The sequence below is a fragment of the Manihot esculenta genome, chromosome 10 (assembly GCF_001659605.2).
Source record: "Manihot esculenta cultivar AM560-2 chromosome 10, M.esculenta_v8, whole genome shotgun sequence".
Lineage (NCBI taxonomy): Eukaryota > Viridiplantae > Streptophyta > Magnoliopsida > Malpighiales > Euphorbiaceae > Manihot > Manihot esculenta.
The window spans coordinates 21,298,445-21,370,533 of NC_035170.2; the positions used below are offsets into that span (position 1 = coordinate 21,298,445).

At 32.3% G+C, this 72,089-nt stretch overlaps 2 protein-coding genes across 3 annotated transcripts; one reads left to right on the forward strand and one right to left on the reverse strand.

Moving 5' to 3' along the window:
- Nucleotides 1–13,895: 13,895 nt before the first annotated feature.
- On the forward strand, nucleotides 13,896–15,527 carry LOC110625371 (LIM domain-containing protein WLIM1). The gene is made up of 5 exons (XM_021770996.1): nucleotides 13,896–14,033; nucleotides 14,181–14,277; nucleotides 14,362–14,405; nucleotides 14,507–14,590; nucleotides 15,306–15,527. Exons 1-5 carry the CDS (start codon nucleotides 13,896–13,898, stop codon nucleotides 15,525–15,527), a joined length of 585 nt encoding a protein of 194 aa, XP_021626688.1.
- Nucleotides 15,528–25,951: 10,424 nt separating this feature from the next.
- On the reverse strand, nucleotides 25,952–33,756 carry LOC110625225 (telomere repeat-binding factor 1). Of its 2 annotated transcripts, XR_002489551.2 has the most exons (8): nucleotides 33,614–33,756; nucleotides 32,986–33,202; nucleotides 32,584–32,804; nucleotides 30,634–30,718; nucleotides 29,813–29,896; nucleotides 26,983–27,333; nucleotides 26,305–26,501; nucleotides 25,952–26,213 (listed from the first exon to the last, which is right to left on the reverse strand). XR_002489551.2 is itself a non-coding variant. In XM_021770823.2 (7 exons), exons 2-7 carry the CDS (start codon nucleotides 33,133–33,135, stop codon nucleotides 26,487–26,489), a joined length of 906 nt encoding a protein of 301 aa, XP_021626515.1. In that variant the 5' UTR covers nucleotides 33,136–33,202; nucleotides 33,614–33,756; the 3' UTR covers nucleotides 25,952–26,486. The 2 variants fall into 2 exon arrangements, 1 of the variants encoding a protein (XP_021626515.1); XM_021770823.2 differs by having other exon boundaries at nucleotides 25,952–26,501.
- Nucleotides 33,757–72,089: the final 38,333 nt, after the last annotated feature.

The window sequence follows — 72,089 nt, forward strand, 5'->3', positions numbered from 1 at the left end:
AAACATAGAACCTCATACCAAAAGGGTCATCAAGCTTTCTTTAAAACATATCCGCTTTGGGTCAAGGGATTGGAACCCTATCTTCCCTCACGGGCCATTCAAAACTCATAACATTAAAACATTTTCTTAAGATCATGCATAACAAAAAGGGATTAACCAACACTCTAGGCAAAGCACAATTCTACACATCTCATGCTACAACACATGACATATCTATACTTTTCTTACTTGGCTCTATCTCTTTAATAAGCTCTTTCTATTCTTTCATAAACCATACTCTATCCATTCATACATATCCTTAATATACAAAAGTCCAAATATCATCATCATGTCCACAACTAAGCTATAAAAGCATACATAGCATTACATAACATATCATCTCTTTAGCAACTTCCTTACATATACATACAACATCTCTTATACATAAACAAAACACAACTAAGCTATTACAACCAAACATGGCAACCCATGCTTGAACCTCTTCTATCTCCAAATCTTACTCTGACTGAACTCTGGCTTACTTACTCTGGCCCTGCAAAACTGGGGTTAAGGGAAAGGGATGAGCTACAAGAGCCCAGTGAGTAGAAACAGGAAAAACAATTCATTAATTACATGCTTTCATGGAATGCGTCATAACACAAGTAAATCACATAACTTTCTCTGGTCCGTCTCGGGGTTCATGCAGATAACTATTCCCCACGGAGTGTTTTCTGAGAGTACTCTTGAATTGCTAGCATCTTTACTCTCAAGGATCGGACATGACCCCAAAAATCCCTCTGTCGGTGCCCGGCTCCCCAAAGAAGCTCACGGGACTAACATAGACATAACATGATGTCTGGTCCACAGAGAGCTCACACAGGACTTTCCTACAGGTACTCGTCCGGCTCTCAAAGGACATAGACAAGACTCTATGACAGATATGGGCTATTGGAGTCGCCTTGGTCCAAACCTACCTCAGCATCAACATGAAATAATGCAATGCAACATATTCGTGAACTAGTGCAATCAACCTACTATACATAATCATGATGCATGCTCATGCTTTAGGCATTAGAATTTCTTAAAATAAAACATTAAGTTTAGTTCTACTCACCTGAAGCCACTGCTCAGTCAACTAGCACTGAAGCTAGACACCTCTCCTCAGGTCCAATCCTACACAGATGGACTCACATGAGGTACTAAACACATTCTAACAACTCATAAGCATACCCCCTAAAACCCCTCTAAACATCACTGAAACATGCATAGGAAACACCCAAGAAACGGCTGGACAGGGCACTTTCGGCGGCACCTTCGGCGGCCGAAAGTCTCCTCCAGAGACGAAACTCGGGTAGGTTCGGCGGCACCTTCGGCGGCCGAACCCTCTCTCCAGAGACGAAAGTCAGGCACTTTCGGCGGCCGAACATTACCTTCGGCGGCCGAAAGTCTGCTTTCAAGCCACAACTCAACTTTCGGGGGCAAGGTTAGGCGGCCAAACCTATGCATCCTCAGGCACGTTCGGCGGCCGAAACCACCTTCGGCGGCCGAACCTGAGTTCATCAGAACTCAGCCCTTGCACACCAGCCTCCAAAACCTTCCAAAACACCCCAAACCTCACATACTCTCTCCCAAGCATGCATACACACTCCCACAAGCAAAGAGAGCAAAGAAACTAACTTAAACTCCTCAACACATCATCACATAACATACATTGGGCATAAAACCCACAAAAGCCTAAACATGCATATCTACCCAAACTTAACCATCAAACTCTATAAAACTTACTTAAAACTTCATTAAACATAAGGAAAAGCAAGGATCTACACTAACCTCTTGGAGATCGAGGGTTGGTGTGACCCGAACCTTGGAGATGTTGGAGAATCCAAGCTCCAAAAGCTTCAAGCTCCCAAAACTCCTTTTAAGCTTTAAATCTTCAAACACAAGGGTAGAAATCATGAAAAACTTGAGAGATGGGTAGAGAAAACACGAAAACGACCAAAGGAAGGCATAAACTCACCTGAGCTCGAGAATGGGGAGAAAACTCACCCATTTCCGATCTGAGGGCCCTTTATAGGTGGCCTGGTCGAAGACCTTCGGCAGCCTAACGTGCCCCCTAAACTCATGCAAGTTCGGCGGCCGAACCTCACTTTCGGCGGCCGAACCTTGGCTCGTTCAAACAAGACTTTCGGAGGCCAAAGGCGCTCCCGAAGCCTTTCCATGTTCGGCGGCCGAACTTCACTTTCGGCGGCCGAACCTGGCAAACGCCTCCTTGGTCTTCTTTTCAAAACTCAATTCATTTTCATTTAAAACCATGAAATCAGTAAAAACATTTTAGAAACACATTTTACCCCTCTAGAAGCCTCTGGCATCTTCAGAAATTCTAGATTCCAACGGAGATTCCGCCGGAAGGTAGAAATCCCGATGCCGGATTCTAGCCGGGTATTACATTCTCCCCCCCTTACAGAACATTCGTCCCCGAATGTTCCACAAACATACATACATAAAAACATGGCATCAATCATACATGAACAAGCAAGCAAAAAAGCAAGCAAAACCTAAAAATCTCTCTCCTGAAAGAGAGACACAGGCACTACTGGAGTAAAACTCCCGGGTCTCCAAAAGAAACACCTTAGCAGTACCCAACCTACTCCTGAACTCCACTGGCTTCCGCTGCGCTACTCTGATCCTTACTCTACTCTTCTCTTCTCACCTTTACTAACTGGCTCTCTTCTCACTGCTAACCCAAACTAACTCTAACTCTCACAGGTAGTACCCGAATTTCAGACCTATCTTGGAAAAACAAACAGCTCCTGCTAGCTGTCCCAATAGATCATCCATCCTGCATGGGAATACCTGCTCTTGGTAGTGACCTTGTTTAACTGTTGACAGTCGCTACAAGGGTTCAAGGATCCATCCTTCTTTTCCCGCACCACTCTGGAGCGTTCCAGGGTGAGGTACTGAGTCAGATAAAACCCCTGTCTACCAAGCACTCTACTACTCCTACACTCCTCCTATAACTCTGCAGGTGCCATCCTGTGAGGAAAGAGAGAAACGGTTCTGGTACCAAGTACCACCTCTAAACCAAACTCTACCTCCCTGACCGATGGAAAACCTGACAACTAGCCTGGAACCTCTGAACACTCGCTCTATCTATGGCACTAGGGCTGGTTCCTAGACCTGCCCGCTCAGCTCACAAACTCAACTAAAACTCTCTACAAACCACTTCTATACACTCTACGAGTCTGACAGCTGACATCAAACTTCTAGGCATCCTACACGATCCCCTCTGGAACCTACCTCGGATCCATCTTGAACTGTGATCCTGACTACCTTGCGCTGCAGACGCAGATAGCATTAGCACCACCGGTAGAAAACCAATCCATTCCCCGAATGACATCCAGACACTCAAGTCTAGGACCTCAAAATCGGGTGGAAGGCATCTACACGCAATGACACTGGACTGATCCACTGTTCAGATGAATCCTACCAGGGTCTATAACCCAAAGAGAACACTCCACACCCAGAAGCTATCAAATCAACCGTTGAAGGGCTCCTAGAGTAACCAACAAGAATACACCAGAGGCACAAAACACACACATCAGAACATGAATAAGTGAGTGTACCTGGCACCACTGTGTCCGATGTGTCTGCTCCTCCTCCTCGATCACTGGCCTGAGCCACAACACCTGCAGCTCGCTGCTGGGACCACACCCTCCTGGGCGCAGTAGGACAATCACGTGCGAAGTGCCCTTCCTGCCCGCACCTGAAGCATGTCGTTGTCCCAACTCGACAAGGCCCCCCGTGCAACCTTCCGCACCTCAAACATCTTGTAGGACCTTGGCCAGAACTCGAACCATCCTCAGCGTCTAGCCTAAACCTCTTCCACAGCCTACCCTTCCTAGTTCTGCCCCATTGCTTCGGGGTTCTGGTTCTTCCCCACTTTCTACCTCTCTTGGCAGCTGTACTCAGCATGGAGAGATCAACTTCCCTTGAACTTGAACTCTCAGAATCCTTAGATTCTCCCATGCAGTCCTCATCCATATTCACTTGCACACCTATATCCCTCCTCTGCACCATTCCATCCCACTCAGATGGATCTGACTCCATAGAGCTCCTAGCACCTTGCATCTCAGCTTGTCTGAAACACAACAGGCACACAAGCACACATAAGCATCACATCATATCATATGGTCCATGACAAACACATGAACTCACAACACATAGCATAGCATCATATCATGGATGAACCTGTCACCTACAGCCTACAACATAGCAGAACATGCCATGACCAACTGTGCCAAGGGCCACTCTTGGTCGCTCAGCTCATCTTATATCAGTACATATCATGCCATCTAGCAGCTAAGGGACTAACAACATCCATAATACAACATAAATGCACATGCATCACACATGGCATTACACATCATCAAGCAAGACAGGACTCCTCATCCTATCCTAGTGGACATGATCTTACTCTCAATCTTTCTTAATGTGCTTGCCCTCCTAACATCTAGCACAACCTCTTTCCGATGTCTGAGCAGCTTCGCATCAAAACACCGTACTCTCGAGGAAACCTATGCTCTGATACCAACTGTAACAGCCCGGAAACCGGTACCCCTCTTGTAACGGCCCCAAACTGCTCGGCACTAGGATCCAGATCGGCTTAAGGCCGCCGGGACCCGTAGTAAGCCTCAATACATCCTGAACTCTAGGTATAATCCCGTGCATGATCGAGCTTTTTCATAAAACTTAAGCTTTGGTCTCATAAAAACCTTTAAACTTGTTTTCCTTACCTCAGCTTGACCTATGCATGAAAACATAGAACCTCATACCAAAAGGGTCATCAAGCTTTCTTTAAAACATATCCGCTTTGGGTCAAGGGATTGGAACCCTATCTTCCCTCACGGGCCATTCAAAACTCATAACATTAAAACATTTTCTTAAGATCATGCATAACAAAAAGGGATTAACCAACACTCTAGGCAAAGCACAATTCTACACATCTCATGCTACAACACATGACATATCTATACTTTTCTTACTTGGCTCTATCTCTTTAATAAGCTCTTTCTATTCTTTCATAAACCATACTCTATCCATTCATACATATCCTTAATATACAAAAGTCCAAATATCATCATCATGTCCACAACTAAGCTATAAAAGCATACATAGCATTACATAACATATCATCTCTTTAGCAACTTCCTTACATATACATACAACATCTCTTATACATAAACAAAACACAACTAAGCTATTACAACCAAACATGGCAACCCATGCTTGAACCTCTTCTATCTCCAAAGCTTACTCTGACTGAACTCTGGCTTACTTACTCTGGCCCTGCAAAACTGGGGTTAAGGGAAAGGGATGAGCTACAAGAGCCCAGTGAGTAGAAACAGGAAAAACAATTCATTAATTACATGCTTTCATGGAATGCGTCATAACACAAGTAAATCACATAACTTTCTCTGGTCCGTCTCGGGGTTCATGCAGATAACTATTCCCCACGGAGTGTTTTCTGAGAGTACTCTTGAATTGCTAGCATCTTTACTCTCAAGGATCGGACATGACCCCAAAAATCCCTCTGTCGGTGCCCGGCTCCCCAAAGAAGCTCACAGGACTAACATAGACATAACATGATGTCTGGTCCACAGAGAGCTCACACAGGACTTTCCTACAGGTACTCGTCCGGCTCTCAAAGGACATAGACAAGACTCTATGACAGATATGGGCTATTGGAGTCGCCTTGGTCCAAACCTACCTCAGCATCAACATGAAATAATGCAATGCAACATATTCGTGAACTAGTGCAATCAACCTACTATACATAATCATGATGCATGCTCATGCTTTAGGCATTAGAATTTCTTAAAATAAAACATTAAGTTTAGTTCTACTCACCTGAAGCCACTGCTCAGTCAACTAGCACTGAAGCTAGACACCTCTCCTCAGGTCCAATCCTACACAGATGGACTCACATGAGGTACTAAACACATTCTAACAACTCATAAGCATACCCCCTAAAACCCCTCTAAACATCACTGAAACATGCATAGGAAACACCCAAGAAACGGCTGGACAGGGCACTTTCGGCGGCACCTTCGGCGGCCGAAAGTCTCCTCCAGAGACGAAACTCGGGTAGGTTCGGCGGCACCTTCGGCGGCCGAACCCTCTCTCCAGAGACGAAAGTCAGGCACTTTCGGCGGCCGAACATTACCTTCGGCGGCCGAAAGTCTGCTTTCAAGCCACAACTCAACTTTCGGGGGCAAGGTTAGGCGGCCAAACCTATGCATCCTCAGGCACGTTCGGCGGCCGAAACCACCTTCGGCGGCCGAACCTGAGTTCATCAGAACTCAGCCCTTGCACACCAGCCTCCAAAACCTTCCAAAACACCCCAAACCTCACATACTCTCTCCCAAGCATGCATACACACTCCCACAAGCAAAGAGAGCAAAGAAACTAACTTAAACTCCTCAACACATCATCACATAACATACATTGGGCATAAAACCCACAAAAGCCTAAACATGCATATCTACCCAAACTTAACCATCAAACTCTATAAAACTTACTTAAAACTTCATTAAACATAAGGAAAAGCAAGGATCTACACTAACCTCTTGGAGATCGAGGGTTGGTGTGACCCGAACCTTGGAGATGTTGGAGAATCCAAGCTCCAAAAGCTCCAAGCTCCCAAAACTCCTTTTAAGCTTTAAATCTTCAAACACAAGGGTAGAAATCATGAAAAACTTGAGAGATGGGTAGAGAAAACACGAAAACGACCAAAGGAAGGCATAAACTCACCTGAGCTCGAGAATGGGGAGAAAACTCACCCATTTCCGATCTGAGGGCCCTTTATAGGTGGCCTGGTCGAAGACCTTCGGCAGCCTAACGTGCCCCCTAAACTCATGCAAGTTCGGCGGCCGAACCTCACTTTCGGCGGCCGAACCTTGGCTCGTTCAAACAAGACTTTCGGAGGCCAAAGGCGCTCCCGAAGCCTTTCCATGTTCGGCGGCCGAACTTCACTTTCGGCGGCCGAACCTGGCAAACGCCTCCTTGGTCTTCTTTTCAAAACTCAATTCATTTTCATTTAAAACCATGAAATCAGTAAAAACATTTTAGAAACACATTTTACCCCTCTAGAAGCCTCTGGCATCTTCAGAAATTCTAGATTCCAACGGAGATTCCGCCGGAAGGTAGAAATCCCGATGCCGGATTCTAGCCGGGTATTACAATATTTGTGAAGCAATAAAACAACCAAATTGACCCTTTTACTCTTAGTCATGCACCAGAGAAAAAATAATTCAGTATTAGCTAGGATCCCAGAAGAATCCTTCCTTCCTGAGAAAGAATATGCAAGCAAACGATGCAAATAGACCAGTGCAGGTGAATGTAAATATGAATCACTAGATTTTGCCGGATTAAAAGATTCTGGTGGTTGGTGTGTGAGTAATTCATGTACTGTCTGTGGATTAAAGGCATTGCATATGTTAGTGTATGCATGCAAATAGGCTTCTGAGTGTGCAGATTCATCATCAATTAACCAAGTACCCTATTAAACTAATTAGTCCATCTGTATTAAGGGCATGGTAGACTTTTTTACAATATTTAATAGTTAAAATTAATACAAAGGCTAATTAATAAATTTCTTAAAACGTCAGGAACGTTTTAGTGTATTTTTCAAAATTACGGAATCAAATAATAAATTTTTTCATATCATAACGACTAAATACTAAATTTTTTTCTAATTTTTATTTATTATCTTTTTGCTGATAGTCTCTAGCTTGATCGATCTGGAGAAAAAATTCATGATGTATAACACAATTTAGTTTGTGCTTCTCATTCTTCTTATTATTTTATGTCTTGGCTTCACAGCATGGAGATAGTTAACTTTTTAATTGATTGTTGAGATAACTGTTATGTTTCTAAGTTGTTTTATAGTAAAAATATTAAATCCCAGTATTTAAAAATTTTTATATGTCTTAGGCTTCGCAATATGGAAATAGCTAACTTTTTAATTGATTGTTGGGATAACAATTTGTTTTTAAGTTGTTTTTAGTTTATTAGTAAAAAAATTTAATCTAGTAATTGATCGTTCAGATTAGGGGTGAGCAGAATCTGATTCAAACCGAAAAAATCGACCGAACCGAACCGATTTGAAAATTTGATTCGGTTTTTTATATATTTCGGTTCGGTTCGGTTTTAAATTTCAAAAATTTCGGTTATTTCGGTTCGGTTCGGTTTTGATCAGAAAAAAACCAAAAAAACCGAACCGAACCGATTAGGGATAATAATATGTTTTTTCAATGATATAGAGAAATTAAATTATATTAAAATTAAAATATTTTAATTATATTTTAAAATACTAAAAATAAAGTGTAAAAAATTAAAAAAATATTAAAAATGAAACCAATCAAACCGAACCGAATCGAACCGAATCAGACCGGTTCGGTTCGATTCGGTTTCTGACCAAAATCGGTTCGGTTCGGTTTTCATAAAAACTAAAATTTCGATTTTCGATTTATTCGGTTCGGTTCGGTTTTGAACCGAACCGACCGAATGCTCACCCCTAGTTCAGATTATGTTTTTAAATTGCTTATTATTGGATAACAGTTATATTTCTAAATTGTTTTCGATTTATTAATAAAAATATTTAATCTCAGTATTTGAAATTTTAAAAATAAACGTAGGGCATTCCCAAAAATAACTGTTTTAACTAACATATTGAAACAGTTTTTTTTAAGAAAAAAATAGTAATTCTAACAATAATACAGAACAACTCTCAATAATTTGCTTAAAAGAAATGGCAATATTTGAGTTGGGATTATTCATGTCTCTTTTCAAGTGATTTTGAGTTATCGGATATTTTTCATTTGAGAGATAAAAATTACTATTTGATTTCTATATTATTAAAAATTTATTAATTTTAAAAATATATTAAAATATTTTTAATATTTTAAAAATTATTAATTAATTATTTCATTAATTTTAATTATTAAATATTATGAAAAAAAATCTAAAAGTCTTCGATATAAAAAACTAATAAATAGATTTTTATAAAACTAATAAATTAATTAATTTTTTTTAAAAATTATATGAATTAAATAATAAAATATTTAAAAAATTACAATTAATGAAATGAGTAATTAATAAATTTTTTTAAAATTTTAATATATTTTAAAATTAATTATGATTCTTCTCTAAATCTCCATTGAGATTATCAAGTCCTCTATCCTCATTCATAAAGATTGTTTTATAAGTCTGGTTGTTTTAAAATTTTCTCATATATATATATATATATAAAGTTAGGAGTTTAAAATTAATTATAAAAAGATTTTGACAAGTAATATTTTTAAATTCATACATTTATATTAAGCAACATATCTAAATTTATATATTTATATTAAGTGATATATTTAATATATTTTATTTTTATTTTTAAGTTGTATTTTTTTATTTAATAATATTACTAATTAATATATTTATAATAAATATAATTTCAAAAAATTTACTTTTTAGTCGTATACATAATTTACATATTTATTTCTCTATTTTTAAAATTTAATACTTTTATTTTTAAAATTTAATTTTATCAAAATTTAAAATTCTTCCGTCAAAATTTAAAATTCTTCCGTCAAAATTTCTGTTAAATCAGTTATTTTTACTTGATTAAATGAAAGATAATAAATATAATTATAAAAATACCCTTATCAATAATAAAATGAAAAAATTATTATTTAATCTCCATAATATAAAAAAATTTGCTATTTAATCCCTCAATTTTAAAAAATATATTAAAATGTTCTAACATTTAAAAAAGTCTATTAGTTAGTTTCTCTATTTAAAAAGTCTACTAATTAGTTCCTTAATTAATTTTATCACGAAATATTTTACTATTTAGTCCCTATCGTTTAGAAAAAATTATTAGTCAGTCTCTCAAATTATTAAAAAGTTTACTAATTAATTTCTCCGTATTAGGGGTATTTTAGATTTTTTTATAATATTTAACGACTAAAATTAATGAAAAAACTAACTAATAGACTTTTTAAAATGTCAGAAATATTTTAATAAATTTTTTAAATGGCGATCAGTGATCGACAACGAGTGTCGTCACAAAAATAATTTTTATTGAATTTAAACTTTTTATTTTTAATAATTTAAAATTTTATATATTTTAATTTTTATTATCTTTTCTGAATTTAAATCTTAAATTTATTGAAATTTTTATTTGTTTATGGAGATTGAGTTTGAGATTTTATTTCTTAAATTTTGACGAAATTAAACTTCAAAAACTAAAGTGTTGAATTCAAAAAATAGAGGGACAAATATGTTAATTATGTAATATTTTAGGAATGAAAACGTATTTTTTCCATCAATTATTTGAGAGAGACCTATAAATTTATAGAAATTAAATTTCAGGGACTATAGAAAGGGTAGTTGATCATTTTTCCTATCGATAATGATATTTTTTATGGAGAAATCTCTAATTTTGATAGAATTAAACCTAAAAGTATTAGGTTCTAAAAATAGAAAGATAAATCTATTATTTACGCTATATTTTAAAAATAAAAAAAGTAATTTTTCATATACTTTATTATCTTTATTATTATTTTTTAAAAAAATTGAATTATCTTTATTATTTGTATATCACTTTTTAATTTTCTATAATATTTTTAACATAATAATTAATTTATAATTAAAAAAAATTAAATTTAAAATTAACTATATTTTTAAAATAATCAATAAATAATTAATATATATCTTTTTTTAATTATAAAATATGAAACATTTGACATAAATATATTTATAATTTTTTATATATTCTATTTTTATTTTTATATAAAATAAAAATTAATATATATATATATATATAATATGTACCGTCTCAAAATTTTAATTTATTTATCTTATTATTATTGATATAATAATTTAGTATTTTAAATTAAAATTATTATGAAAATTTTTTGAAAATTTTCTAGATTTTAATTTTAATTATTTTATATTTTTGTTATATATAATTTTAAAAATTTATTTTAAAATTATTTAAAGACCACGTGACTAAATTTTAAAATTTTTGTTCTGTTTTATAAATTTTTTCCGAGTTACATGAGTTTTACAAACTTTTTCTAGATTTATTTATGGTAATATGACATAATAAAAATATCAGAAATAAAATAAAAATAAAATAATTAAATTAAGTCAATTAAATTAAACTGAACGAATCAAATCGATCAAATCGGATCGATTAAATTAAATCAGACCCATTTTCTTTTCTCTACTACACGCTACATCCCCGTATTTTTCATTTTTTTTTTCTTCCCTTCTCCTTTTCATCGGTTTTCTCTCAATTTATTTTTGTATACTTATAATCGTATAAATAGGTTAATAATTAAGTGAGATAAATAAAAAAATTATAATTTAATAAAAAAATGATATATAAAAATAAATTAAATAATGAATGAATAATTTAGAAAAATTTTAAATGAAGACTTAAACTTGAAATTTTGAAAATAAAAAGTAAACTTTTTGAATTAAAAAATAATATAGAAAATGATGGACTATATAGTAAAAATTTCTTTGAGAAATAGATTAAAGAATTTAAAATTATAAAATATAATTATAATTTAATTAAATAATTTTGAAATAAGGTAGAATTGGTAAGTTTTTTTTAAATATGCAAGAATTTAATGATAATTTTTTATATTTTAAAAAAAATAACTTATATACCCTTCAAAAATTTTAAAAATTTCAGGGACCATGACACCGAATGGATCCGTCTATGCCTCTAACAATAACATGCATGCATCAAGAGACTTAGAAAACAAAAGCTCTCTTTCAAGATAAAAGGGATTGGATCTGGCTTATCCATAATAGTACTTGGTAGAAGTGAGCAGTATTCGATTCAAATCGAAAAAATTAATCGAATCGAACTGATTTAAAAATTTAATTCGATTTTTTATATATTTTAGTTCGGTTCGGTTTTTAATTTTAAAAATTTCGATTATTTCGGTTCGGTTCGATTTTAATAGAAAAAACCAAAAAAATCGAATCGAACCGATTAGTGATAATAATATGCTTTTTCAATAATATAGAGAAATTAAATCATATTAAAATTAAAATATTTTAATTAAATTTTAAAATATTAAAAATAAAGTGTAAAAAATAAAAAAAATTATTAAAAATTGAAACCAATATTTGAAAATTTAATTCGATTTTTTATATATTTTAGTTCGGTTCGGTTTTTAATTTTAAAAATTTCAGTTATTTCAGTTCGGTTCGATTTTGATAGGAAAAATCAAAAAAATCAAACCGAACCGATTAGTGATAATAATATGCTTTTTCAATAATATAGAGAAATTAAATCATATTAAAATTAAAATATTTTAATTAAATTTTAAAATATTAAAAATAAAGTGTAAAAAATAAAAAAAAATTATTAAAAATTGAAACCGATATTTGAAAATTTAATTCGATTTTTTATATATTTTAGTTCGGTTCGGTTTTTAATTTTAAAAATTTCAGTTATTTCAGTTCGGTTCGATTTTGATAGAAAAAATCAAAAAAATCAAACCGAACCGATTAGTGATAATAATATGCTTTTTCAATAATATAGAGAAATTAAATCATATTAAGATTAAAATATTTTAATTAAATTTTAAAATATTAAAAATAAAGTGTAAAAAATAAAAAAAAATTATTAAAAATTGAAACCGATATTTGAAAATTTAATTCAATTTTTTATATATTTTAGTTCGGTTCGGTTTTTAATTTTAAAAATTTCGGTTATTTCAGTTCGGTTCGATTTTGATAGAAAAAACCAAAAAAATCGAACCGAACCGATTAGTGATAATAATATGCTTTTTCAATAATATAGAGAAATTAAATCGATTAAAATATTTTAATTAAATTTTAAAATATTAAAAATAAAGTGTAAAAAATAAAAAAAAATTATTAAAAATTGAATCCGATATTTGAAATTTTAATTCGATTTTTTATATATTTTAGTTCGGTTCGGTTTTTAATTTTAAAAATTTCGGTTATTTCAGTTCGGTTCGATTTTGATAGAAAAAATCAAAAAAATCGAACCGAACCGATTAGTGATAATAATATGCTTTTTCAATAATATAGAGAAATTAAATCATATTAAAATTAAAATATTTTAATTAAATTTTAAAATATTAAAAATAAAGTGTAAAAAATAAAAAAAATTATTAAAAATTGAAACCGATCAAATCGAATCGAATTGGTTCGGTTCGATTCGATTTCTGATCAAAATCGATTCGATTCGATTTTCATAAACACTAAAATTTCAATTTTTGATTTATTCGGTTCGATTCGATTCAAAACCGAACCGACCGAATGCTCACCTCTGCTTGGTGGGAGCTATCAGACTATGGCAGCAGGCAAATAGAGACAAAACTTAACTCTCATTTTCATAGTGGAATAGCCAACAATAATTTTGAACACTTGCAAGAGATCCTGCAAGGAAAACCAACCAAACAATAGAGACTTCAAGGAGAGAAAAATCGAGAAGGATAAGTAACAATAAGTGATGAGTGCAATGATCTTTGTAAGGAGAGAATTTGTATATAATTTATCGCGAGAAGTATAAGGAAATAAACGAAATAATCATAACTAAAAAAGAATAGATGAAATGGAAAAGCTTTAAAATCGGTCAAAATGATAGAAAAAAGTGGATAGATCATTATCGCGAATCATGTAAAAATAGTTTAGGTTTTAGATGACCCGCAAATCACTGCAACCCATTGAATCCTAACAATCTTAAACTTGATTTACATATAAAAGAGAGAGATTAAGTGAGAGAATGATAGCAAGGCATTAATTAATTGTAGAGAGACAAAAAGAAAGGCTTTGTTTTGTTGAAATCTTCCCTGAGGCTGGTTGTGGAAATGGCCACCTTTGGAGGAGCTCAGCAAAAATGCATGGCCTGTGATAAAACTGTGTATCTTGTTGATAAGTTGACTGCTGACAAGAGGAATTATCATAGATCCTGCTTTAGATGCCACCATTGCAAGGGCACCCTTAAGGTAATTCGCACTTCAGGTTTCAAACGATTTATTTTATAAAAAAAAAAATTAAATAAATTCTTACAAAATTATTCTAACCGTTGTATCGAATAAGTCGTTTTTGATTGGACAACTCATGGAGGATCTACTGTCTTAATTATTTTGCAGCTAAGCAACTTCTGTTCTTTCGAAGGGGTATTATACTGCAGGCCTCACTATGATCAACTCTACAAGCGAACAGGCAGTCTTGACAAGAGTTTTGAAGGCAAAAATCATCACAATTCTAAAATTTAACACACTTCTCTTATTTATTAATAATTAATTATTTTCTCCTCTAAAATCCTTTCAGGAACACCCAAAATTGCCAAACCAGAAAAATATATTGATACTGAGGTGATTAATCATATTCACTTGGCCACATTAATGCAAATATTATATATTTATATTAATTCTTTGAAAGTATTAACTTGAATTGAAATTTTTCTCTTTTACAGAATGCAAGCAAAGTGTCAAATATGTTTGCAGGAACCACAGAGAAATGTGTGGATTGCAGTAAGACTGCATACCCTATTGAGAGGGTATGTGGATTATAACTTTTTTTTAGAAAAATTTATTATTTAGTTTTATTGTTTAATGAAATTAACTTCAAACATAGTACTTTCATCTTTTAGCCATTACTAATTGTGAAATTTCTGAAAACCCTTATTTTTAATCAGTATTTGTAATTTCAAAATATAACTATTTAATACAATTGAAAAAATTTACCATTTAGTCTATATTTTATAAAAAAATTTATTAATTAATCTCTTTATTTTAAAAAATACATTAGAAACATTTTAAAAAATCTATTAATTAATCATTTCGTTAATTTTAACCATTAAAAATTTTTAAAAAGTCAATTTTTCTGATACGAAATTACTAATCAGTAGATTTTTTATAAAACTAAAAAATCAACTAAAAAAATTTTTAAAATTATAGAAACTAAATAATAAAATATTTAACGATTAAACTTAATAAAGTGATTAACTGATAAATTTTTTAAAACGTTATAAATGTTTTAATATATTTTTCAAAACTTATAGATAAACTAATCAATCTCATACCATAAAAAATAAAAAGTAATTTTTTACTAACAATTATTGAATCTTTGTAATTAACAAGAGAAATTAAATAGTTGACGATGTAAAAAAGACGAACAATTTAATGGTGTTTAGAAAATAGAGGACTAAGTAGTTAATTTCTCTGAATTACAGGAACCAAATTAAACTTTTCATTTGATTTAATGTTATGAAGGTGACGGTGAATGGAACGCCATACCACAAGAGCTGCTTCAAGTGCTGCCATGGTGGGTGCACAATAAGTCCATCAAACTACATTGCTCATGAGGGAAAGCTCTACTGCAAGCATCACCATATCCAACTTTTCAAGGAGAAAGGAAACTACAGCCAGCTCGAGGCAGAAAGGGACGCAGCACTCATCACCACAGACTTCACCACCGTCGAAATTGCTGCTTAATCATAATAATAATAATCAACATCAACTTTTGATCAGTCAAATAACAAATGCAGCTTCTTGTCTCTCCACGTGTTATTGCATTGTCTTGATATGGGACAATATGTTTTTTTTTCACATGTAAGAACATTGGTGGCCTATGGCTATGAGTCTGCACAGTGTAAATGTCTTGCTTGTTTTTTCTTTTGTTTTTTATTTTGAGTGAGATAATACAACGGCTTACAGTTCTGTTTCAGAATTTGCTTGCTATATGAAGATACCTTTTGATAACACACTCAGTTAACTTGTTTATATATTTAAATGGCAAAAATTTTATTAAATTAATTATTTTAAAATTTTAAAATCAATCGAAATCCAATTAAATTTCCAACTAATTGGTTGTTATTCTAATTCAAGAAAATAAGGTCTGTAAACAGGCTCCTAATATAAGGTTTTGGTTCAGTCCTGATTTTGATTGTTTTGATTTCAATCTGATTCAAGATTCAGACCATATTGTGGCCAGGCCTACTCTCAGCTGCACTAAACCCATTGGTATGATGAGGATAAACCTCCTCTTAGACATGGTCGCGGTCTAGTTTGGATTGTGAACCATACCGATTAAATTTAAGATTGGATCCGTTAATTAATTTTAGTTTTTAATCGGAGTGAAACTTTAAATTAGGGCCGATTTTAATTTTTTCTTTCGTGAATTAAAATTAAAATCAGATCGGAACTGATCGATTTGAACTGATAATTTAATTCGATTTCAATTCAATTTTTTATTTATCAAATAAATCATTTTAAAAAATTATATCTAAATTTAAATTTATTTTTAACTTATAAAAAATATTATTTATATTTAAATGTAATATTATTTTATTTTTATATTATATGTGTATTATTTTATTTTTTATATTATGTAAATGCATACATTTTACTATTTACTCATTTAATAAAATATATATTTAATAATATTTAAGATTTATATTTTTTTTTACATTTTATTTAAATTTTTTATCTTTAAATTTTTTAAAATGAAATTGAATTAACAGTTTATAATGTAAATTTAATCGAAATAAACTGTGAGTACTTTAAAATCAAACCGAAACTGTTAAAAAATTAAAACTGTCTTAAATAATTTTAAATCAAGCTTATTTTAATTTAATTTAAAAATAAAATTAAACTGTCGATTCCAAATCAAAATCAAACCAGAATTGGCTGATGGTCATATCTGAGAATGCGTATCAATTCCTCTTAGGACTCCATCTATTTTATGAAAATATTTTAGATATATATATAATGATTTTTATTTATAAAATTCATTTTTATTTTTTAATTGTAATATTAAAAATAAAACAATGTTAATAAAATTTATGTAATGGTACTAATAAAACTCTCAAAATTTAAATAATATGAAAGCTATTTTCCCTTTAAAATATTTTAATTTTTTCAAACACTAAAAATAAATTAATATATATTTTTTCATGAAACTTTAGTTAATCTCCATTTTTTACTAGACATTTTATATCATAAGTGATTGTTCAGTATGTAAAAAAAAGAAGAAAAAGATAGAATTTTTATTTTTATTAAAATTAAAAAAGTTGAATTTAAAATTAAAAAAGTTGAATTTAAAATCTCTCAAATTTAATCCAATTCACTCAGCAATTAAACTAGTTGGTGAAAGCAAGAGAAAGATGAACTTGCAAATATATATTTTAGCAGTCAGCACCAATGATTTGATAATAGGCCAAATTTGATATGATCTTTACGCAAAAAGGTACACATTGATTCTTTCATTATTAATTTTTAATACTTAAATTTTATAAAATTGTAACAATTTAATTTTTAAAGTTTATAAAATATAACTATTAAACCATTTAATTTTATAAAGTATAATTATTTAATACTTGAAAATTTAAAATATGTATTCTCATATTAACTGTACGAATTAAATAGTTATATTTTTATAAAAGTTAAATATTAAAAATTAATAAAAAAATAAAGTATGAATTAATTTTGATGAAAAAGTTGGAGGTTAAATTGTATATATCTTTTGAATTAGATATTATGATTAGAGAAATATAGCTTCCTTTTGGTACATAAACGCATCAATTTAGATAAATTTTTTTTCAAAATTATTTATTATATTAATAAAATTTCATCAAATAAAGAGATATATCATTCTAAATAGAGGGACGATTATACCTGATATTCTCTAATCAAAATATGAGCAGTTAGAGTAGCATTACGACGAATCCATCTAACAGAAATATCAGTTTTATAATCTAACAAATATTTACAATCATTTAAAATCAAACCATGTATAAGATAATTTGGCAAAAATGCTCCTCAAGTGTCTGTTTAAACTCATAAGATAATTTGCCAAAAATACTCCTTCTTCTTTCTCATCTCTCGAGCATAAATTATTAAAATCTCCCGAACAAAGTCACGGAAAATAGTTTCTATGAGATAAAACTCGAATAAGGTTCCAAGACTGACGTCGTTGTTGCGATTCCGAACACTCATAATAATAAGTAAACCTCCATTGAATATTACCTTCAGAAATAACCGAATCAATAAAATTTGAAAAAAGCCAATCACAAAAACAGACCCATAACTCTTCCACATTAATGAAATGCCTCATCTCGATTCTTGTTTATTGACTGAGAAGCAACTATCAAAATATAAAAAATTACGAAAAAATTCCATACAAGAATTAAGAGTTTTTGTTTCCATCAAAAATAAAATGTTCGGCTTGTAACTAGAAACCAAATCCTTCAATGCAATAACTGTCCGAGGATTCCCGCCATAACTCTGGCAAAGAGATCTGCATATTCTGAAAATTGATTGGATTATATGTGAGAAACATCCCCACCATACAGAAATTATAAGTGACGATCGGAATATCTCTAGAGTTTTTAATAGGTCAATTGACGCAGATCGTCTTTGATGGAGAATGAAAAAGAAAAAGTTATATTTAAAAAAGAAAAAAAGGCAAGAATATCGAGTTATAAAGAGATTATTGAGAGAAATTTGCATCAATTTAGATAATGCACCAATTACTCCATCCAAACACAATATAAGGAGATGATTAATTTTGTTGCAGCCTCAATATTTTGTTTATAGAAATTATTTAATAACAAATATTAATTATTTTTTTCTTACTTTGATTATAATAACAAACGATTTTTAATATTAAAAATATAAATTGATCTGTTATTAAAAATTTTAAAAATCATTATTTTAATTGGTTTTATAAAATAGACTAATTTGATTCTAAAACAAGAGGTTAAAGTAAATTGCTTAAAAAAGGTAAATTATAATTTAGTTTTTGATTTTTAATATAATTAACGGATTGATTTTATATTTTTAAAATTGAACACTTAAATTTTTGTATAATTAATCCGTCTAGACGAAAAATTTTTTCATCCATAATTTCATTAATGAATAGGTTAAAAAGAAAATAAATTTTTAAAATATCTAAAATACCCTTATAAACACTTGAATAACATTTTATATTGTATAAATTACATTTTAGTTCATGAATTTTAGCGAACCAAATACTTAATTCCTCTATATTCAGTCCATCCAAAATTATAATTTTTCCATCCATTAATAGACATTAGTTTAAAGCTATTGGGTGATTAAACTTCTAAAAATATAATTTTTTTTAAAAATATTTTTTAAAAAAATCTATAATCTATTTAAAAATTACTTGATAACACTTAAAAATGGTTTAAATTGTAAATATTTTTTGAAAATTTTAAAATTATCAAGTATCTGAGTATTTTAATGAATGAAAAATTAAAGAATAAAAAGTGTTAAAATTTAATTAAATATGGTAATCTGGATAAAAGTTAATGTGAATTTAAGTGCTCTTTTAAAGGAAAAAAAACCAAATTATTTAAATTTAAATAGATAAAGAAAAATGGATGAAATATTAATTTTTTAATATTTTTAATTTAAAAAAAAACAATAAAGATATTTTCATAGGTTTTTAATGACAAAAAATAAATGAAAAGATTAAAATCTAAAAAGACTAATTATACAGAAATTAAATGTTTAATTTTAAAAATATATAAATTGATTCATTAATTATATTAAAATTTAAAGCGTAACGTATAGTTTATCCATTTAAAAATAATAATAAAAATTATTTTTATATTTTTAACAGTAAAAAATAAGTGAAAGAATCTCCCATTTGAACAAATCTAATTATAGAGGAATTTACATGTTTGATTTTAAAAATATAGATATGGATACATTGATTAGGTTAAAATTCAGAGATCATACTGTGATTTACCCTAATAAATTTTAAACAAAATTAGACAACACCCTAAAGTTTAGGGATAAAAATGTGACGTTTTTTCTTTTCTTCTTTAGATGGAATCTATTTTTCCCTTTTTTCTGTAGCTATTTGTCCAAATTTGTCGCAAGTAATCAACCACAATTTTTTATAGATAATTCTTGAATTTCATATTTTTCATTGTATTATATTTCTCATATAAATATTAGCAACAATTTTTTTTGTCCATAACCATTAATGACTTTTACAAGTAATCTTCTCAATTTATATATATAAATATTATTTAATTCGTTAATAGTTCGTAATTATTATTTAATTTTAAATATATTTATATAATATTTTTATAATATTATATAATTATTTTTAATTTTTAATATTGTTTTTATTTTAGTTAATCTTAAAATTACACATTAATTTAAAATATTTTTTTTGTTAAATTAATTTATTAAGAGTAATATTTTTATTTAATTTTTAATTTATTAGAATCATACTGAGAATCTTCTTCACCGTTTATGTAAACATCATTAATTATAGGAATTTATCTAATGTAGTTGGGATCTCCAAATTTTCATTTATACAATTTTAAACATCATCAATTAGAATAAATTTTCATTACATGGTGTAACCACAGAAATTAGTTTTTTCATTTTAGGAAAAAAACATTAAATTCATATTTAGGAAATTTAAATTTTTATTTTTATTTTTTTTTATTTTTTACTGTGTATACCATTAGTGTAATAGAAATTTTTTTTAATATTTATTTTTTTCTTATTCTATATTAAATTAAATAGGATATTAACCATGCCAATCAAAATTAATTTTTTTATTTAAAAAAAACACCATATATATTTTTTAAAAAATTGATTTTTTATTCTAATTGATTTTTTCATTCTTCACCATGTATATCATTAATATAATAGGAAATTTTTTTAATATTAATTTTTTATTCTTCTATATTAAATTAAATAAAGTATTAAATAAAATTAATCAATAATATGTAAATGAAAGGTATTAATTATTGAATGATAATCTGAAATTCAATAGAAAGTAAGATTAGAGTATGAATGTGAACTTAGTTTTGTTGGCTCCATCTCCTTCTCTTTATTTTTTTTTTTTATCTTTTTGCGATATATAACTGTCGTCCTATATTTTTACATTGTTATTTTTGCATAGGACCATACGTACTGATGTATGGTCCTTTTTCTTATCCTCAAATGGTTATTTAATACCTTTCAGCGTCATATAGATATGATTTTGGACCTCCGAGTCCGTTGTTCCGCATATTCATCACTTCTAATGAGTTAGACCTCTTTCACGTGTTGTTCCTTATTTGGTTCGATTTATCCGAACAAAACATGAACTGATTGCTAGTGGTCCGGCCTGCACATTAGACTTGAATGAGTTATGGCTTGACTTTTCAATGTTGACTCGACTGCTGGCCAGATATAAGAGGCCAGCGATTATTATAGGAAATACCAGAAAATTAATTTTTTACTGTATTTCTTTAAAAAATTGATTAAAAACCAGAAAATTAACTTTTATTAAATTTATATTGTTATATTAGTATTAATATTTTCTTAATAAGGTATATGATTTTTTTAGAGTAATTACATTTTTATACTCGTTTCTAATTTTTTTTTACATATTTATTTTATTAGTTTCTCTATTTTTATTATGCTTCAATTGTTTTAAATGAAAAGTTAATTTTTCCATTTTTTTTCATTCTTTTGTAAATTTTTTTTATATTTTCGGTCTCTTCAAATGTTCTTATAGTTTTTTTATTGATACAATGACTTCCACGGACTTTTATTTTAATGAATTATTAATTTATCAATAATAATAATAATAATAATAATAATAATGTTTCCCGAAAGGACACAAACATAATTTTAGAATTAAAAAACATGTTTTATAAAGTAATATTAGAAATAATTTATTATTTTAAATTTATTTAATATATATTAAAACTTATAATAACAGAGAAAAGTAGAATAATGAATTTAAATTCTAAAATTAATAATTTAAATAATCAACATGTAAAATAATTTAAATTTAATAATAAAAAGAAATAAAAATATTTATATAATAATTAAGGCAACTTCGATTTTTATATAAAAACCACATAAATAAAATTATTTATTTTTTTTGACTTTAATATTTTTCTTCAATTTTTAATCTACTTCATCATCTTCATCTTAAATAACTATGGATAATACGGCTTTAATTTTTTTATTCATTCTTTTACTTTTTCATTATTAGCTTTAATTACGTTTGATGGTAACTTTTTTTTTTTTAAAATAAAAATCGAAAATTGAGAGAGTAAAATACGAGATTTTTCAAATTTACGCATATTTCAATTTTAAATGTCTGATACTATTTTTTTTGTAGAACTGTCAAAATTTTTACTTTTATTTATTTTGATAAAAAAATTATATTTTTTTTCTTAATATAAAATCATTTTTTTAAAAATAAATTCTCTTGTAAAATGAATTCTTTTTGAACCTGCATAATGAAAAAAAAAATTATATAAAGTATTTGTTCAATTTAAAATTTTTTTTGAAATGTCAATTTAAATTTAAAATTATAAATTTAAAAATTATATATACATAAATCTTCTTTAATTTTCTTTAATATATTTACTAACTAGACATTCAATTCTTTAATATATTTATTAACTGGACATGCAATTAATATTTCAATATTATAAAATATAATGGATTGTTTTCTCTTCATTTATAATATTGAAACTAAATATATACTAATAATGTAATACAAATGATAAAATAAAAATTTATATTGTTAAGTTTATTATATTAAAATTAAATAAAAATAAATTTGAAAAGACGGATATTCCAACCACTTATTCACAAATCTCACTTCGAAAATAGTTATTTCAGTTTCAGCCACTCGAATTTTCGATATTCCTTCAAACGCTGTATTTATGGAAAAAACCCGAAGATTTCAAAGGTTTGTAGCACTACTTCTCAATAAATTCAACATTTAAAAGGTTATATCTTGCTTTATTATCACCATTATTATAGATTTTATTGCCACATTTCTAACAAAGATTTATACAAAGAATTATAACATTTAGTACCCCAATAAATAAATATAAAATTATTATAAATAATTGAACAATTTATTAAATTTATAATTAAATATTATATATCAAATAATTATATATTTTACAAAATACTTGCTTAAAATGTCATATCAACTATTTATTTTAATTAAACTTTTGATACTTCAATAAATTTTATTGAATTTGATAAAAAAAAATGGTTATTTCAATTTTATTATAATTATAATTATAAAAAAAATAAAATATTATTAGAAATAATTTTATTTATAAAATATATAAAATATAAAATTATTATAAAAATTAACGATTTACTTTTTACCAAATTCATCTATCTCAAAAATATTTAAATTTAATATTATTATATTTATTGAGATAATTTACCGTTATAATTTATAATAATAATATTTATTTTTTAAAATAATAATAAACATTTATATAATATATCATATAACTTAATATTAATATTAATTCCTAGTAAGTAGCAATATCAGCAATTCTTCCATCAAGGATAAATTCTATTTAAGGTTAAAAGAGAATAAAATAATTAAATAAAAAAATAAATTTAATTAAATATAAAAAAATTATTTAACATATATATAATAAGCACTTACAGATTTAACCGGGTGATAAGTGCATCTAAATAAATTTAAGAGATCTCAAGTTGTACTCTCAATCTCCAATTTCTAATTTAAAAATATATATATATATATATCATAAAAAAATTATAATTACTCTTTAATTGTTTTTTTTAATATGAACAATTATACTTGAAAAGTTTACACATAAAAATAATAATTTAATATAAAATACAATCTATTTAATAAATAAAAAAATAAAAAAAATTTATAATTTTATTTTCTTTAACTTCATGTTTTAAATCATTAAATTTTCTGAAGTTAAATCTCACCATCGCTGGACAAATTACAATAATACACTCTTTCATAAAAATAAATTGAATAAGCGATATTTTAAATTATTTCATGAATATGAAAATAAACGGTATTAATTTTTTTAATCACACCATTGGTTATAGTATAATTCTTTCTTTTATGAAATGAATCTTTAAAAATTTTAACAACATTATTAAACATGAGGACTTCAATTTTAATTTATAAATTATATGAATCATAAAATTAAATATAGAGTATTAAAAAAATTATAATAAAATAATATTTACCTTTATATAAGCCAAAATTATTTTTTTTTTTTAAATTCAATAGATCCAATCTTAAAGGTAAATAATTTGATGCTCCATTCTTTTTGCTTTACCAGCGATTTATTAATTAAAGTTTCTATTTTTGTATTATTGTATATTTTTTCTACTATTTTATTTTCTTCTATCGTGATATTATTATTTAAAATAAAAGAAACTGAATAATTATATATAGAATTTCAAAAGTATTATCCATTACATTGAAGTGAAAATAATAAATATCATGAGTGTGTTACCCTGCATATAAAGTATTATATTCATTATATATTTACAGAATTAATGATAAGACTAAAAAATGAAGAGTTCACAAATTTAATTTGGTGTAATTTTTACAGCCGAAATTGTTTTGATGTAATTTGTGCGGCTCTAATCAATTAGTAAAAAATTCCTTTCTCCTTGATTTGATATATACATACTTTTATTTAACATCATGTGAGAGGGTTACCCATATTAAATTTAGAATGAATTAGAATTAAATATTAAAAATAAGAAATTTTTTTTATTTATTTCAGAAAATAGATATAAAAAATTTACAAATACAATTTTTTTTAATATTTACTTCAAACAATAAATATTTTTTAATATTTATTTTAAACAATAAATATTTAAAAAATTCACACGTAAACTATGGTTTAATATTATTGAGGAAATTTTCACTATATCTACTCTTCGATTGGTATTGTAATAATTTAAAAAATATCTATATTTAAAGTTTAAAAATTTTAAAAATTTTTTAAACGTGATTCATTCATTATTTAAAAAAATGTTGTATCATCATGCTTGGAAATTTTTTTTAATATTTATTTTTTACTCTTTTTATATTAAATTAATTAGAATATTAAATAAATTTAATATTTGTTTTTTATTCTTTAATATTAAATTAAATAAAAATGATAAAAATATATAAAAAAAAAACAATATAAAAAATTCCATTATTCTCCCTCGACTTGCCACACATTTATATATATAATAGATTAGCTATGAAATTTAGGGCATAAATAATTCCCAATAATCTCTTTTATAGTTATTTCGATACATATGCTTCTCTGGTAGACATTACATCAATAAGAGTGCCGTTTACATTAATATTTTTCTTATGGGTACAAATTAATCGATCATCAAAGATGTATAAATACATTTCAATAAATAATTGTGAAATGTATCTGTGTCGGATTAGTACCACCGAATTCTTCTGAAGCTGATGAAGATACAGTGATAATGAAACAACAATTTGATGTTTCAAGGGAGATCTCTTCAAGAAGAAGAGAGCAAATGACAAATATACCAAATTAATCAAAGATAGATCATCTAGTAAAATGAAGGATACCCTGATTCTGAAGCATGGGCAACTGACCCAAATCAACACACAAGAATAGAGAAAAGTACCAGTCGTGGAAGACAGGCACACATAAGAAGAATGGCAATGATAGCGTTCTGAGCACGTGTCAAGCAAGATCGACGAATGAATGAATGGACAATTGCAGAAAGGGATTCTCATATAGAATCAATCTACTATGCACTCAAGATACAAGCGAGTCCCATTTAATTTTCTTTTAAGGGACTCTGTAGCTTATTTTTTGGGTCCATAATGACCTCAAATGCAGACAAGTTTTTTCCACTGAGGGATAGCCAAGGCCATGTCTTGCAAATTGATTAAAGATAATGGCAGATGTCATAGATGTAATTGGTGCAATTCCAAATACATACTTGGTCACTGTTCAACTCGAAACCACAAGAAGAATTTTAGTAATTTCACCATAGAGCCTACAAAATGTTAAAAGGGGTCTCTAAGATGATATAGCCTCGCAAGTAGGAGGGCTCACAAGCCATAAAAAGTTTGCAGGCAATTACATCAAACAAGGAATACAAGATCACTTATTTAGAATCATAATCAACAGCAACTAAAAAGATTCCTACAATCCTACATCTGATTACAAAGGTCATTTTGCATAAAGAGAACTACTTCAAGCACATGCTTCTCCATGTGCATGGATTAAGCTATGTTCTGAACCTGATTAGGGCTTGTATTGTATGCCCTAACAAATTCCAAAACCAATAAAACAAATTTCTTCTTCTGAATGCTACAAACAAGCAACTCTTATCACAATAGTTGCTCCAGTTCTTGGCAACAAGGACCGACCACAAAGAGTAAGTTGTAGAGAAAAGGGAAAAAGAAAATAACAAATTATCATTTGTAACTATTTAAAAAGGAAAGCTGCCTATGCAATTGAAATCTAGCTAACCAGCAGGATCCACAGCTAAATATATTGTATACCCTGCAAAAGAGGCCTTCCATATTTACAAATGTGCAACATCAGCATGCAATAAATATGTATTTCAGTGCCTATCAACTATCTCATTGCTCCTCCTTGACCATCTCCATCAAGCTCGGACCATCTGCATATGTTAGCAAAACATCTCTGTTCAAAGGAACAGTAAAGCAAAAGATGCAAGAGAATCATTACATATTTCCCGGGATGCATTACAAATATCATTCAGAGTCCATTAGCTAAGAGAACTTCCCTGGTCTCTAGTTTAAGAACTACAATGTCAAGCAACCAAGTTTCAGAAGCAAAAAACAAAAGGAAATGATGAAGGAAAGGTTTATAGGTTATTACATCCAGACGTCCAAAACATCATTAGAAGGAAGAAAGGAGATCAATGCTCAAACTTGTGAATCAACGCTCAAAATTGTGAACCTTCTACCTATTTTTTTTTTAAATACAAAAAAAAAAAAGAAAACAGATAATTCTGCAAAAGGACTTCTTCAGCAGAATACCCGCCTTCCAGTTTGATCTCAAATGCAAGTTTGATGAATTCCAAAACATCTATGTAAACTAAACCAATAGTCAGAAAATGATAGAGTAATTAACTTTACCATATTCGGTGGTGTCCTTGATTTTAGTGTCTTCATAGCAGCTTCTGCAAATGCTTGTGCTGCTTCAGCATCTGCTTCTGCAGCCTCTGCCTCCCTTGCAGCCTCTTCAGCCTCTGCTATAGCAGCTTCTGCCTCTGCAACTGCTCGAGCAGCTGCTGCAGCAGCCTCTTGTGCAGTCATCGTTCTCATCTTGGCCAGCTCCAAATCAATCTGAGACTTTGTAAGCATATTAAAATCATCCCTCTCAACTCTAGGAGATATCCTCTGTCTTCCCTCCAAGAATGACATGGAAGAATTCCTCCTCCTGTCAGAAAATGTTGAAGTAGGTGCAATCCTATATTTGCGTTTAACCTACAAGAACAAAATTTGGAACTGGAATTAGGATCTACCTCTGAAATAATCAAATTGCTGTTACTTACTATATAGAGACAAACCAAAACATAACCACAAGTGTGTGCAAAATGTAGTAGGAATTACAGTTAAATCCACATATCGTCACTATGCAGACCATATATAAATACATATCTGTAGCCATATCAGCTTTTGGTACAGATCAACATGCAAAAACCTCTAATTTCTTGTCTGCAAATAATCTCAAGAACAACCTCCTTAAGATTTAAATCCAGCATTGGATAGGCCGAACCCATCTTTTGTGTTTTATACCAACCACTTATTCTAAAAACATAACTCCCGTGATTGCAAAAGCATGTTCTATCCAACGGATTGCAGCATTTAATTTAGGGCCTAATGGTTAAAAAATGTTAACTTAGCAAGTTCTTTCAATTCTATTCTATAATTTATCGAATTGGTTCATAAATTACAAGTTCTATTTCAATTATATCCAATGAATCAGTGACATTTGCTCATGCTAAGATAAGCTTCTGACATGGACAAAAATAGTCAACAGAGATTATATGGGCCCCTTCTAAAGCCTAATAGCTTGGAATGGTAGTAGCTTTGGACAAAATATAGATTTCAAAAGGAATTCTACATGAGGGTGGACATTTTGAAAAATGTTGCAATTTGGTAACTCCTGGGGTTCAAAAGGAACCCATTTGCTTATTTCATTGTTTAACTTCCATCTAAGCAACACACAGTAGCAGAGCTTGGAAATCATTTTTGCCGTCCAAACTGAAAATACTTATGTGAATATCTGTGAGTTAAATTTACCCTGGACGCTACTATTACAGCTTCTGACATGGACAAAAATAGTCAACAGAGATTATATGGGCCCCTTCTAAAGCCTAATAGCATGGAATGGTAGTAGCTTTGGACAAAATATAGATTTCAAAAGGAATTCTACATGAGGGTGGACATTTTGAAAAATGTTGCAATTTGGTAACTCCTGGGGTTCAAAAGGAACCCATTTGCTTATTTCATTGTTTAACTTCCATCTAAGGAACACACAGTAGCAGAGCTTGGAAATCATTTTTGCCGTCCAAACTGAAAATACTTATGTGAATATCTGTGAGTTAAATTTACCCTGGACGCTACTATTACTTTGAATTGCTTGTAAAATATTACAAGAAAATTGAGGAATTGAACCACACTGAACTGATTTATTTCATGGATCTAATGTTTACTCTTTAGTTGTATGCATGTATGTATATTTTTACTGTAATTGATTGGTCAGGTTGTTAATTGCTTAATTGTGAGGATGATTTGATTGCTGAATTAGAAGAAGTGAATTTTGTTTCTAGAAGTTCTTCAATTTTGCATGATTGCTGAAATTGAAAGAACATTGATGGACCAAACCAAACCAGACTCTTTTTCACTTGGTTTAAGATTGAGTAGGTTTTTCATAAAATTCATTTAGTTTTTCATTTTGGATTGTTTTAGAACCAAACCTCCGATTGCACAAAATCTAACCCCAAGTTTGGCTAAGGCTAGGCAATCAAAATGAAGACTAGAAGAAAATAATTAATTATTGAAAAGTAGAAAATGAAAACCGTGTATGTAGGTATTTATATATTCTCATACAGCATGCTTTCACCAACTTCTTCATTTGAAACACGAGAAAGCGTCAAGAGGGTGTGAATAACCTACAACTAATGCAAGCCCTAAGTTTTATTCCAATATGTCAAACTAAAATATCAAGAAGTCCAACCATGGACATATCCCACTTGTTACAATGATAGAATGTCATACTCCATATCAGGTGGAATTGGTTCAGTGGACTGCGCAATTCTCCTTGTCCTGTGGTAATGCACTATTTGGATGAGATAAAATTGGATCCTTGTTCAATCCAGTACTTTATCTATCCTCATTGCCAGTTAGAAAATTTGCCCAGTCTCGTGAGACAAGAATCATAACATTTATATTTTAAAAATATTTGAATAAAAGTAACACAAATCAATATGATATTGCTTACAATATAAAATTTGAAGAATTTTTTTTTAATTCTTATTTGCATTATCTATATTGCCATCTATCATCTTATTTCTACGTTATATTCTCACGTATAGATCATTTTCTTATATTATTCATCAAATACATCAATAATTTATTTTGTATACTAGAATTGTCTTGTTTTCCATACGCCAAACACAAGACTAGACAACTATAGTCATTTTATCTTTTCTTATTATGCATTCTCTATATTGCCATTTCCCTCATATGAAACACAGCCAAAATGCATCTTTTAAAGCCCCCAACGAAGAATAAGTAAATAAATAAAGTAATTTCTATTAATAAATTTGACTAAAAGATGATATGTAAAACCAAATATTCTCCTGTACAGTTAGTTCAATGGCACCATAATGTAAAGAATCTTAAGATACAGTCAGTATCACCGTGGATAACCATTGCACCAAGCTACAAATCACATTACCTTAATCAGCTTGCCGTTTGATGTCAAATACTTCAATTTAGCTGACAATATCCTCTTGAAGTCATGAGGTGGCCAGTATTGTTCCTATAAAATAAGCTGAGAATATTAACTGATAAAAGAAGTTGAGTTCATAACACGAAAATAAAGAAATGATGTGAAGTTTGCAAGGAAGTAATATGTATGATGTGGCAAAAAAATAACACCACAGACTGACAGCTAAGAAAAATTTATGCTTTAATAGTACCAATATTACAAATTTCAAAAGAACATATTATTTCACAATTAAAATATTGAGGCAGTGCCACAGTGTGCAATTTTATCATGGCAGAGCAACAGAAAGTTAGAAACTACAGTGATAGTTTCATCCCAACTCCCATGTTGAGAAAAGGTTCATGTTCCTTCTAAGCACCTATTTTTTCTATTAATTTTTTATTCTTATGCTGCTTTGAGAATAAAGGTAATCCCATAAGCTATTCATTCCTCACCCCCATCTTGGGTTCCTTCAAACATATAAAAAAAACTAGAATGACTTCCAAAAATATCCAACAACAAATCTTGAAAAAATTTGAGTCAAAAGGAGTTCAAAAATATATATTTAATAAATCTTATACTAAAATTTGATATTTTGGACAATTAAGAAAAGCTATATTTGTCTCGTTAACCTTACTTAACCATGTTAAATTCCTACATACATGATTTTTTACTGTGTTATATCTTAAAATGGTGGAAGTATCTAAGTATCATGCCCCTCATATGCACAACAGCCTAAGTTGAGGAAAGAAGACAAATAGATATTTACAACATTACAAATTGAAGACTACCTCTATATATGCAGTGATTGTTGTCTTATTAGAACCACCGGGCTCCTTCAAGCTAGTTATAGCCTCCATTATAAGATTATCCAGCCTAAATTAATGAACAGACAGAAATGAAGAGAAGAAGATATGTAAAACACAAATAAAAAAATCATATTTCATGATAACCAACTTGATACTATAATTTACGTTTTCAAGGTTGGATGCAGCACACAATATATACAATTCAGCCTCATTATCAGTTCTAATGAAATTGTAACAAAAAAAATAAAGTTTGAATTTCATATGCTGTAACACACAGTTAGGTAACAAACATGACAGTAGGCAATCAACTGATAAGTACCTAATGAATAAAAGAAAAATAAAAAAAGCATCTATTCTTCTCAAGAAATCCACTACTGACTACTGATTCTTCTTATTGCATGAAAAGATTCCTTAACACTTTTGATGTAGACATTAATCCCTACATGTGCATGTCATGTGATTGCCTCTAGAGTCGCAAAAACTTTTCATCCTATCCTTCAAGAGAACTATGCAGTGCCTATTTGAGTAATCAGATGTCATAAGCCTGCACCCATCAGTTTCAACGATTTATATTTGTCATTTACTTCAACTTGAATTCTACATTCCACATTAATATTTGCAGTTTTGGACATTTTGAGGAATCTTGCCAGGTCATCATTCATTAAAAATTTTAACTATCACATAAAAATACAGTCATATATATCTAGATTGTTTTTAACAGAGTGCAAGTTTATTTTCTCATGTCTTGAAATAAAGATGCTGCTGGGACAAAAACTCCTGCATAACAAGTTTCATCATCACCTAAGCCCATATCTAAATAATATAGAAAGAACTGCAACTCCAATGCTGAGTTCCCTAAGCTTCTCACAAGGTATCACAGCATGTCATATATTTTCTTGTCAAGTGTGATAACAAGGTACTTCTTCTAGGAAATGACAGTAGATGTCTACAACTCTACATCACTAAATCATTCACATAAGACTAACTCATCTAATTTGTCCTCAATCAGAATATTGTACTTGCTCAACAAATCAACTCAATTTGAATCCAGCAGAAAGATTAGTTGGCAATATTATCCAGTCAGAACACTGAGATTTGTAAAGCAAAAGTTGATGTCTAGTGATCAAACACTTATTTCATGTGCAAGTGGTCAACAGCTCAAATGCGTCCTCTCACTACTCTTACTCCCCCACCCTAACTTACGAAAAAAAAAATTTTAGAAAAAGGAAAAAGTACTATTTTGTCCCTTTAATACGGGAAGACTCACTAGCTAGTCCCTCGGTTTTGAAAAATGTATTAAAACGTCCTGACATTTTAAAAAGTCCACTAATTAGTCCCTCCATTAATTTTACTGTCAAATATTTTACTATTTAGTCCCCATGGTTTTGAAAAACTTATTAGTTGGTCTCTAAAATTTTTAAAAAGTTTACTAATTAGTCCCTCCGCATCATGGATATTTTAGACTTTTTTGCAATACTTAACAGTTAAAATTAAGGGAGAATTAAAATTAACGGAGAGGCTAACTAGTAGACTTTTTAAAATGTCAGGGACGTTTTAATGCATTTTTCAAAACTGAGGAACCAACCAATGAGTTTCTTCGTACCATAAAGACTAAGTAGTAATTTTCTTAAAAAAAAGAAGAAAACAAGCATTTTATTGCATTCTTGGACAATATAGCTAATACTTCTTAACTATATGGTGCAGGCTTCTAGCCAATCACAAAACTACAAAATCTAGTTTCCTGGCTAAGTCCATAAATTCTCGTGTAGGCATATATCTAACATGATTAAAGAATCAACAATTTGACAATGACAAGGATCTCTATGTCAAAAACTAAGAACCAACAAGTGTGAAGCAACATGAGTGCCACCTTACTCGAAAACTCGTGGAAATAAGAAATGCAATATCAAGTATAATAAAAAAATTTCCAACCTTACAGTTGTCCTCTTCGGACCACCAGTCTGCGTTAAAGAATTGGCAATCACAGTAGATTTAGTATCTGAAACATCTTCATCACTTTGAGCAACAGTATAAAGAGACATAGGATTCTCTTCCTGTTTTGGGACATGATGATGAACCCTTTTAACAGCTAATTTAGACTTTTCACGGGAGCTCCACCCATTTGCCATTACACTCATATTTCTCCATTTATCCTATCAATGTTTAAAAGCAAACACATTAATCACTCCAAACATAATGCTCATAGTGCCTGACAAAGTTTTAATTCTTCCATTTAAAAAGGAATTGATGAAAGGAAGAGTTATAAATGCCAAACATAATGCTCATCCTAAGAATATCAAACATCAATCTGACGGGAATTGAAAGAGAGCTAACCTTGAGATCCACATTTGATCGCATATACAAGACACCACTGAATTCAGGATCTTTAAGTATTGTGCGCCACTTGCCAGCCCCATGTTTAATAACACCAGCTTTTAAGGCTGCTTCTTCTTCTGCAGTCCATTTCTGTTTTGGTGCACCCATCAAGAGTAGCACAAAGAAACTCTTCGAAGGAATCCCAATTCTCAGGGAACTAGGGCATCACACAAGCCTATGCGCCCAAAAACAGGAAAAATAAGAAATCACCAAATAATTTAGTAAAAAACCCATAAGAATTTTTTTTTTTCTGAATGGAATCTCTTCTAAGTTAAAATTAAAAACAGCAGCAGATTACTCCAACTCTTGAGCATAGAAACATTTTCAATTAATTGACAACAATTAAGTAAAATCAACAAAATCATGACAAACAAAAAGGGAGAATTCCAAATCGGACAACTTTTACAGCTTAAACAAAATAAATCAAAAACCAAAGGTAATTGGAACGTAAATCCAACAAATCCTATTGAACGCATCTACTATTAGTCCAAAAACAAAATAAAAAATAATAAAATACAAACAGAAAACAGAAAAACAACAGGGAGTAAGTTGACTGCTAAATTCAGGAATTGAAAAGAAAATTTACCAGATAAATGCTGTGATTACGCGGCGACAGAGTATGGAAATTTTGAAATTTTGAGATCGTAATTTGAAACGGAGGGTATAAAGGAGAGTATTGTATCACCGAACAGAAAGAAGGTAATTAATACCTTTTTTTTATCTTTTCAATAATCCTCTAGTTTTTTTTTATAATAATCCTCTGGTTATTTAAATTATTGAAAATTACTATTCAGTATGTAGAATAAATCAACTGTCTTAATTTTTAAAAATATATTTAAATATCCTTCTTATTTTAAAAATATATTATTCAGCCTTTTTATTAATTTTAATTATTAAATATTAAAAATTAAAATATTTTTAGTATAAAAAATTAATTGATAAATATTTATAAAAATAGAAATTAACTAATGTTCGTTTTATAATTAATCGTTAAAAAATTAATTAATACATTTTTAATATTTTAAGAATATTTAATGCACTTTTTAGAAATTAAAAAATTAATTAATGAATTTTTTAGAGTAAATTTCTCTTTAAATTATATGAATTTTTTATTTTCAGAATAATAATTTATTATTAATTTTTTAATATAACTCAATATAATATATATTATAGAAATAAAATTTGTTAATTTTAAAAGTAATTTAATAATAGATTAACAGTATTTTTCATACAAATTAAAATATATTTTTTTTATATAGTTCAAATTTTAAATTTATAAGGTTTTACTTAATATATTATTTAACTAGTTTTTTATAATATATTGGGCTTAAAAAAACTAGTTTTTTTTATACTTATTAATTATTTATTTTTATATATATTTCCTGTTAATTTTAAATATGATGATATCATTATGATATATTATCTTAAATAATCAATTAAATTTAATTTTACATTATTATATTACTAATAGTTAAAGTTAACTAGAAAAATTATAGCAAAATAAAAATTAAGTGGAAATATTATTTTAATTAATTGTATAATTATAAATAAATATAATAAATTCATTAATTTTGGTTATTTAATAAATTATTTCTAACATATTTTTAAAAACAAAATTATTATAGTCTAATTATAATATAAATTGTAGGTAAAAGAATGTTATTCTAATGCAATAATGATTTTCAAAATTAATAAAATTTTTATTTTTATTTTATTTAAAATATTAATTTTCAATAATAAATTATATTTTTAATTTATAATTCAAATAAATTGAAAAATTATATCTTGTCCTAAAATGTTAGTTTCTAGGCCTAATTGCGTTACCTTAAAAGGGTACAACATTTGTAAGAATGGATTTCCTAATTCGATTTGTGTATTAAGGTTTTTTATTAGCATAAAACTAGTTTTAAAACAAATTCCATTGTTACATATATGTGCACTTAGTATCTTATAATCTATTCTTATCTTGGTAGAATTCGCAGCTGATAGAGTTTGTTTAGTTTTATGGAAATATTTGCTTGGTATTATTCCTTGGTCAATACAATTCATGTCAGCACCTGAATCTAACATGGCAATTGTTTCTATTTTAAAATCTTTAATTGTTAAAGTTATTTTAACATACCATTTTTGAAATTTAATTCTTGTAATGTCATTAAATTTTAATTCACTTTCATTGTCTGACTTCTCATCTTCTGTTTTCTCTTCTATTTTTAATTTAGTTTTTTCTAAGTTCTGATTTTGTTCTAATTGATCGCACCTTAATTTTAATTGTCTTACTTCTAATTTTAATTGTTTAATTTCTGATTGTAAATCCATAGATGAAATTGTTTGCATTGGTCTTTTTTGTTTAAACATTTGTTCTATATCTTCAAAATTAGTTGGTTGTTCAGTTCCTTGTTTAATTTCTTCATTTATTACTTTTGTCAATTTTTTCAAAAATTTTCTTTTTATGTTTGAATCTTGTACTTGCTCTATTTGTTCTAAGACTTGGTTATATTCTGTCAAAACATTTATTTTATTGTTACAATTACATATTTCTCCTTTACAATTATGTTTGCTACTACTTATTGTGTCTGAGGAATTGGCACTACTGTAATCATCATAGAGTTCTGAGGAAGATATATTTACTTGGTCAATTTTATCTAGTAATTGTTCTATGTTATCGATTTTTAATTCTAGTCCTAGTTCATGTATCTTTTTTCGTGCAGGACATTCCTTGGAATAGTGTCCTTTTTGGTTACATAAATAACATGTTATTCTATCCTTGTTATATGGTTTTCTAAAATTATTTTTTCTATTAAAATTGTTTCTTTTAAATGGTCTTTTCTTTTCTAAGGGTTTTTTATTTTCTTTTCTGTAATTAAATCTTCTATAAATTTTATCTTTGTAAGGTTTATATTTATATTTTCTTTGTTTTGGTCTTTTTATTGTTTCAAAACCAAATTGTTCACACCAATTACCTAGTTCTTTTCTGGATTGTCTATTTTCAAGTTTTAATTTATTTTGTAGTTTTATATCTCTGCATAATCTAATACCTGTCAAATTTACACATGTTATTAAATCTCCATATGTTAGATCATCATAAGAAATATGTCCATATTTTTGTTCAATTGTTTCTTTTACTTTTGTAGAAAATAGTCTTGGTAAGCCGGTTAGGAATTTTTCTTTCCAATGGTAAGCATTTGGATCTGCTAAAGCATAAACTCGTTTTAAGAAATTATCTTTATACCATCTAAAATTTTCTAATTTTCTGCATTTAAGGTTTTGTAATATTTCACTATTTCTTTCTGTATATAAATCTAAGTCTCCTATGAAATGTGATATTATATTGTAAACTAGGTAGGCTAAGATAAAAGATTGTGGTTGTCCTGTTGTTGGATCTGTAATAAATTCTCCAGTAGTTGAGTTAATTCTTCTTGCTGATAGAATATTTTCTTTAATTTCATTACTCAGTAATTTGTCCCACCAGGTTCTAAGTTCTCCTGTAAATCCTAAAATAATATTTTCTGCTGCTTCTTCCTCAGTAATACCTACTCTTTGTTTGTATATATTCCCTACTATTACTATTTCTTTTGTAATTTGTATAATCTCTACTTCTGATCTACCATCTATATTCCACTCATAAATATTCTTCGCATTATATTGTTTTTGTTTTCTATCTAGGATTTTTAAATCATCTGGTTGCTTATTATAATTTTTATCTATATTGTTTAATGGGATAATGGTATCTTGGTCAGAATCAGAGTCTGATACTTCTAATGGATTTTCTATTGTTTCATCTTCTGAGCTTGAAGTTTCATTATATTCAGTTAAAATGGTTATTTTCCCTTTATCTTTATTGGTAGATATAAATGGTTCTTCTATTTTAATGCCTGCTGAAGTACTTGTTTGTGAGGCTTTGTCTTGTTCACTTATTATTTTTTGTAATAATTTAGTCATTTCATTTAGTTCTGTTTTTGGATTTATGGTCACTATATCAATAGGATTTTGTGATGGTGGTATCATTTTTGTAAAAGGTTTATTTGTTTGCTTTTTCGCAGGATCTATATTATATGGTTTTGCATTACTGAATCTTTGAGAAGTATATAAACTTTCTGGTTTTGTACTACTGGTGATGGTGCTTTTATTACTTCAATATGGTATATATCTGTAATGGCTTCATGGTTCTGTTCTATCTTTTCTTCTATCCTATCTAATTGGTTCCCTAGTATGTGTAGTGTCACATTGGTCCAATTATTTTGTAGACAAATATCTCTTATACTATCATCTTTTATATTGTTTGTATGAATTATAGGTTGTAATCCATTATAAATATGGTCTTTTTTGAAAAATGCTCTACTCATGGGTGATCTTTCAGATTCATAATATTGGTCACTTGGGTCTCCTATATCATTTACTTTATTCCATTTGTGAATTTTCTTTTCTAAAACATTTAGTCTTTTTTCATGGAAATATTTTAAGTATGTAAAGAATGGTATATTTGTTTCAACTTGTTCTAAAAATCTAAAATAATTTTTCTTAATTAAACTTTGTTCTTGTCGTGTGTAAGTTTGTATAAATAGTCCTCTGTTCCCCCGGTTTTTATCTGACATGTAGTCAGCTTGGATTTGATCTTTGTCAATGGTAAAAGGAATAGTTAAAGTATTGATGGTAAAATCACTATCTTCATAAGGTTGGCTAAATTGTCCTTGTCTAAACACTCCTTCGTTTAATTTTATGCCGGGTGCTGTATTTTGTGATTTATGGTCATAAGTTTCTTCAATAGGTTTAGTATTTGAGGTTTCTCCAAAAAATGGTCCTTGGTAAGGAGGAATGTTTGAGTCTTCTGAAATACTCGTATCTGTTTTAATTTCTATATTATGTCTTCTTTTTGAACATTCTAAAGAACTCCTAGAAGGTTGGTAAATTGTGGACTTTGTTTGTCTAAATGAATTTGATCTTTTAAATTTAAGTTCTACTGACCCATCTTCATTTTGTATAATGTAATCTATTTCTTTGTTTTCTTTTGGAGGTAATTTTGGTATTGTCCTAACTGGGTACTTCCAACTTTCTGGTAAACTAACATCTTTCCATTGTATAGTCTTTGGTACAATTATATTTGCTTTAATCTGGTCAATTTCCCAAAACATTGTCTCACCTATTGACTTATTATGGTCTATAGCATTCGGACACAATCCTGTATTCATTATTTTATAATTTAATCTATAAAATATTTCATATATGTGGGATCCTTTTAACATGTTATAATTGTGTGTTAAAATGTCTAAAGTTAATATTTTTAGAATATGTGGATCTGTTAAAGATACAGTAAAATTTGGAAAACAGTTTGAGTATATTGGTCCATTAGTTAAACTGGTTTCAAATAATTAACATGTTATAATTGTGTGTTAAAATGTCTAAAGTTAATATTTTTAGAATATGTGGATCTGTTAAAGATACAGTAAAATTTGGAAAACAGTTTGAGTATATTGGTCCATTAGTTAAACTGGTTTCAAATAATCCTAATAAAGAATCTTTATAATTAATATGTCTACAGTCTCTTAGGGCTACATGCATACTGGTATTAAGACCTTCTACGGTTAATGGTTTTATTGCTATTTGTACCAAGCCTATATGCATAAAACGATATCCTTGGTTTATATATTTTATTATAGTTTTTTCACTTAGTAAACTCATAGATTGGTTTTCTGCGTATAATGGTACAACTTTTTCTTTGGTTTTAATAGCTCTGCCTGACTTAAAATCTAATATACCTTTTTTATATATATTTGATATTGGTGTTTTTGGTGGTTTCCAATTTGCTAACTATTGGTTATTCCAATTACTTTCTCTACTTAGTATTGTATTATCATTTGTATTAATGTTTAAATCTCTTATAAGTTGTTCGTCATGGTATCAGAGCCTAGGAAGTATCTAGTACTTTTAAACATTTCAAATTAAAATTTTAGGGTCTAAAACTGTGTGTGTCCATTGTCGTAAATCAGGCAAAGAGAGTGTAAGCCCTGTAGAAATGTTTGGAGAAAGGAAGTGTATGTTGAACCCCTAAGATTTTAAGATGAGCATGTTTAGAAGAACTAGATCTTCTAGGTCCAGACAATCAGACGAAGAACTTATAAGAACCAGTTGTAACATTCTAAAAATAAATTAAAAATAAATAAATAAATGAATACGAAGAATTAAAAAGAAAAGAGAAAAGAAAAGAGAAAAGAAAAGAAAAAGAGAAAAGAAAAGAAAAATAAAATAAAATAAAATAAATTTTAATTTAACGCCAAGTGGCACAACCAAAATAAAATAAAAAAAAAGAAAAGAAAAGAAAGAAAGAAAATAAAGAAAAGAAAAGGGAAGAGGAAACCCATTCTCCATTTGTTTTCTTCTTCTCCCGTGAACCCAAAACAAAATTCCCAATTCTTCATCTTTTCTCTTCTACACCAAATTTCTTCAAAATTTCACCTCTAATTAATTATCCATCTTATCCCAACACCTTTTCAAAGAAGAAATTGAAGAAAAAAAGAGAAATCAAAAGAAAATTCAAGAGAGAAAGAGTGTGAATAGTAACCAAGGGTTTGGAAATTTGAAAGGTATGTTAAGGGTTTTTGTTGTAGGGTTATTTCTTATCATTTTATGTGAATAATTATGAGAAATATTGTATTAATTTGATTTATTGATTTATTTTTCATGAGGAAGAAGTGGAAAGGAAAAGTGGAAGTTCTAAAGGGAAAGAAAAGGAAGAGTAGAAAATTAAAGCTTGTAGACTATTTTGGAAATTCTAAGGTTTGTGCTCAACCCCATTTGAATAAATTCAAGAATTTGTTAATTAGGTTTTATTTGAAATTTTACTATCCTAGTAGAAGTTTAATTATATTTGTATAATTCAAGTTTGAGAAATAATAGATTTAATAGATAGAAAATTTTAAAATTAATATGTAATTTAATCATAAATTAGGTTATGGAACAAATGAAATGACTTATATCCTTGGATAGAAATATAATTTGGCTAGAGATAGTGATAATGAAAAGATTAGTAGACTGAAGAAAAAAAAAAAAGAAGATCTATTAGATTAGATGAAAAACATATATATATATATATAGAAATTAAAGGAATAAGAAAAATGAGACATAAATGAGACATAGTGTAAATATGATATTGAAAAATAATAATAATAATAAAAAAATAATAGTTAATTAATTAAGAATTAATTATAAATATAATTTATGTAGTTGAATTAAATTAATAGACTTACATGATACGATAATGTTTAAAAGTACAGTTGTTTGACTAATTGACAGTTACACTGTATTGATAGTTTTTGTGCCCCTGTTTAAGTATATAAATTATTTAAAGTCTGGCCCTAATAAGTTTGGTGGGAATTGTGAGTTAGTTTAAGGGTGTGGCATGCCATATACAGATCTTGCAGTACTGCACTACAGTTACACTGATTCTTGGGATACAATGAGGTATCCTACAGTTGTAGAATCGGCTTTTGAGCCATACAGTTATTTGGCACTTTGTGCCCTACAGTTACAGTTTCCTTATCTGACTTAACAGTCCCATTTAAATTTATAGGGGCCAACAGAAAAATAATAAATAAATAAAAGTATTAAGAGAAAATAAAATATTTTACAAAAAGAAGAAAAAGAAAAAGATTATGAAATGAAAATATGTATATATGTGAAATAATAATATGATTTAGATTATTTCAAATTATTTGTTATATAGTTATTTGTCATTTGTTGAATTACTGATATTATATGAATTTTGATTTAAATGTTTTATTTATAAAAAAAAAAAGTTGAGCACCACTAAGCAAATTGCTTAGCGCGTTGGAATTTATTTTTCCTCGCGCAGGTCGTAGATTTAAGGGACAGTAGATCAAGATCTGCAACAACCCAGTCAGAGTTACATCATTAGCTACATTGGGGTATATTTTGTAAATTTTGTATAAACTTACTTTTGAAAAATATGGCATGTACATAAAGTTTTAGAGATAAAGTGGAATATGGTTTGAAACGGATATAGTTAAATATTTTACTTTTGGTGTAAATGTGGATGATTTGTATAAGTTTATATGTTGAGATTAATGAAATGTTATAAAGTGTTTGATCTGATTTGAAATTGTGTTGATGTTGAAAGAAGTTTGGGGGTTAAGGTTGAAAGTGATAGAAGTGTGATATTACTTTTCACAGGTGGAATTAAGTCCATATTTTAGGGGAAACTCTGCCGGATTTTCGGTAAAAAAAAAAAAAAAAAAGCCATGATTTACATGATATAAGATAAAGGAAAGATAAGAGAATTGGTACAGAATGTAATGTCTCCGACTCAGTTAATTATATAACCGGATAGGGGGTGTTACATTTAGTGGTATCAGAGCAGGTTTAGTCGACTCTAGGCAATATGTGGATTAATAGTTAGGTATAGGAATATGTACATGCCATATATATTAAAGATATGATGTAACTCTGATGCAGATCTATTTTTTGAATCTTAATATTATAGGATGTCTGAAGAATAAAGAGAATTTCAAGTCGGAGAAGAAGTAGAAAGTCATGTACCGACTGAGGCCACTGGCCATGCACCGCCACAGGCTCCTCCTGGTGCTAGAAGGCCAGAGCAGGAGGCCTTATTACAGCAATTAACAGAGATTTTCAGGCAGGTGGCCGGAGTAGCTCAGCCAGCTATAGTTCCTCCACCGGCTCCTGCTCCAGCACCAGCCAGGCCGCCTGTTGATAAACTGAGAAAGTATGGTGCTACAAAATTCAAGGGACGAAAGGAAGATGATGCATCCACAGCAGAATATTGGTTGCAAAGTACAGACAGGGTACTTCAGCAGCTTCAGTGTTCCCCAGAAGATAGTCTGGTATGTGCTGTGTCACTACTGAAAGAAGAAGCCTATCAATGGTGGGATACTGTGGCACAGACAGTGCAACCAATACAGAGGACATGGGAGTTTTTCTTAAATGAATTCAGAAAGAGGTATGTAGGAGACATATATATGGAGGAGAGAAAAAGAGAGTTTATCTATTTAAGGCAGGGACGTTTGACAGTAGTTGAGTATGAAAGGGAGTTTATTCGATTGAGCAGATATGCCAGGGAGATAATTCCTACAGAGGAGGCGAAATGTAAAAGATTTGAGCAAGGGTTAAACACTGAGATCAAGATGCTTCTAGTTGCCCTTCAAATCAGAGATTTTTCAGCACTGGTGAATGCAGCTTTAAATGTAGAGAAAGTGAGGGAAGAAGATCAGAGTAGAAGACAGAGGAGTCAGCAAAAAAGGACTCACAGTCAGAATCAGAGTCAAGGACAGATGATAGCTTCACAGGGCTCTAGTAAGAGACAGAAAACTTTTCAACCTGCTAGATCAAGCCAGTCCCAAAGGCAAGGCCAAAAATCAGCTCAGAGTTTAGCAAGTGGGTCTGTTCAACAGACTGCTTCTGTGGCCAGTTCAGGAGGCTCAGGAAGAAGTCTTCCACCAGAGTGCGGTCACTGCAGAAGGAGACATACTGGTACTTGCAGATTGCTGACATGAGCTTGTTTTATATGTGGCTCTATGGATCATATTATGAGGGATTGTCCTAAGACGCAGACAGCCTTGGCACCAGTGCTCAGAAGGAAGATAAGGATGTTGCAGAGAAGGAAAGACAAATACAGGAAGGGAAGGACAATGGGTTTGAAATTAAAGCCGATGGTTGCTTATATTACCAAAACAGAATATGTGTGCCAGACATAACTGAGTTAAGGAAGAGTATACTTGAAGAGGCTCATAGCAGTCCTTATGCAATGCATCCTGGTAGTACCAAAATGTACCAAGATCTGAAGAAGAATTATTGGTGGCCAGGAATAAAAAGAGACATAGCAGAGTTTGTTTCGAAATGCCTAACCTGTCAGCAGGTAAAAGCAGAGCACCAAGTACCTTCTGGTTTGCTACAACCAATCTCTATACCAGAATGGAAATGGAATCGAGTTACTATGGATTTTGTCACTGGTTTGCCACTCACACCAAGAAAGAAAGATGCTGTATGAGTGATTGTTGATAGATTGACAAAGTCTGCACATTTTCTACCTGTCAGAACAGATTATTCCCTTGAAAAATTAGCAGAATTGTACATAAACGAGATAGTACGACTGCATGGTGTACCTATCTCTATCATATCTGACAGAGACCCGAGGTTTACATCAAGATTTTGGGAGAAATTGCATGAAGCTTTGGGTACCAGATTGAACTTCAGTACAGCTTTTCATCCTCAAACAGATGGACAGTCAGAAAGGGTAATTCAGATCTTAGAGGACATGTTAAAGAGCTGTGTTATTGAATTTGAAGGAAGTTGGGAAAAGTATCTTTCATTAATGGAATTCGCTTACAACAACAGCTACCAGTCCAGTATTAAAATGGCACCTTATGAAGCATTGTATGGGAGGAAATGCAGGACTCCTCTATGCTGGACAGAACTAAGTGAAGGTAAACTTGTGGGTCCTGACTTGATAAGACAAACAGAAGAAAAGGTTAAGATCATCAAGGAGAGGTTAAAGGCAGCATCGGACAGACAAAAGTCATGCAGATAAGAAAAGAAAGGATATAGAGTTTTCAGTGGGCGATAAAGTCTTCCTTAAAGTTTCACCGTGGAAGAAAGTGCTGAGATTTAGCAAAAAGGGCAAACTAAGTCCTAGGTTTATCGGTCCTTATGAAATTTTGGAACGGTTAAGACCGGTAGCCTATAAGCTAGCCTTACCACCAGAACTGGACAAGATACACAATGTCTTTCATGTTTCCATGCTTAGAAGATATAGGTCAGATCCCTCTCATATCCTCCCAGCAGAATCTGTGGATGTTCAGCCAAACTTGTCATATGAAGAAGAACCTGTGAAAATTCTAGCAAGAGAAATAAAAGAGTTGAGAAACAAAAGAATTCCTCTTGTTAAAGTTCTGTGGAGGAATCACAAAGTAGAAGAAGCAACTTGGGAAAGCGAAGATGTTATGAAAGCACAGTATCCTCATCTCTTTAATACAGGTAAAATTTCGAGGACGAAATTTTTATAAGAGGGGTAGAGTTGTAACATTCTAAAAATAAATTAAAAATAAATAAATAAATGAATACGAAGAATTAAAAAGAAAAGAGAAAAGAAAAGAGAAAAGAAAAGAAAAAGAGAAAAGAAAAGAAAAATAAAATAAAATAAAATAAATTTTAATTTAACGCCAAGTGGCACAACCAAAATAAAATAAAAAAAAAGAAAAGAAAAGAAAGAAAGAAAATAAAGAAAAGAAAAGGGAAGAGGAAACCCATTCTCCATTTGTTTTCTTCTTCTCCCGTGAACCCAAAACAAAATTCCCAATTCTTCATCTTTTCTCTTCTACACCAAATTTCTTCAAAATTTCACCTCTAATTAATTATCCATCTTATCCCAACACCTTTTCAAAGAAGAAATTGAAGAAAAAAAGAGAAATCAAAAGAAAATTCAAGAGAGAAAGAGTGTGAATAGTAACCAAGGGTTTGGAAATTTGAAAGGTATGTTAAGGGTTTTTGTTGTAGGGTTATTTCTTATCATTTTATGTGAATAATTATGAGAAATATTGTATTAATTTGATTTATTGATTTATTTTTCATGAGGAAGAAGTGGAAAGGAAAAGTGGAAGTTCTAAAGGGAAAGAAAAGGAAGAGTAGAAAATTAAAGCTTGTAGACTATTTTGGAAATTCTAAGGTTTGTGCTCAACCCCATTTGAATAAATTCAAGAATTTGTTAATTAGGTTTTATTTGAAATTTTACTATCCTAGTAGAATTTTAATTATATTTGTATAATTCAAGTTTGAGAAATAATAGATTTAATAGATAGAAAATTTTAAAATTAATATGTAATTTAATCATAAATTAGGTTATGGAACAAATGAAATGACTTATATCCTTGGATAGAAATATAATTTGGCTAGAGATAGTGATAATGAAAAGATTAGTAGATTGAAGAAAAAAAAAAAGATCTATTAGATTAGATGAAAAACATATATATATATATATAAATTAAAGGAATAAGAAAAATGAGACATAAATGAGACATAGTGTAAATATGATATTGAAAAATAATAATAATAATAAAAAAAATAATAGTTAATTAATTAAGAATTAATTATAAATATAATTTATGTAGTTGAATTAAATTAATAGACTTACATGATACGATAATGTTTAAAAGTACAGTTGTTTGACTAATTGACAGTTACACTGTATTGATAGTTTTTGTGCCCCTGTTTAAGTATATAAATTATTTAAAGTCTGGCTCTAATAAGTTTGGTGGGAATTGTGAGTTAGTTTAAGGGTGTGGCATGCCATATACAGATCTTGCAGTACTGCACTACAGTTACACTGATTCTTGGGATACAATGAGGTATCCTACAGTTGTAGAATCGGCTTTTGAGCCATACAGTTATTTGGCACTTTGTGCCCTACAGTTACAGTTTCCTTATCTGACTTAACAGTCCCATTTAAATTTATAGGGGCCAACCGAAAAATAATAAATAAATAAAAGTATTAAGAGAAAATAAAATATTTTACAAAAAGAAGAAAAAGAAAAAGATTATGAAATGAAAATATGTATATATGTGAAATAATAATATGATTTAGATTATTTCAAATTATTTGTTATATAGTTATTTGTCATTTGTTGAATTACTGATATTATATGAATTTTGATTTAAATGTTTTATTTATATAAAAAAAAAGTTGAGCACCACTAAGCAAATTGCTTAGCGCGTTGAAATTTATTTTTCCACGCGCAGGTCGTAGATTTAAGGGACAGTAGATCAAGATCTGCAACAACCCAGTCAGAGTTACATCATTAGCTACATTGGGGTATATTTTGTAAATTTTGTATAAACTTACTTTTGAAAAATATGGCATGTACATAAAGTTTTAGAGATAAAGTAGAATATGGTTTGAAACGGATATAGTTAAATATTTTACTTTTGGTGTAAATGTGGATGATTTGTATAAGTTTATATGTTGAGATTAATGAAATGTTATAAAGTGTTTGATCTGATTTGAAATTGTGTTGATGTTGAAAGAAGTTTGGGGGTTAAGGTTGAAAGTGATAGAAGTGTGATATTACTTTTCACAGGTGGAATTAAGTCCATATTTTAGGGGAAACTCTGCCGGATTTTCGGTAAAAAAAAAAAAAAAAAAGCCATGATTTACATGATATAAGATAAAGGAAAGATAAGAGAATTGGTACAGAATGTAATGTCTCCAACTCAGTTAATTATATAACTTATGAAGATAGTGATTTTACCATCAATACTTTAACTATTCCTTTTACCATTGACAAAGATCAAATCCAAGCTGACTACATGACAGATAAAAACCGGGGGAACAGAGGACTATTTATACAAACTTACACACGACAAGAAGAAAGTTTAATTAAGAAAAATTATTTTAGATTTTTAGAACAAGTTGAAACAAATATACCATTCTTTACATACTTAAAATATTTCCATGAAAAAAGACTAAATGTTTTAGAAAAGAAAATTCACAAATGGAATAAAGTAAATGATATAGGAGACCCAAGTGACCAATATTATGAATCTGAAAGACCACCCATGAGTAGAGCATTTTTCAAAAAAGACCATATTTATAATGGATTACAACCTATAATTCATACAAACAATATAAAAGATGATAGTATAAGAGATATTTGTGTACAAAATAATTGGACCAATGTGACACTACACATACTAGGGAACCAATTAGATAGGATAGAAGAAAAGATAGAACAGAACCATGAAGCCATTACAGATATAGACCATATTGAAGTAATAAAAGCACCATCACCAGTAGTACAAAGACCAGAAAGTTTATATACTTCTCAAAGATTCAGTAATGCAAAACCATATAATATAGATCCTGCGAAAAAACAAACAAATAAACCTTTTACAAAAATGATACCACCATCACAAAATCCTATTGATATAGTGACCATAAATCCAAAAACAGAACTAAATGAAATGACTAAATTATTACAAAAAATAATAAGTGAACAAGACAAAGCCTCACAAACAAGTACTTCAGCAGGCATTAAAATAGAAGAACCATCTATATCTACCAATAAAGATAAAGGGAAAATAACTATTTTAACTGAATATAATGAAACTTCAAGCTCAGAAGATGAAACAATAGAAAATCCATTAGAAGTATCAGACTCTGATTCTGACCAAGATACCATTATCCCATTAAACAATATAGATAAAAATTATAATAAGCAACCAGATGATTTAAAAATCCTAGATAAAAAACAAAAACAATATAATGCGAAGAATATTTATGAGTGGAATATAGATGGTAGATCAGAAGTAGAGATTATACAAATTACAAAAGAAATAGTAATAGTAGGGAATATATACAAACAAAGAGTAGGTATTACTGAGAAAGAAGCAGCAGAAAATATTATTTTAGGATTTACAGGAGAACTTAGAACCTGGTGGGACAAATTACTGAGTAATGAAATTAAAGAAAATATTCTATCAGCAAGAAGAATTAACTCAACTACTGGAGAATTTATTACAGATCCAACAACAGGACAACCACAATCTTTTATCTTAGCCTACCTAGTTTACAATATAATATCACATTTCATAGGAGACTTAGATTTATATACAGAAAGAAATAGTGAAATATTACAAAACCATATTGTTTATCCCATTAAACAATATCGATAAAAATTATAATAAGCAACCAGATGATTTAAAAATCCTAGATAGAAAACAAAAACAATATAATGCGAAGAATATTTATGAGTGGAATATAGATGGTAGATCAGAAGTAGAGATTATACAAATTACAAAAGAAATAGTAATAGTAGGGAATATATACAAACAAAGAGTAGGTATTACTGAGAAAGAAGCAGCAGAAAATATTATTTTAGGATTTACAGGAGAACTTAGAACTTGGTGGGACAAATTACTGAGTAATGAAATTAAAGAAAATATTCTATCAGCAAGAAGAATTAACTCAACTACTGGAGAATTTATTACAGATCCAACAACAGGACAACCACAATCTTTTATCTTAGCCTACCTAGTTTACAATATAATATCACATTTCATAGGAGACTTAGATTTATATACAGAAAGAAATAGTGAAATATTACAAAACCTTAAATGCAGAAAATTAGAAAATTTTAGATGGTATAAAGATAATTTCTTAAAACGAGTTTATGCTTTAGCAGATCCAAATGCTTACCATTGGAAAGATAAATTCCTAACCGGCTTACCAAGACTATTTTCTACAAAAGTAAAAGAAACAATTGAACAAAAATATGGACATATTTCTTATGATGATCTAACATATGGAGACTTAATAACATGTGTAAATTTGACAGGTATTAGATTATGCAGAGATATAAAACTACAAAATAAATTAAAACTTGAAAATAGACAATCCAGAAAAGAACTAGGTAATTGGTGTGAACAATTTGGTTTTGAAACAATAAAAAGACCAAAACAAAGAAAATATAAATATAAACCTTACAAAGATAAAATTTATAGAAGATTTAATTACAGAAAAGAAAATAAAAAACCCTTAGAAAAGAAAAGACCATTTAAAAGAAAAAATTTTAATAGAAAAAATAATTTTAGAAAACCATATAACAAGGATAGAATAACATGTTATTTATGTAACCAAAAAGGACACTATTCCAAGGAATGTCCTGCACGAAAAAAGATACATGAACTAGGACTAGAATTAAAAATCGATAACATAGAACGATTACTAGATAAAATTGACCAAGTAAATATATCTTCCTCAGAACTCTATGATGATTACAGTAGTGCCAATTCCTCAGACACAATAAGTAGTAGCAAACATAATTGTAAAGGAGAAATATGTAATTGTAACAATAAAATAAATGTTTTGACAGAATATAACCAAGTCTTAGAACAAATAGAGCAAGTACAAGATTCAAACATAAAAAGAAAATTTTTGAAAAAATTGACAAAAGTAATAAATGAAGAAATTAAACAAGGAACTGAACAACCAACTAATTTTGAAGATATAGAACAAATGTTTAAACAAAAAAGACCAATGCAAACAATTTCATCTATGGATTTACAATCAGAAATTAAACAATTAAAATTAGAAGTAAGACAATTAAAATTAAGGTGCGACCAATTAGAACAAAATCAGAGCTTAGAAAAAACTAAATTAAAAATAGAAGAGAAAACAGAAGATGAGAAGTCAGACAATGAAAGTGAATTAAAATTTAATGACATTACAAGAATTAAATTTCAAAAATGGTATGTTAAAATAACTTTAACAATTAAAGATTTTAAAATAGAAACAATTGCCATGTTAGATTCAGGTGCTGACATGAATTTTATTGACCAAGGAATAATACCAAGCAAATATTTCCATAAAACTAAACAAACTCTATCAGCTGCGAATTCTACCAAGGTAAGAATAGATTATAAGATACCAAGTGCACATATATGTAACAATGGAATTTGTTTTAAAACTAGTTTTATGCTAATAAAAAACCTTAATACACAAATCATATTAGGAAATCCATTCTTACAAATATTGTACGCTTTTAAGGTAACGCAATTAGGCCTAGAAACTAACATTTTAGGACAAGATATAATTTTTCAATTTATAACACCAATTAATTACCATGAAGTAAATCTATTTCAACAAGAAAACATAAGTAAAATAAATAATTTAGAAAATCAAATTAAATTCTTAAAAGCAGATTTACATTCTGTAAAAATAGATGAACAATTAGAAAAACCACGTATCAAAAACCAGATAAAAGAAATCCAAGAGCAGTTTGAAAAAGATTTATGTTCAGACTTACCATCAGCCTTTTGGAATAGAAGACAACATATTGTAACCTTACCATATGAACCAGACTTTAGGGAACAAAATATTCCAACTAAAGCAAGACCTATACAAATGAACCAAGAAATGCTAACATTTTGCAAAGCAGAAATACAAGATTTATTAAACAAAAACTTAATTAGACCAAGTAAGTCACCATGGTCATGTGCAGCGTTTTATGTAAACAAAAATGCTGAATTAGAAAGAGGAGCACCAAGATTAGTTATAAATTATAAACCTTTGAACAAAGCCTTACAATGGATTAGGTATCCCATTCCAAACAAACAAGATTTATTAAATAGATTATATAAAGCACAAATATTCTCTAAATTTGATATGAAATCCGGTTTCTGGCAAATACAAATTGATGAAAAAGACAAATATAAAACAGCTTTTACAGTACCATTTGGACAATATGAATGGAATATAATGCCATTTGGTTTAAAAAATGCACCAAGTGAATTCCAAAAGATAATGAATGACATTTTTAATCCGTATGATTTTATAATTACCTATATTGATGATGTTTTAATTTTTAGCCACAATATAGACCAACATATTAAACATTTAAATATTTTTTATAAGGCTATTAAAAGAAACGGCTTAGTATTGTCCAAACCAAAAATGAAATTATTTGAAACAAAGATAAGATTTTTAGGTAATGAAATATATCAAAACACCATAGTACCAATCCAAAGGAGTATAGAATTTGCTGACAAATTTTCAGATGAAATTAAAGATAAAAACCAACTTCAAAGATTCTTAGGATAATTAAATTATGTCTCTGATTTCATACCAAATTTAAGATTAATATGCAAACCATTATATAATAGACTAAAGAAAAATCCTAAACCATGGACAGAAGAACATACTAGGATAATACAAGAAATCAAAAAACATGTCAAATCCTTACCATGTTTAAATATATGTAACTCTGATATTCCAAAAATTGTAGAAACAGATGCTTCTGACCAAGGTTATGGAGGCATTTTAAAACAACAAATAAATAATAAAGATCATATTATAAGGTATTACTCAGGAATCTGGAATCCAACTCAAGAAAAATATTCTACCATTAAAAAAGAAATTTTAGCCATAGTTCTATGTGTAACAAAATTTCAGAGTGACTTATTAAACCAAAAATTTATTATAAAAGTAGACTGTAAAGCAGCAAAAGATGTATTAACAAAAGATGTAAAAAATTTAGCTGCAAAACATATTTTTGCAAGATGGCAGGCATTCTTATCCATATTTGATTTTGATATTATTCATATTAAAGGAACTGACAATTCTATTGCAGATTTTCTAATTAGAGAATTTTTGCAGGGACGCAAATGAACAAGGACAAGGAGGCTGAATGTTCAAAGATCTCTTTGAGATCACAAACAAATTTGACCAAATCTACAAATATCAATTTATTTTCAGGGCAAAGCCCTAGACCAAGTATATTTTCATTATCAGGGCAAAGCCCTAGACCAAGTACATATTCATCATATTCAGGGCCACGGCCTAGACCAAATGCATTTTCTCATAGACTAATATTTACTAGTACAACAAATATTATAAATAAGCCTTTAAGCCCAATATCTAGTGCCCTTATTACACAACCATGTTCTCCTAGACCTACATCCCCAAGTTCTCATCTCACATTATTAAACAAATTCTCCCCTTTGATTCAAGAAACCATTATCCCATCTACTTTCAAACAGGCTCTAACAGGAACCATTCCAAGCCCAAGTACATCCCAAGTCACAGTTTTACCAATGACCCAAGCAGAATACCATTATAAACAAATTGAAGAAACCATTCTCACTATTGAACCTGAATACTGGTCACAAAACCCAAACCTTACGATTTACCAACTTTGTAATTCCATATTTCCTAAAACCCATTACTATATTCCAGACAATTTCTCTAAAAACCAAGCTTTTTATGAATCCATACTTGTTCAAACCAATTTTATTACCATGCATAATAATTTTGATCCTCAATTTGAAAACAAAATTAGATATTGCAAAGTAAGACTTCTTAAAGTTTTGACAATTTCTGATTGGGGTCAAGAACCTCACAAAGGCAAGGAGATGACAATGACCAATGGACAAATTACCAAATTTAATTATTATGATTATCAACTTGCTTGGGAACGAACGTTTCTAAAGCAGAATGAACAATTATCTATTTCTTTCTTTTTCTATATTTCTGATACATTTCCTTACCCAATACCTTATTGGTTTCATCATTGGTGGAACAAATTTGGTATCGATCAAACTATAATACCTGAACAAATTATATTAGCCCAAAACCAATTCTTTGAAAACTCTCAATTACCTGACACCATTTCCTTGGCTCCTAGGTGGCTAATCTATTCTCACCTTTTTCATCTACCATGGATCCACATGACTGAGTACCAAATAAAAGAGCAAACCATTGAGAATTTCCAAATACCCAATTTGGTTCGAAAATATAAAATTAAATGGTGGATCAAAACTGACCAAGAAGCTTGTGGCCCAAAAGCAGTTGGCCATTTTCTTTCTTCACAACCTCAATATTGCAGAGAACCTAGCCCAATTCAAATAACCAGACAAGAGGCTTTTTTAGCTAAGAAACAATAAATCATGGCCCAAATGGCCCAATGTGTTTCCGAAGCAGAATATGACAAATTGTTAGAAGAGTTAAAAGAGACCAGAAGTACCAGTTCATCTCCTGCCGACATGGCCCAAGATAATGACGACTTTTTTACACAAATCGAGATATAATAAATGTGACTCAGTATCCACCAAGAGACTGACAAAAGGACAAAAATTGTGACTCAGCATTCACCAAACAACAAAGTGGCCGACACTGCCCACTCATCACCAACGACAAATGGCAGACAAATCTGGCCGACACAATGGCCCACATTCAGCATCTTTTACGTGACCAAAGCACTCTGACAAAAGCAAGGACCGCTCAACCAAATTCAATAACATTTGAAGTCCGGACCGCTAAACCACATTGGAATATCATTTGGAGTCCGCCTCACAACTCTATAAATAGAAGCATCCACACCAGTTGAAGACACATCGATTTTTACTCACAATAAAATCTCTCTCATTATGTATTCCAGTATAGTTTATGCTTTCACAAATTGTAAGGAGGTTATAGCTTACTACAGCTTAACCGTAGCAGTTTATTTTTAATATTTTGGATTACAAAGTAAGTTGTATTTGTATTTATATTTTATCAATACAAGTATTATTATACCACTGTTACTGTGTAAGTCCGTGTTGACGGCAATCCAATTTCTTTCTCTCTTCGTTATACAATCTAGCTTATTCTGGGAACCCCAGTTTAAGTGTGCAGGAACCTTACCCCTAAAATCAATTTGCATATCATATTAAGTATGCTCTGTGGTTGCGGTTATACCGATCTGCCACATCAGAAATACTGTTAATCAATTAACCATGAGATTTATCACGTCTGCATTAGAAAATTTAAGTTTAATAGATTTAACTAATAAAAATGAAGTAGAATGTTTTAAGAGATATTTAATTAGACAAGGATCTTATGTCATGGATTGGCATGTAGCAAACCATAATAATGAATTTTGTGATTGTAGAGAAACACAAAGAACACTAGAATTATTTAATTGTATGATCATGTATTTAGACATATTATTACGAAATAATAATTTTTAATCATCATGTATGTATTTTTATATTTATCTGGTATGATGTATGTATGGACCATTGTATGTATACTTTATGAATTTTGTTTCGATTATTGGTATTTTGCTAACAATGACATCTAGATATACTGTTAATATTTATTATTGTTTAAATAGTAGAAGATATATAAAAGTTGTTACAGAATATTATGAGTATTATTGTTTAATTCGTAGAATGTATATACAAGGGTATGTAGAATATTATTATGTATATGTATAAACTATAAACATGTTGGAGTCGTTCTCAATAATCCTCTAGTTTTTTTTTATAATAATCCTCTGGTTATTTAAATTATTGAAAATTACTATTCAGTATGTAGAATAAATCAACTGTCTTAATTTTTAAAAATATATTTAAATATCCTTCTTATTTTAAAAATATATTATTCAGCCTTTTTATTAATTTTCATTATTAAATATTAAAAATTAAAATATTTTTAGTATAAAAAATTAATTGATAAATATTTATAAAAATAGAAATTAACTAATGTTCGTATTATAATTAATCGTTAAAAAATTAATTAATACATTTTTAATATTTTAAGAATATTTAATGCACTTTTTAGAAATTAAAAAATTAATTAATGAATTTTTTAGAGTAAATTTCTCTTTAAATTATATGAATTTTTTATTTTCAGAATAATAATTTATTATTAATTTTTTAATATAACTCAATATAATATATATTATAGAAATAAAATTTGTTAATTTTAAAAGTAATTTAATAATAGATTAACAGTATTTTTCATACAAATTAAAATATATTTTTTTTATATAGTTCAAATTTTAAATTTATAAGGTTTTACTTAATATATTATTTAACTAGTTTTTTATAATATATTGGGCTTAAAAAAACTAGTTTTTTTTATACTTATTAATTATTTATTTTTATATATATTTCCTGTTAATTTTAAATATGATGATATCATTATGATATATTATCTTAAATAATCAATTAAATTTAATTTTACATTATTATATTACTAATAGTTAAAGTTAACTAGAAAAATTATAGCAAAATAAAAATTAAGTGGAAATATTATTTTAATTAATTGTATAATTATAAATAAATATAATAAATTCATTAATTTTGGTTATTTAATAAATTATTACTAACATATTTTTAAAAACAAAATTATTATAGTCTAATTATAATATAAATTGTAGGTAAAAGAATGTTATTCTAATGCAATAATGATTTTCAAAATTAATAAAATTTTTATTTTTATTTTATTTAAAATATTAATTTTCAATAATAAATTATATTTTTAATTTATAATTCAAAGATATATGTAACGACCCGAAAATCGGACCGCTACCGGCGCTAGGATCCGGGTCGACTTAAGGCCGCCGGGACCCGTAGCAAGCCTGACATGAAACCTGTAAACCTGTATAATCCCATACATGATCAACAATCATACATAAAAATTAAAACTTTTCTTTAAAAACATCCAACTCAACCTGAACATACATGAACATAGTCCTGATCATAATCGTGATCCCTCTGTGGGATCTCATCAATGCCTCAACGGGCGATACAACATGAGATGAGTTGGCTTAAACATAAACATCAAATAACTAAGATCATGCATCAACAAGGGATTACAATACTCATAGGGTCAAGCACATCTATAACCTCAAAATACCTCATTTCATAACATACTGTAATCTCTTACATTACATCATAGTACAAATGTCATGTCCACAATCTAACTATTACATACACATACTTCAAAACTCTGGCTAACCTCCTGGTCTACCCTGTACCTGCACATCTGGGGTTAGGGGAGAGGGGTGAGCTACAAAGCTCAGTGAGCAGAATAATGAAATCATATATTAAAATTTCATGCCATTATGTAATGCAACACATCACAACTAATCACATCTCGGATGGTATTGTCACCAATAGTCCTCTACATAGTCCAACTGTGCCGGGACGTAGAATGGGTACAACCGGTCTTTCTCTTAACATAACATATCATACAGTCCAACTGTGCCAGGGACGTAGAATGGGTACAACCTGGACTTCCTCTTACATCGTGCCAGGGACGTAGAATGGGTACAACCTGGACTTCCATACCATATCATGCCATAACATCATCATATCCTATGAGGACTAAAGGATCATCCAATAACCAATCCACATTATCATCATAAATGCAATGCAACATATTCGTGAATACTAATGCAACAACCTACTATATCTCATGGCATTCATGATGCATGGATCATGCTCAAAAATTCATATTTCATTTATTTTAAAACTTAAGGTTTATTCCACTCACCTCTGGCTAGCTCTGATAAACTCTGTAGCAGCTGGCTCACTACTGAGGTCCTCGGTTCCTCGGGTCCGAACCTACACAGGTGGACTCCAATGAGGGACCAAACATACATAAACATAACTCTAACATACTCCCCAAAAACCCCCTAAAACATCCTGAAAACATCACATAAAAACATGCAAGAAATGGCTGGACAGGGCACTTTCGGCGGCAGGTTCGGCGGCCGAAAGTCCCTCCAGAGCCGAAAGTCAGGCAGGTTCGGCGGCACCTTCGGCGGCCGAAACTCCCAGACAGAGGCGAAACTCATGCATGTTCGGCGGCACCTTCGGCGGCCGAAAGTCCCAGACAGAGACAAAAGTCTCTTTTCGGGGGCAACTTCGGCAGCCGAAAGGCCTGCCTCCACAAGGGGGTTCGGCGGCCGAAACTCCCTTCGGCTGCCGAACCTGGTTTCTCCCAAAAGGGCAGAAACTTGGTTCACATGAGCCTCTTGCCTCCCAAAACCTCAAATCATGCATAAACTTGTTCTAAAACATGCATAAACACCATATATCACACCTAGGGGTCTCAAACTATCAAATACCCCAACTACAACACTTCAAACACACAAAAACAACATACATTGCTCAAATCATCATCAAAACCCATAAACTCAACTTAAAGCCTAACATGCATTTTCTACCCCATAAAACAACTTAAAACTTACTTAAAACATATAAGGAGCTTAAGATCGGCTCTTACCTCTTGAAGATCGAGAGGGAGACGACCTAAACTTGGAGATCTACGAAAATGAGTTCCTGAGTTCCCAAAGCTCCAAAACTTGTTTCAAAAGTTCAAAACCTTCAATGCAAGCTTAAAACTCAAGAAAAATGGAGGAGATTTGAAGAAAGAACACTAGATCTGGGGAGAGGGAGGTCGGAAGCTAGCTGTGGCCGAAAATGGGAGAAAGCTCGCCCATTTCGGCTAAGTGCCCCTTTTATAGTGGCTGGCCAGACCACGTTCGGGGGCCGAAAGTGCCTCCGCATGCATGCCATGTTCGGCGGCCGAACATGAGGTTCGGCGGCCGAACCTGGACTTCCCTCACTCATGCTTTCAGGGGCCTAACGTGCCTCCAAAACGCAAGTATGTTCGGCGGCCGAACTTGACTTTCGGCGGCCGAACCTGGGTTTTCCTCCAAAGACTTTTCATGCAAAACTCATTAAATCTTCATACTTAAAACCATGAAATACCTTAAAACATTTTATGAAAACATGTTTCTACCCTACTAGAGGCTTCCGACATCCGAGATTCCACCGGACGGTAGTAATTCCGATACCGGAGTCTAGCCGGGTATTACATTCTCCCCCCCTTAAGAACATTCGTCCCCGAATGTACCTCAACTAGCACACATAGCATGGCATAAAACATAACATACATACATAGCACATCAACACATAGGGATCTAACCTTAAAAGAGATGAGGGTACTGCTGGAGCATAGACTCCCGTGTCTCCCAAGTGCATTCTTCCAAGTTGTGGTGGTTCCACAGGACTTTCACCATCGGGATTTCCTTGTTTCTTAACTTTCTGATCTGGGTGTCTATGATCCGTACTGGCTGTTCAACATAGGTGAGATCCTCTTGGACCTCCACATCAGGCTCACTAAGAACCTTGCTCGGATCTGACACAAACTTCCTCAACATGGAAACATGGAAAACCGGATGGATTCTTTCCATTGAAGTAGGTAAATCCAGCTTGTACGACACATTCCCAATCTTTTGCAAGATTTCAAAGGGTCCGATGTATCGTGGGGCTAGTTTACCTTTCTTCCCGAAGCGAACCACTCCCTTCATTGGAGACACCTTGAGCAATACCAGATCCCCCTCCTGAAATTCTAACTGTCTTCTGTGGACGTCTGCATAGCTCTTCTGTCTGCTGGCAGCAGTCTTGATTCTCTCTCTGATTATGGGTACCACCCTGCTGGTAATCTCTACTAACTCAGGCCCTGCCAAGGCCTTTTCTCCAACTTCCTCCCAGCACACAGGTGATCTGCACTTCCTTCCGTACAAAACTTCATATGGAGCCATCCCGATGCTAGCATGATGGCTGTTATTGTAAGCAAACTCCACCAAAGGTAGATGCTGCCTCCAAGAACCGCCAAAGTCTAGCACACACATTCTAAGCATATCCTCGATAGTCTGGATGGTCCTTTCGGACTGTCCGTCCGTCTGGGGGTGGAAGGCAGTACTGAAATCCAACCTAGTACCCATAGCATTCTGCAGACTCCGCCAAAACCTGGAGGTGAACTGGGGCCCTCTATCTGACACTATCGAAACAGGAACCCCATACAGCCTGACGATCTCATCCACATACACCTGCGCCAACTTGTCCACAGAGTAGCCACTCCTGACAGGGATGAAGTGAGCAGACTTGGTGAGTCTGTCCACAATCACCCATATGGAGTCCACTCTGTTGGACGCCGCCGGTAACCCTACTACGAAGTCCATAGCTATATTTTCCCATTTCCATTCTGGAATAGGTAGCGGGTTAAGCATTCCAGCCGGCTTCTGATGTTCCAGCTTCACCCTCTGACACACTTCGCAGGCTGACACAAACTGTGCCACTTCTTTCTTCATCGCTGGCCACCAATAAACTTTCTTTAGATCTTGATACATCTTGGTGGCTCCGGGGTGAATGCTGTATCTTGCATTATGAGCCTCTCTCATAATGTCTCCTTTTAGCCCGATGTCATCTGGTACACATAGTCTGCTCCCATAGCGGAGGATCCCCTTGCTGTCGAATCTGAACTCACTATCATTGCCTGACTGAACAGTCCTGGCAATCTTTACTAACTCTGGGTCCTCATGCTGTTTCTGAGCCACCTGCTCCAGAAACACGGGTGTCACTCTCATCTGGGCCACCAAGGCTCCTGTACCAGACAACTCCATCTGTAGACCTTCCTCAATGAGCTTGTAAAACTCCTTCACCACTGTCCTCCTCTCTGCCGATATGTGGGATAAACTGTCTAGTGACTTCCGGCTTAGGGCGTCTGCCACGACATTCGCCTTACCCGGATGATACTGAATTTTGCAATCGTAGTCACTCAACAGCTCTACCCATCTCCTCTGTCTCAAATTTAAATCTCTCTGACTCAGGATGTACTGCAGGCTCTTATGATCTGTAAAGATCTCACATTTTACCCCATAGAGGTAGTGCCTCCACATCTTGAGTGCAAAGATTACTGCTGCCATCTCCAGGTCGTGTGTGGGGTAATTCAACTCATGCTTCTTCAGCTGCCTAGAAGCATAAGCAATCACCCTCTCATTCTGCATTAGCACACAACCCAGTCCCACACGGGACGCATCACAAAAGACTGTAAAGTCTTCATCACCAGATGGCAGAGCTAAAACTGGTGCTGAAGTCAACCTCTTCTTGAGCTCTTCAAAACTCTCTTCGCACTGGTCGGTCCACAGAAACTTCTGATTCTTCCTGGTTAACCTGGTCAGAGGAGCTGCTATCTTAGAGAAGTCCTGAACGAACCTCCTGTAGTAACCTGCCAAACCCAAGAAACTCCTGATCTCCGCTACTGAAGTGGGTCTAGGCCAGTTAGCCACAGTTTCTGTCTTCTTGGGGTCTACCTCTATCCCATTCTCTGACACTACATGCCCTAAGAACGAAATGCTCCTCAACCAGAACTCACACTTAGAGAACTTGGCATACAAGCCATGTTCCCTCAAGGTCTGCAAGACCAACCGCAGATGATGGGCATGCTCCTCTGCATTCCTGGAATACACTAAGATATCATCTATGAAGACAATAACGAAGTGATCCAGGTACTGGCTAAACACTCTGTTCATGAGATCCATGAATGCTGCAGGGGCGTTGGTTAACCCGAACGGCATTACAAGGAACTCAAAATGCCCATATCTGGTCCTGAAAGCTGTCTTCGGCACATCTTCATCTCTTATCCTCAGCTGATGGTACCCCGATCTCAGATCTATTTTGGAGAAACAACCCGCTCCTGCTAGCTGGTCGAATAGATCATCGATCCTTGGCAGAGGGTACCTATTCTTGGTAGTGACTTTGTTCAACTGCCTGTAGTCGATACAAAGTCTAAGGGATCCATCCTTCTTTCTCACAAACAAGACTGGAGCACCCCAAGGCGAGGTACTCTGTCGGATGAAACCCTTTTCTACCAGCTCTTGCAATTGCTCTTTCAACTCCTTTAACTCGGCTGGAGCCATCCTGTAGGGAGGGATAGAGATCGGTCTAGTTCCAGGCACCAACTCTATCTCGAACTCTATCTCCCTAGTAGGTGGTAAACCTGGAAGCTCATCCGGAAAAACATCCTGAAACTCTCTGACAACTGGCACCGAGGCCGGTTCCCTGACCTGACTGTCTAGGTCCCTCACATGAGCTAAGTACCCCTGACATCCCTTCCTAAGCAACCTACGAGCCTGAAGGGCTGATATCAGACCTCTAGGTGTGCCCCTCTTGTCTCCTCTAAAGACGACCTCTGACCCGTTCTGATCTCTGAACCTGACTACCTTGTCCCTACAGTCCAAGGTAGCACCATGAGTAGATAGCCAATCCATCCCTAGAATGACGTCAAAGTCTGTCAAATCTAGAACCACAAGGTCGGCGGAGAGGCATCTTCCCTCAATAAAAACTGGACTGAACTGGCAGACTGACACTGCCACTGACGGGTCACACTTGGGTCCACTGACCCATAGGGGACACTCTAACCCAGAGACTATCAGACCCAACCTCTCAACGGCTCTCGGAGCAATAAAAGAATGAGATGCACCCGGGTCCATTAATGCATACACATCAGAACACCCAATGACGAGATTACCTGACACCACGGTGTTGGATGTGTTAGCCTCCTGCTGTGTCATGGTGAAGATCCTGGCTGGAGCTGATGGACCTTCACCTCGGGAACCAGAAGAAGAGGTTGCCCCTCTCCCTCTACCTCTGCCATTGCCCTGAGTTGTGGCTGGAACTGCTGGCTGTGCCACACTACCAGAAGCTGTCTGCTGGGGCTGGCCCATAAAAGGCGCTCTAGGACAATCCCGAGCCATGTGTCCCTCCTGTCCACATCTGAAACATGTGTTAGTCCCAGCTCGACACACTCCCCTGTGTGGTCTTCCACATCTCTGGCATTCTGTACCATCTGAGCCTGAGCTCGAGCCACCGCCAAATCCCAGACCGGATTTCAACTTGCTCCAAAACTTATTCTTCTTCGGCTTCCTGGTGGTGTTATCCCACCTCTTCTTACCTGAGCTCTGAGAAGAGAAACCTGGTCCTCCTCTGCCTGGGGTCTTAACCCCTGAAGACTGGGTCACTGACTGCTTCACTGACCCCTCAACTATAGCACTTGCTTCCATTCTTCGAGCCATATCCACCACAGTGTGGAAACTTTCTCTCTCAGCTGACTGAACCAACGAGGAGTACCTGGAATGCAGCTTCATAACATACTTCTTGGCTTTCTTCGTATCTGTATCTAGAGCTTGCCCTGAAAAAGGCAATAGCTCTAAGAATTTATCCGTGAACTCCTCTACACCCATGTGCTCTGACTGCCTCAGTTGCTCAAACTCAATCATCTTCAGTTCTCTAGAACTGTCTGGAAAAGCCCATCCAGCGAACTCATTCGCAAATTCTTCCCATGTCATACCGTCTAGTCTCGGGTCCACATAACACTTGAACCATTCCCGTGCCTTCTTGCACTTTAAGGTGAACCCTGCCATCTGAATGGCCCTGCTGTCACTTGCCCCTAGCTCATCAGTTATTGTCTTTACTACTCTCAGATACTCAAAGGGGTCATCCCCTGACTTGTATTTGGGAACATCTAGCTTGAGGTAATCCGTCATCTTTACCTTGCTCCCATCAGCTGAGCTAGGTCTGGGAGGTTGAGTAACTGGGGCTGCTGGTTCTGTAGGTGGTGGAGGTGGAGGTGCAGCATTCCCCGAGGTGGGGTTTGCCGGGTTTGGATAGAAGGGTGAGGGTGGATAAGCTGGGTACTGTGTGTAAGGTGGATAGAAAGGTGGATAGGGCATGTAGGTAGGGTAGGGGTTAAAGCTGGAGTAATCCGATGTACCTCCCATCGGATACCCTGAACCCTGTGGGAAGGGTGGATAATGGGGTGGAAAACCATACCCCGAGGCCTGAACGCCTCCCTGAGACTCCCCTGTCCCCTCTTCCTCCATGCTCACATCCAGGTTCCCATCCCTCCTCTGATCCTCCTCTGTAACCTCCCTCACATCTGAAGAACTTCCTCCTCTATCAGTCCCCCTTCTGCTAGCATCAAAAGACCTTCTAGGGTCCCTTGACACTCTATCTCTGTTGGCTCTACAAGACATTGCCCTAGGCAATGTAGGAGGACGGGCGCTCGTGCCCTCATCCTCAGGTGGCACTCCGGTCAATCTTGCCGATCGACGGGTTCCTCTCATCCTGTTTTCTGAAAAACAGTACACATCATACGAACATTAGCATCATATGGTTCATGTGGGCACACATGAACCCTCATCACATACATCATATAGCCTAGCATATCATAACATCAATGCACATGTATAGAATCATGGCATTTCACATCATTATACAAGACAGGACTCCACATCCTATCCTAGTGGACATGACCTTCCTATTGTGCTTGACCTTCTAGAACATCTATGAGCCCGACACTCTAGGTCCGATCCTATGAACCTAGGGCTTTGATACCATTCTGTAACGACCCGAAAATCGGACCGCTACCGGCGCTAGGATCGGGTCGACTTAAGGCCGCCGGGACCCGTAGCAAGCCTGACATGAAACCTGTAAACCTGTATAATCCCATACATGATCAACAATCATACATAAAAATTAAAACTTTTCTTTAAAAACATCCAACTCAACCTGAACATACATGAACATAGTCCTGATTATAATCGTGATCCCTCTGTGGGATCTCATCAATGCCTCAACGGGCGATACAACATGAGATGAGTTGGCTTAAACATAAACATCAAATAACTAAGATCATGCATCAACAAGGGATTACAATACTCATAGGGTCAAGCACATCTATAACCTCAAAATACCTCATTTCATAACATACTGTAATCTCTTACATTACATCATAGTACAAATGTCATGTCCACAATCTAACTATTACATACACATACTTCAAAACTCTGGCTAACCTCCTGGTCTACCCTGTACCTGCACATCTGGGGTTAGGGGAGAGGGGTGAGCTACAAAGCCCAGTGAGCAGAATAATGAAATCATATATTAAAATTTCATGCCATTATGTAATGCAACACATCACAACTAATCACATCTCGGATGGTATTGTCACCAATAGTCCTCTACATAGTCCAACTGTGCCGGGACGTAGAATGGGTACAACCGGTCTTTCTCTTAACATAACATATCATACAGTCCAACTGTGCCAGGGACGTAGAATGGGTACAACCTGGACTTCCTCTTACATCGTGCCAGGGACGTAGAATGGGTACAACCTGGACTTCCATACCATATCATGCCATAACATCATCATATCCTATGAGGACTAAAGGATCATCCAATAACCAATCCACATTATCATCATAAATGCAATGCAACATATTCGTGAATACTAATGCAACAACCTACTATATCTCATGGCATTCATGATGCATTGATCATGCTCAAAAATTCATATTTCATTTATTTTAAAACTTAAGGTTTATTCCACTCACCTCTGGCTAGCTCTGATAAACTCTGTAGCAGCTGGCTCACTGCTGAGGTCCTCGGTTCCTCGGGTCCGAACCTACACAGGTGGACTCCAATGAGGGACCAAACATACATAAACATAACTCTAACATACTCCCCAAAAACCCCCTAAAACATCCTGAAAACATCACATAAAAACATGCAAGAAATGGCTGGACAGGGCACTTTCGGCGGCAGGTTCGGCGGCCGAAAGTCCCTCCAGAGCCGAAAGTCAGGCAGGTTCGGCGGCACCTTCGGCGGCCGAAACTCCCAGACAGAGGCGAAACTCATGCATGTTCGGCGGCACCTTCGGCGGCCGAAAGTCCCAGACAGAGACAAAAGTCTCTTTTCGGGGGCAACTTCGGCAGCCGAAAGGCCTGCCTCCACAAGGGGGTTCGGCGGCCGAAACTCCCTTCGGCTGCCGAACCTGGTTTCTCCCAAAAGGGCAGAAACTTGGTTCACATGAGCCTCTTGCCTCCCAAAACCTCAAATCATGCATAAACTTGTTCTAAAACATGCATAAACACCATATATCACACCTAGGGGTCTCAAACTATCAAATACCCCAACTACAACACTTCAAACACACAAAAACAACATACATTGCTCAAATCATCATCAAAACCCATAAACTCAACTTAAAGCCTAACATGCATTTTCTACCCCATAAAACAACTTAAAACTTACTTAAAACATATAAGGAGCTTAAGATCGGCTCTTACCTCTTGAAGATCGAGAGGGAGACGACCTAAACTTGGAGATCTACGAAAATGAGTTCCTGAGTTCCCAAAGCTCCAAAACTTGTTTCAAAAGTTCAAAACCTTCAATGCAAGCTTAAAACTCAAGAAAAATGGAGGAGATTTGAAGAAAGAACACTAGATCTGGGGAGAGGGAGGTCGGAAGCTAGCTGTGGCCGAAAATGGGAGAAAGCTCGCCCATTTCGGCTAAGTGCCCCTTTTATAGTGGCTGGCCAGACCACGTTCGGGGGCCGAAAGTGCCTCCGCATGCATGCCATGTTCGGCGGCCGAACATGAGGTTCGGCGGCCGAACCTGGACTTCCCTCACTCATGCTTTCGGGGGCCTAACGTGCCTCCAAAACGCAAGTATGTTCTGCAGCCGAACTTGACTTTCGGCGGCCGAACCTGGGTTTTCCTCCAAAGACTTTTCATGCAAAACTCATTAAATCTTCATACTTAAAACCATGAAATACCTTAAAACATTTTATGAAAACATGTTTCTACCCTACTAGAGGCTTCCGACATCCGAGATTCCACCGGACGGTAGTAATTCCGATACCGGAGTCTAGCCGGGTATTACAATATAATTAACTTTTCAGCATATATAATTGTTATTTTTAGTTACTTAATTAATTTATAGTTTTATTTTAAGATAACAAAAAATATATTCATTACAAGATTTTACTCTTATTAGAAATTTTAAAATCTTTTATTTTGATATTTTTTATTTAATAGTATTAAAAGTTTAGTATTATAAACCAAAAATTGATATATTAATATTATTTGAAAATAATAAAAATTAAAATGTTTAAATTAACAGAATTTATCTTATATTTTAATTTTAATTTTTTAATTTTATTATTATATGTTAACAAAAATTTAAAATATATGCTTTGTATTTAATTTACACTATATTACATGACAATTTTTTTTTAAATAAAAATTGGAGATTTTTTTTTTAAATGAAAATTGAGGATTAAGGAGTAAAATCTAAAATCTCTCAAATTTACTCAGATCATTAAGTCTGTAAGTGCATATTACATGACAATTTACAAGTCACTTTTGAAGGTGCGAATATATATACTAAATTAATAATAATTTGAAAAATAAAATATTAAGTTGAATTATAATTATGAAATTCCTTTTTGGTATGAAAATATAGTAAAATTTAAATTGAAAATTTTAAATTAATATATTAACTTGATCATGAAAATTTAAAATTATAAAGATGGTGCCGGCATGTGCACCATCTTTTGGTGACCGTTTCACACTGGCGATTCTTCCCCAATATCGTCCAACATCGGCGACTCCAGCCCAGTAGGTCCGGTCGCTTGTTCAGCTCGCCTTCACATGCCCTTTGTGAACAGTAACATCGGATTTGCTGTTCACAGGCGTAAGTTCCTTTTTTCTTGGCAGATTCGGCTCTTTTTTAGTAGATTCGGGTTTCTAATCGGTCCCTTGTTGTTTTAGAATCTCTCTCAATATGTCTAAGAAGCAAAACACCTTCAATACAGGTTCTAGGTCTCTTAAACCTTTCTTTTCAATTGCTACGGTGAAGTTGCAAGGAAGTAATAGTTATGTGTGTTGGGCTACTAGAATTATGGTTTATAGGACAGGAGTGTGATGATCATTTAATAAAAAATGCCACTGATTTCACTGCCACTGATAGACCCAACTGTATTAAGATTGATGCTCAACTATGTAGTCTTTTATGGCATTCCTTAGATCCAAAATTGCTTGCTTTGTTTCAGTCTTGCAAAACTTGTTGTAAGGTTTGGACTAAGGCCAAAACATTGTACACTAATGATATACAACGCATCTACAAGGTTATGTCTGATATGGTTCACTTACAACAAAATCATCAGGATATGGCTAGTTACTTGGGTCAAGTAGAAACTCTGAAAGATGAATTTAATTCTCTTATGCCCTTTACTGATGATGTTTATGCGCAAGAAGAACAACGTGATAAATTTTTTATGGTTTTGGCATTAATTGGATTGCAATATGACCTTTGCTCTGTGAAAGATCAAATTTTGACCGGTTCAGTTATTCCAACTTTAGAAGATGTGTCAGCTAGGCTCTTACATATTTCCTTTAGTAAGAGTGACGCTACAGATATGGAATCCTTGATTTTGGCTATGCAAGAAAATCAAGGACAAGGAGGAAATCGCAAAGGTAAAAGGAAGAAGTTTCATTGATCCTATTGTGATAAGAAAGGTCACATACAGGATGGATGTTGGGCACTACATGGCCGACCACCATGGCCCAATCAACCTGATAATACTGGCAAGTTAGTAGCTCATCTTGTCCAATCTAATGAAGGATGTCTGCTTCCACAACCTACCAATAAATCTCAGGACCTAGATTCAATTACTTTAACTGGAGAGGACTATAAAGAATACTTGCAATTCCAAGCAGCTAAGCAACATCCTCCATCTTTCAGCATTGCTCACTCTGGTAATTCCTTTGCTTATCTAACCAAGTCTTCATCTGTTGGTCCATGGATCCTAGACTCTAGTGCTTCTGATCACATCTCTGATAATCACAATCTTTTCTCTACTCTTGTTTCACCTTCTACACCATCTAAAGTCACTTTAGCTAATGGTTCACAAACTCAAGTTAAAGGAATAGGAAATGTACAACTTCTTCCTTCTATTTCCTTAACTACTGTCTTGTTCACTCCTGAATGTCCATATAATTTAATCTCCATTAGCAAATTGACCAAAAATGTTAATTGTTCAGTAACCTTTACTACTGATTATATTGTGGTGCAGGACTAGAGTACTAGAAGAATGATTGGAACAGGATCTGAGTCACAAGGATTGTACCATCTCTCCACATCTCCAGTTACTTTGGTTTTTACCACATCTGCTAAGCTTATTCATAACCGTTTGGGACATCCTAGTCTTCTCAAATTGCAGAAAATTGCCCCCAGTCTTTCTTCTTTGTCTTCTTTAGCATGTGAGTCATGTCACCTTAGGAAACAAACTCGAGCTTCATTTCCCAAACGAGTCAATAACAGGGCCACTTTGATGTTTGACATTGTTCATTCAGACATTTGAGTTCCAAGTCGTGTCAGTACAACTTTGGGATTTCAGTATTTTGTTACTTTTATTGATGATTATTCTCGTTACACTTGGTTATTTTTAATGAAGAATCACTCTTAGTTATTCTCCATTTTTCAAAAATTTTATGCTGAAATACATAATCAATTTAGTGTTCGCATTAAGGTTTTGTGTAGTGATATTGCATGAGAATATCTTTCCTCCTATTTTTCTCATTTCTTGTCTACTTAGAGTATTATTCACCAGACTTCTTGTGCCCATACTCCTCAACAAAATGGTGTTGCTGAGCGTAAAAATTGGCGTTTGATTGAAACCGCCCATACCTTACTCATACATCATAATGTTCTGCTGCGTTTTTGGAGCGAGGCGGTTCTTACTGCCTGCTACTTGATCAACCGTATGTCTTCCTCTGTTTTGCAACATCAGAGTCCTCATTCAGTTCTCTTTACTAACCAGACCTCTAATCAGTTATCTCTATAAGTTTTTGGATGTATATGTTTTGTTCATGATCATACTCCTGGTAAAGACAAACTCCAGCCCAAATCAATTAAATGTGTCTTTCTCGACTATTCTCGGCTTCAAAAAGGTTACAAATGCTATGATCCAACTATTAATAGATATTTTATCTCTGCAGATGTCACCTTTTTTGAAATCTCCCCTTACTTTTCTTCTAGTTTAACACATAAAACTTTTGTTCCTAGAGCTTTACCTGTACCTGCAACCTCTTATCTCTCCTTGGCCTCATGTCAGTCCATCTCCCATTCCTACACCACCCCTTCAGGTTTACACACGTCGGCCCCACCAATCTGTTACTAACAATGATACTTCTCTCCCTGATGCAGGTACTTCTAATGACTCGTCTCTAATTCCATCATCACCTGCTTCGGTCATGCCTTTAGTAGCAACAGCTACTCCTCCTCTTACTCTCCGAAAAGATATTCGCTCTTCTCAAAATTCTCATCGCATTTATAATTTTGTGAGTTACCATCGTTTGTCTCCTTTCTATTATACTTTTATTTCCACCATGTCTGTTGTTTCTATACCCAAGACAGCTAGAGAAGTATTGGATCATCATGGTTGGTATAATACAATGGTTGAAGAGATGACTACTCTTCATAATAATGGAACTTGAGAACTGGTCTCTTTACCACCTGGCAAGTCTACTGTTGGTTGTCGATGGGTTTACACAGTTAAGGTGGGACCTGATGGCAAAATTGATCGCCTTAAAGCTCGCCTTGTAGTTAAAGGCTACAAACAGATTTTTGGGCTTGATTACAGTGATACTTTCTCTCCAGTAGCCAAAATAGCTTCTGTTCGCCTCCTTATCTCACTGGCTGCAATTAATCACTGGACCCTTCATCAACTAGACATTAAAAATGCCTTTCTTAATGGAGAACTCGCCGAAGAAGTCTATATGGAGCAACCTTCGGAGTTTGTTGCTCAGAAGGAGTTAGGCTTAGTATGTCATCTTCAACTCTCATTGTATGGTCTAAAACAGTCTCCAAGAGTATGGTTCGAATGATTCAGCTCTGTAGTTCAACAGTTTGGAATGTCTCGAAGTGATTCTGATCATTCCATATTTTTTTCAACATAATGGCGATAGATGCATCTACTTGGTGGTCTATGTTGATGATATTGTCATTACAGAAAATGATCATGATGGAATCTCTCAGCTTAAGCAACATTTGTTTAGTCATTTCCAAACTAAAGGCCTTGGAAAACTAAAGTATTTCTTAGGGATTGAAGTGGCACAGTTTAAAATAGGTATCATAATTTCTCAAAAATAAGTATGCTTTGGACATATTGGAAGAAACATGAATGTTAGACTGTAGACATGTGGATACTCCCATGGATCCAAATTTCAAATTGGTTCCTGAACAGGGGGAGCCACTTAAAGATCTTGCTAGATACAGAAGATTAGTCGGCAAACTCAATTATCTCACTATCACTCGACCATATATTTCCTTTGCTGTAAGTGTGGTTAGTCAATTTCTTCAAACTCCATACAGTAGTAACTGGGATTCAGTCATTCGCACTCTTAGATATGTCAAAGGAGCTCCAAGATAAGGACTACTTTATAAGGACAAGGATTACTCACAAATTTTTGGCTATTCTGATGCAGATTGGGAAGGTTTCCCTTCAAATAAACGTTCTACTTTAGGATATTGTATTATGATTGGAGGAAATCTTATATCCTGAAAAAGTAAAAAATAGAGTGTGGTTGCAAGATCAAATGCAGAAGCAGAATATCGAGCTATGGCTTTAGCAACATGAGAACTCATTTGGTTGAAGCAACTCCTTTAGGAATTGAAATATAGCGATACTGGTCAAATGAAGTTGATATGTGATAATCAAGCTGCCCTCCATATTGCATGAAATCCAGTTTTTCATGAAAGGACGAAACATATAGAGGTGGATTGCCATTTTATTAGGCAAAAGATTGAGTCCGGATGCATTTCTACTAGCTTTGTCAACTCAAATGATCAGATAGTTGATGTTTTCACAAAATCACTTCGAGGATCACGAATAAGAGTATATTTGTATCAAGGTTTAACCTTGTGGCGTTCTAATATGGATCTTTTTCATACTTAGTTAACTTATCAAAAATTTCTTATAGCATTCTCGAAGCTGGAATCGCTTGATTATCTATGTTTCTAATCACATTGGTTGGTTAGGGGTGTAGTAGAGCAACTTTCACTTGATTATCTATGTTTCTAATCACATTAGTTAGTTAGAGGTATAGTAGAGCAATCTTCGCTTGATTATCTATGTTTCTAATCACATTGGTTGGTTAGGGGTGTGGTTAGGGATGGCAACGGGTAGGGTACCCGCGAAATTGAGAGTACCCAAATCCGAACCCGATTATATGTAAAATTTCCAAATCCGTCCCAAACCCGTTTAGTATTTTAATTTTAATACCCGTACCCGTTCCAAATCCGTTTAATAATACCCGCACAATACCCGAACCCGACCAAACCCGATTTTTTTACACAAATAATTTAAAGAACACCCAAGGTCATATGCATAGAAGAACAAAAAGATTTTTCCAGAAGAAGGAAAACCAGATCATGGAAGCCACTAAGGTTCATTTGGGTAATGCTAGTTGATATGCTAGGAAATTACTACTTCAGGTTCAGATATTAAGATTTAAGACCAAGCCAGTAATTCTGAAGGAAAAATCAACAAGAAGAAATGAATGAACTACTCATAGAAGTTGCACAGATCAATACCTAAGCCTGTGATGTCAAACAATTAGCCTCCCAGTCAATTTTTGTTACACTAGGCTGAAGAAAAGGAAAAGAGAGAGAGGAGGCGAGAGGACAAACAGCAAAAAACCAAACAGGCAAACAGCAAAAAACCAAACAGAAACATAACAAAATAGCTTCTCAAAGCACAGCCAGACTCAGGTAAAACAAAAAAACACCATATACGGATTTTTTAAAAGCTAACTCTCTAGTCTCTATCCAAATGAAAAAAGCAATTTGCACCAACCCAGAGATAGAGCAAAATCTCATACAAGAAAACTACAAGAACAAAATTAAAAATGCTAATATCGTGCCAATTCAATAATACACAAAGCGCACAAGTGATAAATAAAAAAAAATAAAAATAAAAAAAACCTCACGAGCAGCTTGCAGACTCTGTATTTTTAGTTTGTGGAATTACTGTTCCTATCTCTGAATGCTTACCCAGTCTTGTTAGAATATCCGTTGTTTGCCTTGGAGCTCTTCAATCAGATGCCGCTGCATGTAACCGGTGTGGGAGTATGAGAATGCGCTCTTATCAATACAGGGACGCGAGAGGAATTCCTTGAAGGTAGTACTCAAGGGATGGGGAAATCGCTAACTGGGGAGGGAGAAGATTTATGGTCGTTGGGGAGAAAAAGGAGACATCGCCGATGTCGGGGCTGCCGGCAGTGAAGTGGGAGAGAGAGTCGATCGGGAATAATGGGAAGGGAAGCGGGGGAGAGAGGCGCCGACAGAGAGAGGGAAGCGTATGAAGTGAAATGAAAAAAGAAAATTTAGGGATTAGGGTTAGTTTTGTTAGTATAACTAACCGGGTTCGGGTAACGGGTATCCGATCACCTAACTCCGAACCCTGCCCGAATCCGAGACGGGTAAAAATGTTCAAATCCGAATCCGCCCAAATCCGTTTTGTAAAAAACCAAATCCGTCCTAATAGGATTTGGGCGGATCGGGTACCCATGAAAACCCGCCCGCTTGCCATCCCTAGGTGTGGTAGAGCAACCTTCGCTCCATTATCTATATTTCTAATCACATTCGTTGGTTAGGGGTGTAGTAGAGCAACCTTCTGAAAGATTTCTTTGCTTTGTTCTTAATTAAGTTGTGTGACAAGATTTTTGATCACGAGTTGATCTTGGATTCCGCATCAGTTGGTATCAGAGTCAAAGTGAGGTAAATTCTTATTTATCTTAGGTTCTAGGATTTTTGAGTTTTTCTTTTCTTCCTTATTGATTTCAGTGAAGTTTGTGTATCCATGGCTGCACCTTCTTGATCACCTAATCTCTTTTGGAAGAAAAAATTAAAATTCATTAAAAAAAAAGAAAGAAAGAGGAAATTCTAAGGATTACTCTTATTTGGCCAAAAAAAAAAATCATCTTTGCCTTATGTATCTTGATGTGGCCGAAATTGTGATATGCATTCTATTTCATCTATATTGCCTTATCTATCTCAATTGATGGCTGTAATTTATGGGA

Excerpts from the sequence above, each read along its gene's own strand:
- LOC110625371 (XM_021770996.1), top strand. The coding sequence starts at position 13,896 with ATGGCCACCTTTGGAGGAGCTCAGCAAAAATGCATGGCCTGTGATAAA. Across the intron at positions 14,034-14,180 it reads ATTGCAAGGGCACCCTTAAG|CTAAGCAACTTCTGTTCTTT; the intron begins GTAATTCGCACT and ends ATTATTTTGCAG. Across the intron at positions 14,406-14,506 it reads AAAAATATATTGATACTGAG|AATGCAAGCAAAGTGTCAAA; the intron begins GTGATTAATCAT and ends TCTCTTTTACAG.
- LOC110625225 (XM_021770823.2), bottom strand. The coding sequence starts at position 33,135 with ATGGGTGCACCAAAACAGAAATGGACTGCAGAAGAAGAAGCAGCCTTA. Across the intron at positions 29,897-30,633 it reads CAATCACTGCATATATAGAG|GAACAATACTGGCCACCTCA; the intron begins GTAGTCTTCAAT and ends CTTATTTTATAG. Across the intron at positions 27,334-29,812 it reads CAAACGGCAAGCTGATTAAG|GTTAAACGCAAATATAGGAT; the intron begins GTAATGTGATTT and ends TTGTTCTTGTAG.